Source organism: Drosophila elegans, unplaced genomic scaffold (genome assembly GCF_018152505.1).
Source record: "Drosophila elegans isolate 14027-0461.03 unplaced genomic scaffold, ASM1815250v1 contig_368, whole genome shotgun sequence".
Taxonomy (NCBI): domain Eukaryota; kingdom Metazoa; phylum Arthropoda; class Insecta; order Diptera; family Drosophilidae; genus Drosophila; species Drosophila elegans.
The window spans coordinates 224,506-296,594 of NW_024545750.1; the positions used below are offsets into that span (position 1 = coordinate 224,506).

A 72,089-nucleotide genomic window follows, 5' to 3' on the forward strand; every position below is an offset into this window, starting at 1 on the left:
TGGCGTAGAAAAAAGGCAGGAATCTGAAGCAAGTTCCTATTCCTATTCCTATTCCTATTCCTATTCCTATTCCTATTCCTATCAATTCCAAAATTTTATGGAAATTAATTACAATGGCAACAATTTCATGATTTATTTAAGAAGATGATTCATGAATCTTCATTTCCCACTTTACAAAAAATGTGGTATTTGAAAACAAACCTTACGGGAGAGGCCGAACGCATAATTCGACACTTGTCTCTAACAGAAAAAAATTATGTGACAGCATGGAATATGTTACAAGAGCGTTTTAGTAATAAAAGAGTGTTATGTAACACGTTACTACAAAAATTGCTAGATCAAGCACCTATATCTAGCGATGGCAAAGGCATAATAACATTGCATGATAATGCCAAGGAAACATTATCTGCATTAAATAATATAAATATAACAATGGACATCTGGGATCCGATCTTACTTCATATATTGACAAAGAAGTTGGATCGGCAAACTCATTTGAATACAAGAGAATTGCAATCCGTGAAAGAATTACTGGAATTCTTGGATCAGCGTTTCCTCGCACTAGAGGCCATTTCTTCTGAGAAACCCAAAAAACCGATTACATGTGCAGCAGGGGCAGAGACGCAATTCTGTAAGAAACCAAATTCTGTAAGAAACCAAATCATAGCATTTTTAAATGTAATGATTTCTTAAAGAAAACTCCAGCTGAACGCCTTAACTGGACTCAAACAAATAAGTTATGCGTAAAATGTCTAAGTCCAAATCACGCATCAAAAGTTTGCACAAAAAGAAATTGTTTTAAGTGTAATAAAAAATACAACACACTCCTGCACTTAGAAAAAATGTCGGATACTTTGGATTCCATTACTGCGGCATCGGTAAGTGGAAGGAAAACCGGCTATATACTCTTAGCCACTGCACGTATAATAGCCCAAGGAAATAATGGACAAATGGCGGAATTCAGAGCTCGTCTTGACTCTGTATCACAGATTAATGCTATCTCTGAAAGAGCGATTCAGCAATTATCATTATCAAGGCTAAAAATAAATGGAATAGGTGGAAAGGCTAACACATCAAATTCTAGAGTTAATGTTGAAATAATGTCTAAAAAGACAAGACTAGATGCGATGGTAATGCCGCACATAGTCAGCGATCAGCCAACATTTTCAATATCAACGGAAAATTGGAAAATTCCAAATAGTATAACGTTGGCTGATCCTCAATTTGAAAAACCAGGAAAAATTGATATTCTTCTTGGCGCTGAGCATTATTTTAATACAATGCAGTCGGAACCTTTATGTCTCAAAAAGGACTGCCGAGACTACACAATACAATACTTGGTTGGATTATAGCTGGAAGGATTTCGGATCAACGATCAACATTGCCACGCGACGGTACTTATCCCTAGAGAAACGGTTGCAGAAAGATCAAGCAATCAAGCAAGGATACATAGAGTTCATGAAGGAATACGAACTGCTTGGACATATGAAAGAAGTTCCTTTGGTGAATCTGCCAAAACCACACTATTTTATTCCACACCATTGTGTCTTAAAGCCAAATAGTCAGACAACTAAGTTACGGGTTGTATTTGACGCATCAGCAGTATTATCTTCTGGCAAGTCATTGAATGATTTATAGCACAAAGGCCCAACAGTGCAAAATACATTGATGTCTATTTTGTTACGGTTTAAATTACACAAATATGTGTTTACCGCTGACATTGAGAAAATGTATTGGCAGATTTGGATAAACCCAAATGACCAGCAATATCAGATGATCGTATGGAGAAACGACCCTACAGGGAAATTGAGATTTTATCGACTGAAGGCGGTCACGTATGGCACTAAGTCAGCACCTTATTTAGCCACGAGATGTTTAGAATACTTGGCAACAAAGCAGTTGAAGCAGTATCCCCTGGGATCGTCTGCTCTTAAAAATGATTTTATGTGGATGACTGCATTACTGGAGCAGATACAATCCAGGAAGCTTCACTCATCCGAACTGAGCTTGACAAAATATTAGTGAGTTCAGGATTTAAATTGAGAAAATGGTGCGCAAACAGCAACCAACTTCTACAGGGGATAAATAAAGATGACATAATCCCTAATGTCCAATTGGAAGATACCACATATGAAGATTGCAGCATCAAAACTCTTGGAATCCTCTGAATCCCAAGATAGACAAACTTTGTGGCAAAACACAAATTGCTACAACAACCAAAATAACAAGAAGAGACGTTGTCTCAGAAATATTCAAAATATTTGATCATCTTGGATTATTCTCTCCAGTCGTCGTTAAAGCAAAGATATTCATGCAGAGTCTTACAAAGGAGAAATTTGATTACAACGAGGAATTGCCTGATCATCTACAAAGGCAATGGATCCAATTCCGCGACAGTTTAGAGGCGTTAAATGACATTAAAATTTCACGTCATGTCTTTGAAGGAAAAACCCCGATTTCAAAGGAGATCCACACCTTTGTTGATGCTTCACAAAATGCATATGCAGCAGCCGTTTATATTCGAGCAGTTCACAAAGACAAAGGGTAACTGTACAATTGCAATTACAATTACAATTACGCTTCCCCGACTGGAACTGAAAGCAGCAGTGCTAGGTGCCCAGCTAATACACAATGTAAAGGAACAGTTATCAATGCAAGCAATTCCTACATACTACTGGGCAGATTCGGAAATAGTGCTATCATGGATAAATAGCCGCTCTACAATAAAGGATAAATTTATGGCTACAAGGATTACAACAATTAAAGAAACGTCTCTGCAAAGGAATGGCGCCATATTCCATCAGAACAGAATGCCGCGGATGTAGCTTCAAGAGGAATATGTGGTTCCAAATTTGCCAGTCACAACCTTTGGTTTTATGGCCCACTATTTTTATATTTTTATACAATTCATTGCTGCAAAATCAAAATAATAGTAACAGTGAAAGATGATGTGTTATTTTATCGCATAAACCATACGAAATCCATTTCTAAACTGCTTAGGATAGTGGCATATGTTATGCGTGGGAAAGAAAGGCCACGAGTAAAAGGTGCAACAATCCAGTTAGAAGAGATGGAACGAGCCAGAAAAGAAATACTACGCATTATCCAGGAAAGGCATTTCGGTACGGAATATAGGAGCTTGAAGAACTGTCGTGAAGTCGAAAAAGGTAGCAGTTTGAGCAGGCTCAGGCCATTTTTAGACCAAGATAATCTCATCAGAGTTGGAGGTAGATTGGAAGCAGCTGAATTGTCATTTGATGTCAAGCACCCAATATTACTTCCATAAGGCGACCAAATCGTAAAATTAATTTTGAAAAAAATGCATAAGGACAATATGCATTGTGGTGTCCAGGCTCTGGTGGCTTTTTCCCGCCAGAGATATTGGGCTATAAGAGTAAAAACAATCCCCCGAAGTGTTGTTCTCAACTGCGTAAAGTGTACGAGAGCCAAGCCAAAATTATTGGAGCAAATAATGGGAAATTTACCTACCATTAAGAGTAACGCAAGCACGACCATTTTTAAACTCTGGTGTTCATTATTGTGTGGACCATTTAAGATTCATTATAAAATTCGTGGTCAGAAACCACACACTGCATATATTGCAATATTTTGCTGCCTTGCGACTAAAGCAGTTCATCTGGAAATAGTAAGGGATCTTACTAAAGAGGCATTTTGGCAGGCGCTTCTACAAGGAAAATGTCAAACTTTGCATTGCGACAATGCGACTAATTTTGTTGGAGCAAAAAATAGCTTCTGCAGCTGAAAGATGCAACATTTTCCCGAAAAAGGCGAAACAATGCATTGTTGGAAGCTGTATTGATAAAAGGAGCCAATTTTAGGTTATTTCAACAAAGCACCGCATTGTGGAGGATTGTAGGGAGCTGCTGTAAATCAGCTAAGCATTTGCTGCTAAAAAATGTCATCACAGCTAATTTAACTTAGTCTTAACTTAGAAACTGTTATAGTCGAGATTGAAGCAATTTTAAACTCTCGACCTTTGGCCCCCGTGTCAACTAATCCAAATGATTTGACAGCAATAACTCCAGGTCATTTTCTTATTGGAGAACAACTTACCGCCCAGGCTGACAGCGAACCTTCTCAGCAACCACAGACATTGGGACAACAATGGCAAGCTGTATCAAAACTTAAGCACGCCTTTTGGAAGCAATGGTCAACTAATTATCTACAACAACTGCAGCAAGAGCAAAAGTGGAGACGATCATCAGCAAACATTAAGGAAGGAGAGCTGGTGTTAATAAAAGAAGATAACACACCAGTACTGCAATGGCCAATGGGAAGAATTGTCAAGGTATTCCACGGAAAAAACAATTTCGTCAGAGTAGTGGAAGTCAAAACAGCAAAGAATTCTTCAAGAGGGACATTCAGCACATAGCTCCATTATTCTCAGAGGAAGAACCGGTATGTAAGCATCCACTATTAGAGAACCCTGAGGACAGAATTGTTGAAGAAAACACACCAAAAAGGAAAAAATCTTCAGGGACTGTCGTCAATGGCAATAACATTGATAGTAATGCTTCTTTTTTGTTACCAATAACTATTGCACAATCAATCAATGTGACAAAATTTGTTTCAAAGCCAGGAATCTTCTTTGAAAAGGTTGGAAATGGGTCAATTTGCCACAACGGATTGGTCTATAATTGTTTATTACAATTTAAGGCCGTTTTAGAATGATATGAACACATTATCAATGGGAGTTAGAAAAATTGGTCATTTATGTACACAATTTCCACAACAAGAAGCATGCACAAGTCTGTATCATCATTTCAAACATTTGAGGAAGATCTGCAGGCTGAAAATATCCTACTAGCAAAATCGCGTAGACAGAAGAGCACCACTCGATATCGTTAGAAATATAGTAAGCAAACAGACTACAGGGCGTTTTAGACTCAACATAGTGCTAACGAAACGGCCAAGACCAACAAAGGTTAAAGGCAACGAAAAGACCTATTGAATTTATTAAAAAATCAGAAATCATTGATTGATTCAACAATTAATGTCATAAAAAAGTGATGAGATTTCCAACTGAAAACGATTAAAATTGATTGAAAACTATATCTCCGACACAAAAAAGTACCAAGAGTTTCCATTTCTGGGTAAAGATGAAATTCATTCGATTGAAATAAAATCACAATTTCTTGCAATCAACAGTCATAGTGATGAATTTATTGAACTGTCTGGAAGCAGACTTAACGTTATGTCAAGAAAGAGCTAAAAGGGATTTTATTTGTTTCAACACGCAAACAATGTTTTCATCAGAAATTAGTTGTGAGATGAAATTATTTCATAACAAAACGGATTCAACCTGTAAAATAGTAAGTACAAGAAAATCATTTCTTTGGTCTGGAATGTATGCCAAGAATCAATGGATTTTGCAACAAACGAATCTTTAAAGCTTTCTGCTGATTGCTTAGATGGGACATCTAACATAGAACTAGCAAGGCTCCGACTATTTGACTGCAAGTCTTGAGTGCACGATTCGAAATACATTGATGACGATAACGACTCAAGATTCAACAGAAACTACACTACAGGCATCATATGCTCGATTCGGAGATGGCGATTTAACTGAAAGTTTGTCCGTCAAATTCAAATATGACGGTTGTAATTGACACTCAGAAACTACATTTCAATGAGCTTCTTCAAAGAAAAGTGGAACTGTTTCCACAAAATAGCTTTAAGCTACCACACTATTTATCTAATATTGAGCATCATCCAAATCGCCATTTATATTGGATTAATGTTTTTTATTATCATCACCATTATTCATCTGGTCAAAAGATGGGTTAAATCTACGTCTCCTCTACAACTTCAACAAGGACCTAGTATACCTACGAGTGCGGCCACATCTACAACTCAGCCGTTTACCATCAACATTAATGACTATTGAACAATTCGTTCAACGGCCGGGAGAATGTACGATTTTCGCCAAGAAGAATATTGTTCGCAGCTGGATTAATATTTATGGGTTAAATAATCAAGGGTCATTAGTGATATCGGCCTACCTAAATCAACACAGGACCACGTATGCCTGTATCCACATGTGTGTCAATTCTGACCCATCATAAAAGAAAACCCATGATCCACCATGAACCCACCACCTGCATGCAGAATATTTGAGACTATTTTACCTACGATATTGTTATCTAAATTGTATTGTTTTATTAGGATAAACCATGTAACTGATAATTGTAATCTAGAATAGACCTATGTAAACACCCTTTTTGACCCAAGAACATGTATTTAAACATCAAGTTGTGCTCAATAAATCAGTACGAAAAGATCTCTTGACGTATTCACTTCACCGGAGCCTCCAATTGGTATTGTACTTGCAAAAAATATATTTCAGCATTCTGAATTCGTAAAGTTGGTTCAAATGGCTCTCTCGACAATTAGATTGGGTTTGCCATTCTTGGTTTTGTTGAAGTTTCGATATTTCAATTTTTAAATTATTTATTTAAGCGATATTGACCGAATTGGATTTTTATAAGTTTTTATGAGGTTTTCAATATTTCAATTTTAAATTTTCACTGGTTTACGCGACGATTTGCAGGTGGAGTCTTTTCGGATCTCACTTTGTTTTAAACGATTACTGATTTTTTTCGTTATTTTCAGGATATACTAGTTGTGTAGTATAATCCCTAAGACTAGTTTAAACCGACGTTTCACTTTTCACTTAAAACCCTACCGACTGCGCCAACTAAATATTCGTACTATAAGTTTTACATAAAAAAAAACTTTATTTAATTTTATTTATCAACTAGTGCTATTGTTATTTGGAAGAACACGTCCTAATTGTTTTAGGTCTCAAACTGAACTCAAGCTCCTTAACTTAAACTTCCTTGCCGATCAGGTCCTTCGGCTTTTGAGTTTTAGAGCTTCTTATGAGTGGAGTTGGCGCGATTGAGTGAGTTTTCTAATTGCCCTTGGATTGTTGATTGATAATGTACGAGCCACTCAATCCGATTATTTAGTCCAGAAAACCATGGGGTTTTTTGCTCGCATGGTGACTTTCCATTGGGATCCGAAAGTGTGGAACGAACTGATAACGTAACTTGATTCGTTCTGGATGCTTGTCTAAGGCTTGGGTACATTTGCAATTAGATATCGGCTGATCTGTTCTGGATGTTTAGTCTAAGAAGGTTTGGGTACATTTGCAATTAGATATTGGCTGATTGGGGGACTAAGGGGTGTATGTGTGTGTGGGCGTGTGGACATATGCATAAGAGTTATATGATTATGGATATGTCACTATATATATGTGGGATAGGATACTTTAGTGGATTTAGTTGCCCTCACTCGTGAAGTTGATATGGGGACACACTGTTTGTAAATTTCACAATAAATGCAATTGATGTCATCAGGCAGATTCGTAAGCAGCATTCCATCCCTTTTTATCAGGGTTGATCTATCGCCATCACTCTCTTCACTGAAACCCCATACCAAGAAATTGCGCCATAAATCAGTCGATTGCGAGAATTTGTCGAAGGAAGGTCATGGTCTCCATAGAGTGCGAAAGTCGTGAAATTAATTTGTTCTGTTTTAATTAAATTTGTAATACCCTACAAATTATTGGAGCTCGTCCGGGATATAAAACTCAAGAACAATTAAAACTAATGTGCGTTAACACATAAAGATCAAGACACGGCAGAGTGATATGAAAGTAAATTAAAAAAGCGAAAATCCGAAGGAAATCTATGTTGTTGCAGAAATTTTGGCGATATAAGGTGGCAAGGTGGCAAATTCATTTCATAAAACGCAATTAATAGTTTGAGGTAAAGCGAACAGTGTGAATACACGGATTCACGGAGTGCAAAAGAGACGAGGAATGTAACGAAAACTTGAATGTATGCTGTAACGGGTAGCTACACCGCAAATAATTCCAGGCCAGATGTTGAAGGTGAAACACAAGCGCACGAGGAATTGTTGTCCGGCTGGCGGCTCATCGGCTAAGGCTGTGGTGGTCTAGCTTGTGTACACGTTGCCTATCAATAATGTTACTCTAATAATCGCGTGCAACGACAATGAACCGAAAAAGATAGAGACACACATATAACTATTGCTGCTAAAAGAGAGAAAATACACTAATGCTGCTGAATTCCCTTCGCCCCCTTAGATGTCGTGGAGGTCCAGTCGAGCACACCCTTCCTTTCCTCCATCCACCTGCTCAATAGCCAGAGCGACCCCTTTTCTTAAGCGCTACCCTACATCTGCATGTCGCTAGCTGCGGCCAATTTCATATTTTCTTAAAACATTATAAAAGTTTATTAACAGCTCAAAACAATGTTAACACTAGACATAATAATAGATTTTCTTATTGATATGTATTAATACGACATATAACTTAGTATTATATAATGAAGTATTCGTACCACAAGTTTTACATAAAATAAAAACTTTATTTAATTTTATTTATCAACTAGTACAATTGTTATTTGGAAGAACACGTCCTAATTGTTTTAGGTCTCAAACTGAACTCGCTTCTTAATTTAAAATTCTTTGACGATCATACCTCGCTTTTGAGCTTTAGAGCTATCTGTGAGTGGAGTTGGCGTTAATTGAGTGAGTTTTCTAATTGCCCTTTGGATTGTTGATTGATAATGCACCAGCCACTCAATCCGATTGTTTAGTCTAGAATCTTGGGGTTTTGCTCGCATGGTAATTTTTCATTGGGATCCGAAAGTGTGGGAACGAACTGATAACGTAATTTGATTCGTTCTGGATGTTTATTCTAAGGCTTGGGTACATTTGCAATTAGATATTGGCTGATTGGGCGACTAAGGGTGTATGTGTGTGTGGTGTGGACATATGCATGAGAGTTATTTGGGATTATGGATATGTCACTCCCCCATTCTTTGAATTTGGCCTATCCTCGAGTGGAAAGGTTTGGATATAACATTATATTTTCTTCTATCTTAACTGAGTTTTGTAGATCGTTTACAATTTCTGTACTTTTTGGTGTTTCTTCCTTTGGTTTTACATATTTTACAATTAATTTTATTAGTATGTTCTTAAACTTAAAGAATAGATACAATAATATGCTTATGATTGTAATTACAAAAGTAGTTGCTGTTATTATTTGAAATACATTTTATATTTTTTGGGTTTTAATTTTTTTGGTTTTTGTTTTTTTTTGTTTTTTATTTTTTTATTAATTATTAAGTAATTAAAAGAAAAAATAAAAAAAAAAAAAAAAAAAAAACACCCCCCCCCCCCTTGGTTACTTTTGGAAACCCCTCGAAGGGGCGAAAAAAAACCCCCCCTCCGCCGCCTGAAAAAACCCACCCCCCTTTTTCTCCCCCCTCCTTTTATTTTTTTTTTTTTTGTTTTTTTTTTCTTTTTAAAGTAATGTTATTGAAAAACCAAACTTATTTTAATAAAAAAAAAAAAAAAAAAAAAAAAAAAAAAAAAAAAAAAAAAAAAAGGAAAGAACAAAAAAAAAAAAAAAAAAAAAAAAAGGGGGGTTAAAAAAAAAAAAAAAAAAAAAAAACCAACTTTGTAAACTCGTTAAAGTTTAAAACACCACACAACACTTAGTTTGTAATTAAATCAAATATATAATAATAAATAAAGCATTAAAATAATAAAACTACGTCGTCCTGGAAGTAATTCGCACTAACGGAACTCCCGGGGCCACAAATTTGGGGGCTCAGCCGGAATATTTGGAACTATTACAAACCTAAGTCACTAAACTTAGTTGAGTGTTAAAAACCTAAGTCTCTAAACTTAGTCGTGTGGTAAAAAAGTGGAAAAACTCTGTGAATTGTCGTTGCAGACAGTTATAAACTAAAGCAAGTGTGCTGCGCAAAAAAGAAAGACAACAAATTTGCAAAGCAGGGCAGCGTGAGTGAAAACGCGACGGCGGGTTTGCGCATCATTCGAGCAGTTGTGAAATTCGTTTTTGGCGCAACGAATGAAAGAGGCAAGAAACTGACAAAGAAGGCGATTGAACAGCGAGTGCCATTCTGGAGGCAGCGTAAAGACTTTGTGGTGAACGTCAACAAGCAAGAGGCAGGATCGTTGGCGGTGGTCATCTGGACAGGGTGGAGGGCGTGGAGCGGAAACAGTGGCAAGCGGATCGCAGAAGTTGTGCGTCAGGAGAGGGCGAGGACACGGGCGTCAGGAGGCTGGTCAAAGCGAAAGAAGGAAGACATATCTGGTGAGGCAGCGAGAAGAATCCAAAGCTGTATTGGTGACACGGAGAGAAGACATTTCTGGTGAGGCAACTGTACAAATCCAAAGCTGTATTGCTGGGCTGGTGAAAGAAAACGGTTGAAGAAATTTGGTGAGTGACAGAGATAACATCGAGAGGCGAGACAAGTTTTTTGCAACTTGGCTGGCAGAAGGCGCTGTGCCAGAAGAGAGAAGTGGAGAGCAGCACTGACCAATTTTGTTTTAAAGACCTCTTGTTGGTCTAATTGGAGAGTAGGAAATAATTTGAAATTTAACAGATTGCGTGCCTGCAGTCGGACTGTTGTGTCAACAGCTTAAGTTAACATAGTGTTAAGTTTGACATTCATTTCACATTAACTTAGAGTAAAGTAAAGTACAGTTTACAGTTTGAAAGTCCAGTATATATATAAAAACTTAACTTTGCCGTGCAGGCGGATTTGATAAACATTTTTGTATTTTATAAGCACTATATTTCATATCCTTATATTCTATAATTATATTTAAGTAAAAATGAACAAGCAAGAGATTTTGGCACTGCTTGTGGCAGAGTTGCGCGCTAAGTTGTCAGAGCTAGGTCTTAGTACAACCGGAAGAAAAGGCGAATTGCAAAACAAACTACTTGCTCACTATGGTTTGCAAACTGATGAAAACGATGAAGTTGCGATTGAAGTGGATGATGATGAGGATGGATCTTTTACATCAGTGAATTCAGACAATTACCAGGCAGGTGCAGGTGCAGGAAATGGTGCGCACAGGGAAAATCGAATTGTAAGCGAACAGAACAGTCGAATTGGAAATGCGAACACAGGTAGATCGTGGTTTACATTAAAGGATGTAGAGGGGAGTGTGTCACAGTTTTCGGGAACTGGTTCACCTGACATTAATCAGTGGATCGAGGAACTTGAAGAGTGTGCACTTACGGTTGAATGGAGTCAGTCGCAGGTGTTTATATATGCAAAACAATTACTCAGCGGAGCGGCTAAGCTTTACGTTCGTAGTCAGCGTAAAATTGGCAATTGGGGCTCACTGAAAGCTGCATTGCTAGAAGAATTTGGGGTTAAAGTTACATCGGCAGAGGTTCATCGTAGACTTGGCAAGCGACAACAAAAGAAAACCGAAACGTTACAAGAGTACCTGTACGCGTTAATGGAATTGGCGAAGCCAATTGATTTAGACGATGAAAGCTTGATCGAATACTTTGTCGACGGTATTCCAGACTCGAAAGGAAACAAGGCTTTACTTTATCAAGCCAAGAAGCTAAAGGAGCTGAAAGTTCAAATCGAGGCATATCAGAAAATGCGAGGATCGGTGAAGCACGTCAAGTATGACTCTCACTTTTATAAAGGTGAAAAGGAGACAGTGAAAGCAGTTGAGAAGGTTAGGAAATGTTTTAACTGTGGTGATGAGTCTCACATCAAGAAGGATTGTCCAAAGAGAGACAACAAGTGCTTTAGGTGCAACCAGCCAGGACATAGAGCAGCCCAGTGCAAGGTCGAGATAGAAACTAAACAGGAAAAGGCAACTAATCTAGTGCAGATGGAAGGCAGAGTGAAGCCAACAAGCACGTTCACGTCTTCGGGATTGGAGTTGAAGCATGTTTCGTTTGGGAAAGTAACCTTCAAAGGATTAGTAGATACAGGAGCAGACTTGTGTTTATTGCGACGCAACGTTTTTATAAGGCTCGGAGTAGAAAACCTAACAGGTGGTGAAAAATGTTTGACAGGAATTGGGGAAAGCCAAATTGTGACTTTTGGAAGCCTGACAATACCAGTGCAGATTGATGGCATCAATCTCAACGTTGAGTTCCACATTATATCGGACGAAGACATGGCATTTGATGCAATTTTAGGTAGAACACTTCTAGATAGTGTCGATATGAAAGTGACAAAGGACGGAACCGAGTTGGTTCGAAGATCAGACAGTCGGGTCGGTAAAGGACAAAAGTTTGAAGTTCGTGAGAAAGAGAAAAACGGAAGTTCATGCTCAGAGCTGCTGAATGAATTTCAGAGTTTGTGTATGATGACCATGGAGCAGGCAGAAAGCAAGCTAGAGGTAGACATTTTACATTTGCCGCACTCGCAGAGAGGTGTTGTGAAACGCATGATAGACGAATACAAACCAATTAGGAATGTTCATTGTCCAGTCGAGATGAAGATTTTATTAAGCGATGATTTGCCAGTTTTTCAGCATCCTCGACGTATCGCTTTTAGTGAACAAAAGGTAGTTGACGAGCAGGTTCAGAAGTGGCTTGAACAAAGGATAATCAAGCCCAGTACTTCAGAGTACGCTTCTCCGATCGTACTCGTGGCAAAAAAGAATGGCCAGAAGCGATTGTGTTGTGACTATCGCAAATTGAATGAGAAAATAGTGAGGGACAATTTTCCTATGATACAGATGGACAACGTGATTGAGAAGTTACAGGGAGCGACAATTTTTACGACACTGGATTTGACCAACGGTTATTTTCATGTTCCGGTAGAAGTAGGCTCCCAAAAGTATACCTCATTTGTTACACAGAACGGACAGTACGAGTTCTTGTATGTGCCGTTTGGCATTTCAAACTCGCCGGCAGTTTTTACGCGTTTTATAATGGCAGTTCTCAGGGAGCTCATCAAAAACGGTGACGCAGTGGTTTACATGGATGGCATTATAATCCCAAGCAGTGATGTCGTAGAGGGAATATAAAAGCTGCAAAGAGTTCTTGAGGTTGCAAAACAGAACGGGCTGAAAATCAATTGGACCAAGTGTTAAATTTTGCAGAGCAGGGTAGATTTTCTAGGATATATCATCGAAAATGGTTCGATCACACCCAGCTATGAAAAAACACAGGCCGTAGCAAACTTTCCAGTGCCGTCTAATCAAAAAGCCATACAACGATTTCTTGGTTTGACATCATATTTTAGGAAGTTTGTGGATGGATACGCAGTAATAGCTAAGCCATTGTCAGATTTGCTGAGAAAGGATGTAAAGTTTGAGTTCAAGGAGTTACAGCAGGTAGCATTCGAGCAATTAAAGACAGCGTTGACTAACAAACCAGTTTTAAAACTGTACAATCCTAGATTGGCTACAGAAATACACACGGATGCGTCGAAGTTTGGTTTTGGGGCAGGTCTTCTACAAAAGGATCCAGAGGAAGGACATTTACACCCTGTCATGTACATGAGTAGAAAAACTAAGCCTTGTGAAGTAAAATATCACTCATACGAGTTGGAGGTCCTAGCAGTCATAGGAGCGTTGACAAAATGGCGAATTTATGTTTTGGGAACGAAGTTCAAAATCATCACGGATTGTAACGCGTTCGCCATGACGATGAAAAAGAAAGAAGTTCCGTTGCGAGTGGCTAGGTGGGCAATGTATCTGCAAGACTACGATTACGAGATAGAACATCGATCAGGTACAAAGATGAGGCATGTAGACGCACTGAGTCGAGTAGCTTGTTTTGTGTTGACTGACAGTGTAATGCACAAGTTGAAGGAAGCTCAGGTGGCAGACGAGTGGACAAAGGTAATCAGGAATCTAGTTGAAACAAAGGGGCATGAGGATTATTACATCGTCAATCAAATATTGTTTAAAAACCCAGACAGAGAGTTGATTGTAATTCCATCTCAAATGGAGACTGAGATTATACAGATTGCTCATAAGCAAGGTCATTTTTCGGCAAAGAAAACACAGGAGCTGGTGGAGAAATCCTATTTCATTCTAAAGTTGAGGGATAAAGTAGCTAAAGTTGTAGGCAGCTGTGTGGAGTGCATTTTGTTTAACGCAAAATCCGGAAAACAGGAAGGATATCTAAATCCTATCGATAAGGGGGACAAACCTTTAGTCACTTATCACATAGATCACGTAGGGCCGATGGAGATCACCAAGAAAAGATATAATCATATCTTAGTAGTTGTCGATGCATTTTCGAAATACGTTTGGTTGTATCCGACGCGTAGTACTGGAGTTGAGGAGGTGCTAAACTGTTTAGATAGGCAGGCCATAATATTTGGAAATCCCTTCAGGATCGTGTCAGATCGTGGTGCAGCTTTCACATCGCACTTATTCAAGGAATACTGCGAGAAAGAGAAGATCCAGCATTTATTGATCGCTACAGGTGTACCTCGAGGTAACGGGCAGGTTGAGAGAATGCATAAGATCGTGGTGCCAATGTTGTCAAAGATGAGCCTAGAAAATCCAGGAAATTGGTACAAACATGTGGGTAGAGTACAGCAGCTAATAAACAATATCGAGCCTAGGAGCACAAAGGTAACCCCGTTCAAGTTGCTAACAGGTGTGGACATGCGTGTAGTTGACATTGCAGAACTCAAAGAACAGGTGCAGCAGTCTTTGATAGAAGAGTTGGACGAAGAGCGTGAACAGATACGCAAACAAGCCAGGGAAAACATTCAAGCTTTACAGGAGGAGAACAGCAGAGCTTTTGATTCAAAAAGGAAAGAGGAAAAGCAATACAAAGTCAATGACTTAGTTGCGATTAAACGTACTCAGTATGGGGTGGGTTTAAAGTTGAAAGGAAAGTATCTTGGTCCCTATAAGGTCGTCAAAGTTCACAAGCATGGCAGGTATGATGTGGAGAAAGTGGGAAGGACCGAAGGACCTTTGAAAACTTCCACAGTATCTGAGTTTATGAAGGAGTTCGGGACGAACACCACGTCAGGAGGGCCGAATGTAGGAATCAGGAATAAACCAGAAGAGCAAGAACAGAGAAACACACGGAGTGGACGTCAGTTCTGACAACACAGAGAGAGATCGCTAATGTATGCGTGCGTTTAACAGATCAGAGAGAAAAACTCTAATAAAGTCAGTTGATGCCGAAATCTCACGCTAAGCAGTCCACAGAGACACACTCCACTTTGTAAACTCGTTAAAGTTTAAAACACCACACAACACTTAGTTTGTAATTAAATCAAATATATAATAATAAATAAAGCATTAAAATAATAAAACTACGTCGTCCTGGAAGTAATTCGCACTAACGGAACTCCCGGGGCCACATAAATGCTTTGTGTATTTATACAGTCATCGAATACCACTTTTCCTGTTTCTTTATTAAATACTTTTTCTTCATGAAGGTAATACTTATCAAATATATTTTCTGTTAGAATGGTATTATTATCATCTGGATACGAAATTATTTCAAAAATTGGTGCTTTTACTATTTCTGTGGGAATGTGGGAAATTATCAAAATTTTATTTGTGTCTGTTTTTAGCCAAGTGGAAGTTTTAATTTTCAACAATTTCTCAGAACTTATTCTTGTTAAATCATCATGTTTTAATAATTTTGGATTAAATATACCAAGACTCAACTGCATTCCCAACTCAATATCCTCTATGTATTCCGTAAAATGTTGTAAGTTAAATATTAAAACGCTAGCTTGTTGTTCCCTTTCATTATCTTAATCTTTTAATCTTTTAACTTATTAATAACTTCAATGCCATTATTTATTTCATTAATAATCATATTTAAATCTGTGTTTTGTATGCTATTTTCTGCTAGGTTACTTATTTTCTGCTCTAACTCCTCCTTATCATCTTGATCTAATGTTCCGAATAAATATTTGTAAGTTGTGCCAATAATATTAAATAAACCTCGTTTGTTACGTTTGGCTAGTTTAATTCCATTTATTTCTCTTTTGAGTTGTGCTGCTAAATAACGAATTTGTAAAATTTCATTGAATTCATTTGCTTTTTTTAAAAGATTTTGAAATATTTGTCCAGTTTTGGTTATGTTAATGCTTAAATAATGATATTCAAAATTGATTGGAATATCTTTTGACCCGGTTTTGAATACAAGGTATCCATTTTGGGCTTTAATCGGATTTATCTCAATGTTTTGTCCCATTGCCATTTTAGTTATAGTTAATAAAATTATCGACAGAGTGATAATCTTAAACAGATTGTTGTGCTCTTTGGTTTCCTTCTGCTTCGCTGGAATTATCGTATTTACTTTTATTAATTTTCTTTTTCTTTTTAAACTTTGATTTATAATGAGTTATCTTTCTACCTCTATTAGTTTCTTCAAAATGTTTATCGTCTATTTTCCTAAAATTTCCTGTTTTTAGGGTTTGTAGTTTTCGATTTTACTAATGGTGATTGTCTAATTCTTGTGTCTATTTCAAAATCATGTCGTTTCTCATTCAGCCTGTCAATCTTTTTCGTTTTTCTTTCTTGTGTATTATATTCGGGACTTCCTGAATACATGAATATGTCAGCTGGTATTCTATTCATCGCGTTATGTTTAGTTTTGTGGTTGTAAATGTAAAGAATTAATTCGAACTTAGTATACCTGTTTTCTATGCCTGTTTCGTTTCCTATTATTCTAAATTTTTCGTTTACTGTTTTATGGAAACTTTCTATATCAGATATACCATTTTTGCTCGTAATTACTCGAATTTGTACTCCTTCTGAATTTAACCAATTGTGTAAGGCTACACACATAAATGCTGAATCTTTATCTGCCTTAATTTCTTGTGGTTTTCCCATTTCATTAAATACCCTTATTATAGCTCTTTTAGCTTCTAACCAATCCTTACTTGTGACTTCTATGAGAGTGGCGAACTTGGAGTAAATATCGATACAGGACAAGAATTGTTGGTTTCCTACTATATAGAAATCTATGACAATTTTTTTTCTTATATTTTGTATTTCTGGTGTGATAAATTCGTGTTCCTATGTTCTGTTTTTGCGATGTAACAGATTTCACACTCGTTAATTATGTTTTGTATTAATTTTTGATAGTCAGAGAAATAATATTCGTCTCTAAACCAATTAGCTGTTTTCTCAATTCCCGGATATAATAAGTCTTTATGTCTATTTAATATTTTTTCTTTAAATTCTGCAAAAGTGAGGATATCTTCTAACTTTTTGGTGCATCTTACTACTTTTGTTAAATAATTTGGATTGATTATTTCTAGATATGCTTGTTTGAATATGAGAAAATCTGAATCATAATGAAAGTATAATGCACTCTTTTTTGTGCACAAATTTTCCTTGATGATATCTTTTGCGAAGGTGTTTGACATGTTTATGTAAGTTATTTTGATTTTTAGTTTATGAAAATAATGTTGTACATCTCTAATTTCTTCATTTCCCTTAATAAATTCGATCTATCGAGAATAATAGTTGATTGGTTTTTCTGTGATTGCAATGTAATTCTGATTATCTTCATTTGCGCTTTGCACCGTTGCATCTATGCTATTTGCAGCTTCTCCTAATAAATTTTCTTCGGGGATGTCTTCGAACATATTTTCTTCTATTTTAATCCTTGATAGTGCGTCGGCAACATAATTTTCTTTTCCTGGTAAATATTTTATCTGATAATCGAATTCATTTAATTTAATCTTCCATCTTTGTAATTTCATATTTGGTTCCTTGATATTGTTTAACCAAACTAAAGGTTTATGATCACTTAAGATCTCAAAAGTTCTGACGTAAAGATATGATCTGAAATATTTCGTGGCCCATACAAATGCTAAAAGTTCCTTTTCTATTGTTGAATAATTAATTTCATGTTCATTTAATGTTCGGCTAGCATAACATATTGGTTTATGGTTTTGTGATAGAACTGCTCCTATAGCTATGTTGCTAGCATCTGTAGTTAAGGAAAATGTTTTATCAAAGTTGGGATAAATTAATATGGGGTCAGAGGTGATTAAAACTTTCATTTTTTCAAATGCATCAATGTATGATTTTTCTTTAATGTTTATTGTGGCACCTTTTTTCAATTTCATGGTCATGGGTTTAACTTCGTTTGCATCGTTTGGTATAAATTTCCTATAGAATCCACATAGTCCTAAAAACGATTTTATTTCTTTTGGCGTTTTTGGCATAGGAAAATTTATAATTGCACTAATCTTTTTGGGATTTGGTTTTATGCCTGTTGTGGTGACTACATGACCTAGAAATTCTGTTTCTTTTCTCAAAAATTCGCATTTATCTAGTTGTAATTTTAAATTTGCATCTTGAAGTCTTCCAAATACTTTTCTCAATGATAAAATATGTTCTTCCAATGAAGTGGAAAAAATTATTATATCATCTAAGTAAACTAAACAATCTCTATAAATTAAGTCTTCTAGTAAATTGTTCATACATCTTTGGAAGGTGGCGGGCGCGTTTTTTAAGTCCGAATGGCATACGTGTATATTCGTAATGACCATTCTTTGTGGAGAATGCTGTTTTGAATTTGATGGAATCCTTTAGCTAAATCAATTGTAGTGAAATATTGACATCTTCCCAATTTATTTAATATTTCATCCATTCTGGGTATTGGGAATTTGTCATTAATTGTTATTTCATTTAAACTTCTGTAGTCTATTACTACTCTGAACTTTGGTTTCCCTGAAGCGTCAGCTTTCTTAGGAACCATCCAGATGGGTGAACAGTAAGGAGATTTCGACTTACGAATTATTCCCTGTTCTATCATTTCGTTTATTTGTTTATTGACTTCATCATCGAATGATTGAGGGTACTTTATGAGGTTTCTTATAAATAGGGTCCTCATGTTTGGTTTGGATAGAATGTTTGATCGTACTTGTGAAAGTCAGATTTTCTCCTTCTTTGTACTGAATGTCATTATATTCAAATAAGACTTTTTTCAAACATTATTATTCTTTTTCGTTTAAATGCTCTAATTTAAATTCATTGCATTCCCGAAGTTCGTTTTCAATGGCGAAAGTAAAAGATTGATCCTCAAATGAGGGTGGATTGAGGCATTTTACTGCGGTCTCATCCTTTTCAATCTTTTCCTTCTTTGGTGATTTGAGATTAAGTCGTTTTACGGTCTTATCTTTTTCGCCTTTCTTTTCTGATGGTATAGGATTAAGGCATTTTATTGCTGTCTTATCCTTTTTTAGCTTTCTTTTCTGATGATATAGGATTAAGGCATTTTATTGCGGTCTTATCCTTTCTATCATCGTCACCATACATGACTGTTAATTTATCTTCACCTAAAGTTACTGTTTCATCTTCGAAATTAATCTTAGCTTTACAACCTTTAAGATAATCCCTTCCCATTAGAACATCATAATTGTCTGAAAATTTATGCAAATAAAATTTCTGTTCTACGTTTCTACTTAATTCCATCGATCCGTTTATAGTATAAACTTTTAAATTTTCATCGTTGACTTCGAGATTCCCAAAATTTTCCCTCATTATATTAATGAATAAACCCGTTTCAACCATGGCTTTAAGAATTTTACCCTTTATGATTTCTAACATAAGGGTAGTATTTTCTGGCTCCGAGGCTGTTTGCTGAAAATGTACATCCATTCTATTCTGTGTACTCTCACTTTCTCTTTGTCTTTTTATCGGAGCATTTGGAGAATGGTTTGATGTTGAGGCTTGGTAGTTTAATGAATTTTGGGCTCTACCTTGGGCTAAAGAATTTCTAAATTCTTGTTGAATGCAATTTTGGTTTGACGAAGACTGAGCACTTGTTGAATTTGAATTTGAATTTGTATTTGAATTTGAATTGAAATGATTATAATTGTTACTGTGTCTTGGGTAGAAATTGGAGTTGTGTTTTTGATAGTAGTAATTTTGATGAGAACTTCCGGAATTCCTACGATTATCATAACGCACAGGTCTATAGCTTTCAAAAGGATCCGCATCCCAATGTCCAAACACTTTTGCTGTTTCTTTCAAATTATTAATGGTGGAAATATCCCTTTTTGATAAAGCATTATATAATATGTCGGGAAGTTTTCTTTCTATGCAATTTCTAATAGTTTTATTCAAAGCTGCAGTGTAAATTGTTTTGTCTGTGGGGTCTGTTTCTAATTCTAACTTATTAATTGTATTTGCAGATTTTTTCTTTAGTTCGTCTACGAACTTACTGATGCTTCCTTTGTAGGTCGTCTGATGGATGATAGCTACGAGGTCTTCATAAGGTCTGTGATCTTTGGGACAACCAATTCACAGTTTTTTCTTCGGAAATAACGGCTTTGGCGGGCATTCTGAGTTGGATATAGCTGTAATAGGTATTCGACACGCCCAATGTAGCCATCTAGGTCGGCGGGATTGCCATCAAAGTAGGACAACTCTTTAATTTGATCATTTAGTTGTGTACGATTTTCGCCAAGAAGAAAATTGTTCGCAGCTGGATTAATATTTATGGGTTAAATATTCAAGAGTCATTAGTGACATCGGCCTACCTAAATCAACACAGGACCACGTATGCCTGTATCCACATGTGTGTCAGTTCTGACCCATCATAAAAGAAAACCCATGATCCACCATGAACCCACCACCTGCATGCAGAATACTTGAGACTATTTTACCTACGATATTGTTATCTAAATTGTATTGTTTTATTAGGATAAACCATGTAACTGATAATTGTAATCTAGAATAGACCTATGTAAACACCCTTTTTGACCCAAGAATATGTAAATAAACCCCAAGTTATGCTCAATAAAATCAGTACGAAAAGATCTCTTGACGTATTCACTTCTCCGCAGCCCAATTGGTATTGTACTTATTGCGGCGACTATTGCCACTGGTATTGTACTTGCGGCACGCAAAAAAATATATTTCAGCATTCTGAATTCATTAGAATGCCTCATATTTGGTGACCCCCGACTTTTGAACAGAAAAAAAAAACATGTTTGCTTAAATTGATACGTCAATTTTAAACACGCATTCCCGATCATTGTTTGATCACAGCATCAACAGCAACAATCACGGTAGTGATTATCTGGTCTACTAGGCGACCGACCATAAAATCGCGAACGTTGTTTTACTGCTATCAACTTGGCGATAGACAGTTTATAAGCAGATTTTCAAGGTCAACAAGGCGACCAAGTAATTTCTGCGATTTGTGTACGACTAACTTGGCAATCAAAACACACAGCCAAGGACAAGTTTTGGTCAACCAGTCAAACAGAAAGCGCTGGACGAGCACATCCAAAGCATAATTATAAATTTTAAAAAAGATTCTGAGAGCAGGAGGTCTATGCCTGCCTATTACACAGAAAGATTGGCAAATCTGGAAGGCCTCTGGATTAATTTCGCTTCCAGAGATGAAAAAATCAAAAATACCCTCAAAGGAGAAAATATTGATCACGGATATTTTAATAATAATTATTTCATTGAAATAAAAAATCTTGTGAGTGAATATCAAAATATATTCTCCACAAACGTATCCGCATTGCAAATGGAAACTGAATCCATTACATCTACGGAGGAAGATTTAGAAATTGAATCCATGTTCCGTGAACAAAGAGTACTCATTGATAGTTTGGAGCGCATCATGAGTAAGATAACTGTCGAAACACGCCAAAATTTTCAAACAATCATTTCACAAAACTGGAATGAAATTAAAAGGATTCATGTCCAAATCCATAAAAAATTCAAAAACCCTAAAGGAATTAGGATATGATGATTCGCGATATTTGATGGCTGAAAATGCCATCATATCATTTCAAATGTCACTTGGCGTAGAAAAAGGCAGGAATCTGAAGCAAGTTCCTATTCCTATTCCTATTCCTATTCCTTTCCTATTCCTATTCCTATCAATTCCAAAATTTTATGGAAATTAATTACAATGGCAACAATTTCATGATTTATTTAAGAAGATGATTCATGAATCTTCATTTCCCACTTTACAAAAAATGTGGTATTTGAAAACAAACCTTACGGGAGAGGCCGAACGCATAATTCGACACTTGTCTCTAACAGAAAAAAATTATGTGACAGCATGGAATATGTTACAAGAGCGTTTTAGTAATAAAAGAGTGTTATGTAACACGTTACTACAAAAATTGCTAGATCAAGCACCTATATCTAGCGATGGCAAAGGCATAATAACATTGCATGATAATGCCAAGGAAACATTATCTGCATTAAATAATATAAATATAACAATGGACATCTGGGATCCGATCTTACTTCATATATTGACAAAGAAGTTGGATCGGCAAACTCATTTGAATACAAGAGAATTGCAATCCGTGAAAGAATTACTGGAATTCTTGGATCAGCGTTTCCTCGCACTAGAGGCCATTTCTTCTGAGAAACCCAAAAACCGATTACATGTGCAGCAGGGGCAGAGACGCAATTCTGTAAGAAACCAAATTCTGTAAGAAACCAAATCATAGCATTTTTAAATGTAATGATTTCTTAAAGAAAACTCCAGCTGAACGCCTTAACTGGACTCAAACAAATAAGTTATGCGTAAAATGTCTAAGTCCAAATCACGCATCAAAAGTTTGCACAAAAAGAAATTGTTTTAAGTGTAATAAAAAATACAACACACTCCTGCACTTAGAAAAAATGTCGGATACTTTGGATTCCATTACTGCGGCATCGGTAAGTGGAAGGAAAACCGGCTATATACTCTTAGCCACTGCACGTATAATAGCCCAAGGAAATAATGGACAAATGGCGGAATTCAGAGCTCGTCTTGACTCTGTATCACAGATTAATGCTATCTCTGAAAGAGCGATTCAGCAATTATCATTATCAAGGCTAAAAATAAATGGAATAGGTGGAAAGGCTAACACATCAAATTCTAGAGTTAATGTTGAAATAATGTCTAAAAAAGACAAGACTAGATGCGATGGTAATGCCGCACATAGTCAGCGATCAGCCAACATTTTCAATATCAACGGAAAATTGGAAAATTCCAAATAGTATAACGTTGGCTGATCCTCAATTTGAAAAACCAGGAAAAATTGATATTCTTCTTGGCGCTGAGCATTATTTTAATACAATGCAGTCGGAACCTTTATGTCTCAAAAAAGGACTGCCGAGACTACACAATACAATACTTGGTTGGATTATAGCTGGAAGGATTTCGGATCAACGATCAACATTGCCACGCGACGGTACTTATCCCTAGAGAAACGGTTGCAGAAAGATCAAGCAATCAAGCAAGGATACATAGAGTTCATGAAGGAATACGAACTGCTTGGACATATGAAAGAAGTTCCTTTGGTGAATCTGCCAAAACCACACTATTTTATTCCACACCATTGTGTCTTAAAGCCAAATAGTCAGACAACTAAGTTACGGGTTGTATTTGACGCATCAGCAGTATTATCTTCTGGCAAGTCATTGAATGATTTATAGCACAAAGGCCCAACAGTGCAAAATACATTGATGTCTATTTTGTTACGGTTTAAATTACACAAATATGTGTTTACCGCTGACATTGAGAAAATGTATTGGCAGATTTGGATAAACCCAAATGACCAGCAATATCAGATGATCGTATGGAGAAACGACCCTACAGGGAAATTGAGATTTTATCGACTGAAGGCGGTCACGTATGGCACTAAGTCAGCACCTTATTTAGCCACGAGATGTTTAGAATACTTGGCAACAAAGCAGTTGAAGCAGTATCCCCTGGGATCGTCTGCTCTTAAAAATGATTTTATGTGGATGACTGCATTACTGGAGCAGATACAATCCAGGAAGCTTCACTCATCCGAACTGAGCTTGACAAAATATTAGTGAGTTCAGGATTTAAATTGAGAAAATGGTGCGCAAACAGCAACCAACTTCTACAGGGGATAAATAAAGATGACATAATCCCTAATGTCCAATTGGAAGATACCACATATGAAGATTGCAGCATCAAAACTCTTGGAATCCTCTGGAATCCCAAGATAGACAAACTTTGTGGCAAAACACAAATTGCTACAACAACCAAAATAACAAGAAGAGACGTTGTCTCAGAAATATTCAAAATATTTGATCATCTTGGATTATTCTCTCCAGTCGTCGTTAAAGCAAAGATATTCATGCAGAGTCTTACAAAGGAGAAATTTGATTACAACGAGGAATTGCCTGATCATCTACAAAGGCAATGGATCCAATTCCGCGACAGTTTAGAGGCGTTAAATGACATTAAAATTTCACGTCATGTCTTTGAAGGAAAAACCCCGATTTCAAAGGAGATCCACACCTTTGTTGATGCTTCACAAAATGCATATGCAGCAGCCGTTTATATTCGAGCAGTTCACAAAGACAAAAGGGTAACTGTACAATTGCAATTACAATTACAATTACGCTTCCCCGACTGGAACTGAAAGCAGCAGTGCTAGGTGCACAGCTAACACACAATGTAAAGGAACAGTTATCAATGCAAGCAATTCCTACATACTACTGGGCAGATTCGGAAATAGTGCTATCATGGATAAATAGCCGCTCTACAATAAAGGATAAATTTATGGCTTCTAGGATTACAACAATTAAAGAAACGTCTCTGCAAAAGGAATGGCGCCATATTCCATCAGAACAGAATGCCGCGGATGTAGCTTCAAGAGGAATATGTGGTTCCAAATTTGCCAGTCACAACCTTTGGTTTTATGGCCCACTATTTTTATATTTTTATACAATTCATTGCTGCAAAATCAAAATAATAGTAACAGTGAAAGATGATGTGTTATTTTATCGCATAAACCATATGAAATCCATTTCTAAACTGCTTAGGATAGTGGCATATGTTATGCGTGGGAAAGAAAGGCCACGAGTAAAAGGTGCAACAATCCAGTTAGAAGAGATGGAACGAGCCAGAAAAGAAATACTACGCATTATCCAGGAAAGGCATTTCGGTACGGAATATAGGAGCTTGAAGAACTGTCGTGAAGTCGAAAAAGGTAGCAGTTTAAGCAGGCTCAGGCCATTTTTAGACCAAGATAATCTCATCAGAGTTGGAGGTAGATTGGAAGCAGCTGAATTGTCATTTGATGTCAAGCACCCAATATTACTTCCATAAGGCGACCAAATCGTAAAATTAATTTTTGAAAAAATGCATAAGGACAATATGCATTGTGGTGTCCAGGCTCTGGTGGCTTTTTCCCGCCAGAGATATTGGGCTATAAGAGTAAAAACAATCGCCCGAAGTGTTGTTCTCAACTGCGTAAAGTGTACGAGAGCCAAGCCAAAATTATTGGAGCAAATAATGGGAAATTTACCACCATTAAGAGTAACGCAAGCACGACCATTTTTAAACTCTGGTGTTCATTATTGTGGACCATTTAAGATTCATTATAAAATTCGTGGTCAGAAACCACACACTGCATATATTGCAATATTTTGCTGCCTTGCGACTAAAGCAGTTCATCTGGAAATAGTAAGGGATCTTACTAAAGAGGCATTTTTGGCAGCGCTTCTACAAGGAAAATGTCAAACTTTGCATTGCGACAATGCGACTAATTTTGTTGGAGCAAAAAATAAGCTTCTGCAGCTGAAAGATGCAACATTTTCCGAAAAGGCAAAACAATGCATTGTTGGAAGCTGTATTGATAAAGGAGTCAATTTTAGGTTATTTCAACAAAAGCACCGCATTGTGGAGGATTGTAGGAAGCTGCTGTAAAATCAGCTAAGCATTTGCTGCTAAAAAATGTCATCACAGCTAATTTAACTTAGTCTTAACTTAGAAACTGTTATAGTCGAGATTGAAGCAATTTTAAACTCTCGACCTTTGGTTCCCGTGTCAACTAATCCAAATGATTTGACAGCAATAACTCCAGGTCATTTTCTTATTGGAGAACAACTTACCGCCCAGGCTGACAGCGAACCTTCTCAGCAACCACAGACATTGGGACAACAATGGCAAGCTGTATCAAAACTTAAGCACGCCTTTTGGAAGCAATGGTCAACTAATTATCTACAACAACTGCAGCAAGAGCAAAAAGTGGAGACGATCATCAGCAAACATTAAGGAAGGAGAGCTGGTGTTAATAAAAGAAGATAACACACCAGTACTGCAATGGCCAATGGGAAGAATTGTCAAGGTATTCCACGGAAAAAACAATTTCGTCAGAGTAGTGGAAGTCAAAACAGCAAAAGAATTCTTCAAGAGGGACATTCAGCACATAGCTCCATTATTCTCAGAGGAAGAACCGGTATGTAAGCATCCACTATTAGAGAACCCTGAGGACAGAATTGTTGAAGAAAACACACCAAAAAGGAAAAAATCTTCAGGACTGTCGTCAATGGCAATAACATTGATAGTAATGCTTCTTTTGTTACCAATAACTATTGCACAATCAATCAATGTGACAAAATTTGTTTCAAGGCCAGGAATCTTCTTTGAAAAGGTTGGAAATGGTCAATTTGCCACAACGGATTGGTCTATAATTGTTTATTACAATTTAAGGCCGTATTAGAATGATATGAACACATTATCAATGGGAGTTAGAAAAATTGGTCATTTATGTACACAATTTCCACAACAAGAAGCATGCACAAGTCTGTATCATCATTTCAAACATTTAGAGGAAGATCTGCAGGCTGAAAATATCCTACTAGCAAAATCGCGTAGACAAAGAGCACCACTGGATATCGTTAGAAATATAGCAAGTAAACAGACTACAGGCGTTTTAGACTCAACATATGCTAACGAAACGGCCAAGACAATAACAAAGGTTAAAGGCAACGAAAAAGACCTATTGAATTTATTAAAAAATCAGAAATCATTGATTGATTCAACAATTAATGTCATAAAAAGTGATGAGATTTCCAACTGAAAACGATTAAAATTGATTGAAAACTATATCTCCGACACAAAAAGTACCAAGAGTTTCCATTTCTGGGTAAAGATGAAATTCATTCGATTGAAATAAAATCACAATTTCTTGCAATCAACAGTCATAGTGATGAATTTATTGAACTGTCTGAAGCAGACTTAACGTTATGTCAAGAAAGAGCTAAAAGGGATTTTATTTGTTTCAACACGCAAACAATGTTTTCATCAGAAATTAGTTGTGAGATGAAATTATTTCATAACAAAACGGATTCAACCTGTAAAATAGTAAGTACAAGAAAATCATTTCTTTGGTCTGGAATGTATGCCAAGAATCAATGGATTTTGCAACAAACGAATCTTTAAAGCTTTCTGCTGATTGCTTAGATGGGACATCTAACATAGAACTACAAGGCTCCGACTATTTGACTGCAAGTCTTGAGTGCACGATTCGAAATACATTGATGACGATAACGACTCAAGATTCAACAGAAACTACACTACAGGCATCATATGCTCGATTCGGAGATGGCGATTTAACTGAAAGTTTGCCGTCAAATTCAAATATGACGGTTGTAATTGACACTCAGAAACTACATTTCAATGAGCTTCTTCAAAGAAAAGTGGAACTGTTTCCACAAAATAGCTTTAAGCTACCACACTATTTATCTAATATTGAGCATCATCAAATCGCCATTTATATTGGATTAATGTTTTTTAATTATCATCACCATTATTCATCTGGTCAAAAGATGGGGTAAATCTACGTCTCCTCTACAACTTCAACAAGGACCTAGTATACCTACGAGTGCGGCCACATCTACAACTCAGCCGTTTACCATCAACATTAATGACTATTGAACAATTCGTTCAACGGCCGGGAGAATGTACGATTTTCGCCAAGAAGAATATTGTTCGCAGCTGGATTAATATTTATGGGTTAAATAATCAAGGGTCATTAGTGATATCGGCCTACCTAAATCAACACAGGACCACGTATGCCTGTATCCACATGTGTGTCAATTCTGACCCATCATAAAAGAAAACCCATGATCCACCATGAACCCACCACCTGCATGCAGAATATTTGAGACTATTTTACCTACGATATTGTTATCTAAATTGTATTGTTTTATTAGGATAAACCATGTAACTGATAATTGTAATCTAGAATAGACCTATGTAAACACCCTTTTTGACCCAAGAACATGTATTTAAACATCAAGTTGTGCTCAATAAATCAGTACGAAAAGATCTCTTGACGTATTCACTTCACCGGAGCCCAATTGGTATTGTACTTGCAAAAAAATATATTTCAGCATTCTGAATTCGTAAAAGTTGGTTCAAATGGCTCTCCGACAATTAGATTGGGTTTGCCATTCTGGTTTTGTTGAAGTTTCAATATTTCACTTTAAATTATTTATTTAAGCGATATTGACCGAATTGGATTTTTATGTTTTTATGAGGTTTTCAATATTTCACTTTAAATTTTCACTGGTTTACGCGACGATTTGCAGGTGGAGTCTTTTTCGGATCTCACTTTTGTTTTAAACGATTACTGATTTTTTCGTTATTTTCAGGATATACTAGTTGTGTAGTATAATCCCTAAGACTAGTTTAAACCGACGTTTAACTTTTCACTTAAAACCCTACCGACTGCGCCAATTAAATATTCGTACTATAAGTTTTACATAAAAAAAAACTTTATTTAATTTTATTTATCAACTAGTGCTATTGTTATTTGGAAGAACACGTCCTAATTGTTTTAGGTCTCAAACTGAACTCGCTTCTTAACTTAAACTTCTTTGCCGATCATACCTCGCTTTTGAGCTTTAGAGCTTTCTATGAGTGGAGTTGGCGTTGATTGAGTGAGTTTTCTAATTGCCCTTTGGATTGTTGATTGATAATGTACGAGCCACTCAATCCGATTATTTAGTCCAGAAAACCATGGGGTTTTGCTCGCATGGTAATTTTCCATTGGGATCCGAAAGTGTGGAACGAACTGATAACGTAACTTGATTCGTTCTGGATGTTTTGTCTAAGGCTTGGGTACATTTGCAATTAGATATCGGCTGATTCGTTCTGGATGTTTAGTCTAAGGCTTGGGTACATTTGCAATTAGATATTGGCTGATTGGGGGACTAAGGGTGTATGTGTGTGTGGGCGTGTGGACATATGCATAAGAGTTATATGGGATTATGGATATGTCACTATATATATGTGGGATAGGGATACTTTAGTGGATTTAGTTGCCCTCTACTCGTAGTTGATATGGGGACACACTGTTTTAAATTTCACAATAAATGCAATTGATGTCATCAGGCAGATTCGTAAGCAGCATTCCATCCCTTTTTATCAGGTTGATCTATCGCCATCACTCTCTTCACTGAAACCCCATACCAAGAAATTGCGCCATAAATCAGTCGATTGCGAGAATTTGTCGAAGGAAGGTCATGGTCTCCATAGAGTGCGAAAGTCGTGAAAATTAATTTGTTCTGCTTTAATTAAATTTGTAATACCCTACAAATTATTGGGGGCTCGTCCGGGATATAAAACTCAAGAACAATTAAAACTAATGTGCGTTAACACATAAAGATCAAGACACGGCAGAGTGATATGAAAGTAAATTAAAAAAAGCGAAAATCCGAAGGAAATCTATGTTGTTGCAGAAATTTTGGCGATATAAGGTGGCAAGGTGGCAAATTCATTTCATAAAACGCAATTAATAGTTTGAGTGTGTGCGAACAGTGTGAATACACGGATTCACGGAGTGCAAAAGAGACGAGGAATGTAACGAAAACTTGAATGTATGCTGTAACGGGTAGCTACACTGCAAATAATTCCAGGCCAGATGTTGAAGGTGAAACACAAGCGCACGAGGAATTGTTGTCCGGCTGGCGGCTCATCGGCTAAGGCTGTGGTGGTCTAGCTTGTGTACACGTTGCCTATCAATAATGTTACTCTAATAATCGCGTGCAACGACAATGAACCGAAAAAGATAGAGACACACATATAACTATTGCTGCTAAAAGAGAGAAAATACACTAATGCTGCTGAATTCCCCTTTTCGCCCCCTTAGATGTCGTGGAGGTCCAGTCGAGCACACCCTTCCTTTCCTCCATCCACCTGCTCAATAGCCAGAGCGACCCCTTTTCTTAAGCGCTACCCTACATCTGCATGTCGCTAGCTGCGGCCAATTTCATATTTTCTTAAAACATTATAAAAGTTTATTAACAGCTCAAAACAATGTTAACACTAGACATAATAATAGATTTTCTTATTGATATGTATTAATACGACATATAACTTAGTATTATATAATTAAATATTCGTACTATAAGTTTTACATAAAATAAAAACTTTATTTAATTTTATTTATCAACTAGTACAATTGTTATTTGGAAGAACACGTCCTAATTGTTTTAGGTCTCAAACTGAACTCGCTTCTTAATTTAAACTTCTTTGACGATCATACCTCGCTTTTGAGCTTTAGAGCTTTCTGTGAGTGGAGTTGGCGTTAATTGAGTGAGTTTTCTAATTGCCCTTTGGATTGTTGATTGATAATGCACCAGCCACTCAATCCGATTGTTTAGTCTAGAATCTTGGGGTTTTGCTCGCATGGTAATTTTTCATTGGGATCCGAAAGTGTGGGAACGAACTGATAACGTAATTTGATTCGTTGTGGATGTTTATTCTAAGGCTTGGGTACATTTGCAATTAGATATTGGCTGATTGGGGGACTAAGGGTGTATGTGTGTGTGGACATATGCATGAGAGTTATTTGGGATTATGGATATGTCACTCCCCCATTCTTTGAATTTGACCTATCCTCGGGTGGAAAGGTTTGGATATAACATTATATTTTCTTCTATCTGAACTGAGTTTTGTAGATCGTTTACAATTTCTGTACTTTTTGGTGTTTCTTCCTTTGGTTTTACATATTTTACAATTAATTTTATTAGTATGTTCTTAAACTTAAAGAATAGATACAATAATATGCTTATGATTGTAATTACAAAAGTAGTTGCTGTTATTATTTGAAATACACTCCACTTTGTAAACTCGTTAAAGTTTAAAACACCACACAACACTTAGTTTGTAATTAAATCAAATATATAATAATAAATAAAGCATTAAAATAATAAAACTACGTCGTCCTGGAAGTAATTCGCACTAACGGAACTCCCGGGGCCACAAATTTGGGCGCTCAGCCGGAATATTTGGAACTATTACAAACCTAAGTCACTAAACTTAGTTGAGTGTTAAAAACCTAAGTCTCTAAACTTAGTCGTGTGGTAAAAAAGTGGAAAAAACTCTGTGAATTGTCGTTGCAGACAGTTATAAACTAAAGCAAGTGTGCTGCGCAAAAAGAAAGACAACAAATTTGCAAAGCAGGGCAGCGTGAGTGAAAACGCGACGGCGGGTTTGCGCATCATTCGAGCAGTTGTGAAATTCGTTTTTGGCGCAACGAATGAAAGAGGCAAGAAACTGACAAAGAAGGCGATTGAACAGCGAGTGCCATTCTGGAGGCAGCGTAAAGACTTTGTGGTGAACGTCAACAAGCGAGAGGCAGGATCGTTGGCGGTGGTCATCTGGACAGGGTGGAGGGCGTGGAGCGGAAACAGTGGCAAGCGGATCGCAGAAGTTGTGCGTCAGGAGAGGGCGAGGACACGGGCGTCAGGAGGCTGGTCAAAGCGAAAGAAGGAAGACATATCTGGTGAGGCAGCGAGAAGAATCCAAAGCTGTATTGGTGACACGGAGAGAAGACATTTCTGGTGAGGCAACTGTACAAATCCAAAGCTGTTGCTGGGCTGGTGAAAGAAAACGGTTGAAGAAATTTGGTGAGTGACAGAGATAACATCGAGAGGCGAGACAAGTTTTTTTGCAACTTGGCTGGCAGAAGGCGCTGTGCCAGAAGAGAGAAGTGGAGAGCAGCACTGACCAATTTTGTTTTAAAGACCTCTTGTTGGTCTAATTGGAGAGTAGGAAATAATTTGAAATTTAACAGATTGCGTGCCTGCAGTCGGACTGTTGTGTCAACAGCTTAAGTTAACATAGTGTTAAGTTTGACATTCATTTCACATTAACTTAGAGTAAAGTAAAGTACAGTTTACAGTTTGAAAGTCCAGTATATATATAAAAAACTTAACTTTGCCGTGCAGGCGGATTTGATAAACATTTTTGTATTTTATAAGCACTATATTTCATATCCTTATATTCTATAATTATATTTAAGTAAAAATGAACAAGCAAGAGATTTTGGCACTGCTTGTGGCAGAGTTGCGCGCTAAGTTGTCAGAGCTAGGTCTTAGTACAACCGGAAGAAAAGGCGAATTGCAAAACAAACTACTTGCTCACTATGGTTTGCAAACTGATGAAAACGATGAAGTTGCGATTGAAGTGGATGATGATGAGGATGGATCTTTTACATCAGTGAATTCAGACAATTACCAGGCAGGTGCAGGTGCAGGAAATGGTGCGCACAGGGAAAATCGAATTGTAAGCGAACAGAACAGTCGAATTGGAAATGCGAACACAGGTAGATCGTGGTTTACATTAAAGGATGTAGAGGGGAGTGTGTCACAGTTTTCGGGAACTGGTTCACCTGACATTAATCAGTGGATCGAGGAACTTGAAGAGTGTGCACTTACGGTTGAATGGAGTCAGTCGCAGGTGTTTATATATGCAAAACAATTACTCAGCGGAGCGGCTAAGCTTTACGTTCGTAGTCAGCGTAAAATTGGCGATTGGGGCTCACTGAAAGCTGCATTGCTAGAAGAATTTGGGGTAAAAGTTACATCGGCAGAGGTTCATCGTAGACTTGGCAAGCGACAACAAAAGAAAACCGAAACGTTACAAGAGTACCTGTACGCGTTAATGGAATTGGCGAAGCCAATTGATTTAGACGATGAAAGCTTGATCGAATACTTTGTCGACGGTATTCCAGACTCGAAAGGAAACAAGGCTTTACTTTATCAAGCCAAGAAGCTAAAGGAGCTGAAAGTTCAAATCGAGGCATATCAGAAAATGCGAGGATCGGTGAAGCACGTCAAGTATGACTCTCACTTTTATAAAGGTGAAAAGGAGACAGTGAAAGCAGTTGAGAAGGTTAGGAAATGTTTTAACTGTGGTGATGAGTCTCACATCAAGAAGGATTGTCCAAAGAGAGACAACAAGTGCTTCAGGTGCAACCAGCCAGGACATAGAGCAGCCCAGTGCAAGGTCGAGATAGAAACTAAACAGGAAAAGGCAACTAATCTAGTGCAGATGGAAGGCAGAGTGAAGCCAACAAGCACGTTCACGTCTTCGGGATTGGAGTTGAAGCATGTTTCGTTTGGGAAAGTAACCTTCAAAGGATTAGTAGATACAGGAGCAGACTTGTGTTTATTGCGACGCAACGTTTTTATAAGGCTCGGAGTAGAAAACCTAACAGGAGGTGAAAAATGTTTGACAGGAATTGGGGAAAGCCAAATTGTGACTTTTGGAAGCCTGACAATACCAGTGCAGATTGATGGCATCAATCTCAACGTTGAGTTCCACATTATATCGGACGAAGACATGGCATTTGATGCAATTTTAGGTAGAACTCTTCTAGATAGTGTCGATATGAAAGTGACAAAGGACGGAACCGAGTTGGTTCGAAGATCAGACAGTCGGGTCGGTAAAGGACAAAAGTTTGAAGTTCGTGAGAAAGAGAAAAACGGAAGTTCATGCTCAGAGCTGCTGAATGAATTTCAGAGTTTGTGTATGATGACCATGGAGCAGGCAGAAAGCAAGCTAGAGGTAGACATTTTACATTTGCCGCACTCGCAGAGAGGTGTTGTGAAACGCATGATAGACGAATACAAACCAATTAGGAATGTTCATTGTCCAGTCGAGATGAAGATTTTATTAAGCGATGATTTGCCAGTTTTTCAGCATCCTCGACGTATCGCTTTTAGTGAACAAAAGGTAGTTGACGAGCAGGTTCAGAAGTGGCTTGAACAAAGGATAATCAAGCCCAGTACTTCAGAGTACGCTTCTCCGATCGTACTCGTGGCAAAAAAGAATGGCCAGAAGCGATTGTGTTGTGACTATCGCAAATTGAATGAGAAAATAGTGAGGGACAATTTTCCTATGATACAGATGGACAACGTGATTGAGAAGTTACAGGGAGCGACAATTTTTACGACACTGGATTTGACCAACGGTTATTTTCATGTTCCGGTAGAAGTAGGCTCCCAAAAGTATACCTCATTTGTTACACAGAACGGACAGTACGAGTTCTTGTATGTGCCGTTTGGCATTTCAAACTCGCCGGCAGTTTTTACGCGTTTTATAATGGCAGTTCTCAGGGAGCTCATCAAAAACGGTGACGCAGTGGTTTACATGGATGACATTATAATCCCAAGCAGTGATGTCGTAGTGGGAATATAAAAGCTGCAAAGAGTTCTTGAGGTCGCAAAACAGAACGGGCTGAAAATCAATTGGACCAAGTGTTAAATTTTGCAGAGCAGGGTAGATTTTCTAGGATATATCATCGAAAATGGTTCGATCACACCCAGCTATGAAAAAACACAGGCCGTAGCAAACTTTCCAGTGCCGTCTAATCAAAAAGCCATACAACGATTTCTTGGTTTGACATCATATTTTAGGAAGTTTGTGGATGGATACGCAGTAATAGCTAAGCCATTGTCAGATTTGCTGAGAAAGGATGTAAAGTTTGAGTTCAAGGAGTTACAGCAGGTAGCATTCGAGCAATTAAAGACAGCGTTGACTAACAAACCAGTTTTAAAACTGTACAATCCTAGATTGGCTACAGAAATACACACGGATGCGTCGAAGTTTGGTTTTGGGGCAGTTCTTCTACAAAAGGATCCAGAGGAAAGACATTTACACCCTGTCATGTACATGAGTAGAAAAACTAAGCCTTGTGAAGAAAAATATCACTCATACGAGTTGGAGGTCCTAGCAGTCATAGGAGCGTTGACAAAATGGCGAATTTATGTTTTGGGAACAAAGTTCAAAATCATCACGGATTGTAACGCGTTCGCCATGACGATGAAAAAGAAAGAAGTTCCGTTGCGAGTGGCTAGGTGGGCAATGTATCTGCAAGACTACGATTACGAGATAGAACATCGATCAGGTACAAAGATGAGGCATGTAGACGCACTGAGTCGAGTAGCTTGTTTTGTGTTGACTGACAGTGTAATGCACAAGTTGAAGGAAGCTCAGGTGGCAGACGAGTGGACAAAGGTAATCAGGAATCTAGTTGAAACAAAGGGGCATGAGGATTATTACATCGTCAATCAAATATTGTTTAAAAACCCAGACAGAGAGTTGATTGTAATTCCATCTCAAATGGAGACTGAGATTATACAGATTGCTCATAAGCAAGGTCATTTTTCGGCAAAGAAAACACAGGAGCTGGTGGAGAAATCCTATTTCATTCTAAAGTTGAGGGATAAAGTAGCTAAAGTTGTAGGCAGCTGTGTGGAGTGCATCTTGGTTAACGCAAAATCCGGAAAACAGGAAGGATATCTAAATCCTATCGATAAGGGGGACAAACCTTTAGTCACTTATCACATAGATCACGTAGGGCCGATGGAGATCACCAAGAAAAGATATAATCATATCTTAGTAGTTGTCGATGCATTTTCGAAATACGTTTGGTTGTATCCGACGCGTAGTACTGGAGTTGAGGAGGTGCTAAACTGTTTAGATAGGCAGGCCATAATATTTGGAAATCCCTTCAGGATCGTGTCAGATCGTGGTGCAGCTTTCACATCGCACTTATTCAAGGAATACTGCGAGAAAGAGAAGATCCAGCATTTATTGATCGCTACAGGTGTACCTCGAGGTAACGGGCAGGTTGAGAGAATGCATAAGATCGTGGTGCCAATGTTGTCAAAGATGAGCCTAGAAAATCCAGGAAATTGGTACAAACATGTGGGTAGAGTACAGCAGCTAATAAACAATATCGAGCCTAGGAGCACAAAGGTAACCCCGTTCAAGTTGCTAACAGGTGTGGACATGCGTGTAGTTGACATTGCAGAACTCAAAGAACAGGTGCAGCAGTCTTTGATAGAAGAGTTGGACGAAGAGCGTGAACAGATACGCAAACAAGCCAGGGAAAACATTCAAGCTTTACAGGAGGAGAACAGAAGAGCTTTTGATTCAAAAAGGAAAGAGGAAAAGCAATACAAAGTCAATGACTTAGTTGCGATTAAACGTACTCAGTATGGGGTGGGTTTAAAGTTGAAAGGAAAGTATCTTGGTCCCTATAAGGTCGTCAAAGTTCACAAGCATGGCAGGTATGATGTGGAGAAAGTGGGAAGGACCGAAGGACCTTTGAAAACTTCCACAGTATCTGAGTTTATGAAGGAATTCGGGACGAACACCACGTCAGGAGGGCCGAATGTAGGAATCAGGAATAAACCAGAAGAGCAAGAACAGAGAAACACACGGAGTGGACGTCAGTTCTGACAACACAGAGAGAGATCGCTAATGTATGCGTGCGTTTAACAGATCAAGAGAGAAAAACTCTAATAAAGTCAGTTGATGCCGAAATCTCACGCTAAGCAGTCCACAGAGACACACTCCACTTTGTAAACTCGTTAAAGTTTAAAACACCACACAACACTTAGTTTGTAATTAAATCAAATATATAATAATAAATAAAGCATTAAAATAATAAAACTACGTCGTCCTGGAAGTAATTCGCACTAACGGAACTCCCGGGGCCACATAAATGCTTTGTGTATTTATACAGTCATCGAATACCACTTTTCCTGTTTCTTTATTAAATACTTTTTCTTCATGAAGGTAATACTTATCAAATATATTTTCTGTTAGAATGGTATTATTATCATCTGGATACGAAATTATTTCAAAAATTGGTGCTTTTACTATTTCTGTGGGAATGTGGGAAATTATCAAAATTTTATTTGTGTCTGTTTTTAGCCAAGTGGAAGTTTTAATTTTCAACAATTTCTCAGAACTTATTCTTGTTAAATCATCATGTTTTAATAATTTTGGATTAAATATACCAAGACTCAACTGCATTCCCAACTCAATATCCTCTATGTATTCCGTAAAATGTTGTAAGTTAAATATTAAAACGCTAGCTTGTTGTTCCCTTTCATTATCTTAATCTTTTAATCTTTTAACTTATTAATAACTTCAATGCCATTATTTATTTCATTAATAATCATATTTAAATCTGTGTTTTGTATGCTATTTTCTGCTAGGTTACTTATTTTCTGCTCTAACTCCTCCTTATCATCTTGATCTAATGTTCCGAATAAATATTTGTAAGTTGTGCCAATAATATTAAATAAACCTCGTTTGTTACGTTTGGCTAGTTTAATTCCATTTATTTCTCTTTTGAGTTGTGCTGCTAAATAACGAATTTGTAAAATTTCATTGAATTCATTTGCTTTTTTTAAAAGATTTTGAAATATTTGTCCAGTTTTGGTTATGTTAATGCTTAAATAATGATATTCAAAATTGGTTGGAATATCTTTTGACCCGGTTTTGAATACAAGGTATCCATTTTGGGCTTTAATCGGATTTATCTCAATGTTTTGTCCCATTGCCATTTTAGTTATAGTTAATAAAATTATCGACAGAGTGATAATCTTAAACAGATTGTTGTGCTCTTTGGTTTCCTTCTGCTTCGCTGGAATTATCGTATTTACTTTTATTAATTTTCTTTTTCTTTTTAAACTTTGATTTATAATGAGTTATCTTTCTACCTCTATTAGTTTCTTCAAAATGTTTATCGTCTATTTTCCTAAAATTTCCTGTTTTTAGGGTTTGTAGTTTTCGATTTTACTAATGGTGATTGTCTAAATCTTGTGTCTATTTCAAAATCATGTCGTTTCTCATTCAGCCTGTCAATCTTTTTCGTTTTTCTTTCTTGTGTATTATATTCGGGACTTCCTGAATACATGAATATGTCAGCTGGTATTCTATTCATCACATTATGTTTAGTTTTGTGGTTGTAAATGTAAAGAATTAATTCGAACTTAGTATACCTGTTTTCTATGCCTGTTTCGTTTCCTATTATTCTAAATTTTTCGTTTACTGTTTTATGGAAACTTTCTATATCAGATATACCATTTTTGCTCGTAATTACTCGAATTTGTACTCCTTCTGAATTTAACCAATTGTGTAAGGCTACACACATAAATGCTGAATCTTTATCTGCCTTAATTTCTTGTGGTTTTCCCATTTCATTAAATACCCTTATTATAGCTCTTTTAGCTTCTAACCAATCCTTACTTGTGACTTCTATGAGAGTGGCGAACTTGGAGTAAATATCGATACAGGACAAGAATTGTTGGTTTCCTACTATATAGAAATCTATGACAATTTTTTTCTTATATTTTGTATTTCTGGTGTGATAAATTCGTGTTCCTATGTTCTGTTTTTGCGATGTAACAGATTTCACACTCGTTAATTATGTTTTGTATTAATTTTTGATAGTCAGAGAAATAATATTCGTCTCTAAACTAATTAGCTGTTTTCTCAATTCCCGGATATAATAAGTCTTTATGTCTATTTAATATTTTTTCTTTAAATTCTGCAAAAGTGAGGATATCTTCTAACTTTTTGGTGCATCTTACTACTTTTGTTAAATAATTTGGATTGATTATTTCTAGATATGCTTGTTTGAATATGAGAAAATCTGAATCATAATGAAAGTATAATGCACTCTTTTTTGTGCACAAATTTTCCTTGATGATATCTTTTGCGAAGGTGTTTGACATGTTTATGTAAGTTATTTTGATTTTTAGTTTATGAAAATAATGTTGTACATCTCTAATTTCTTCATTTCCCTTAATAAATTCGATCTATCGAGAATAATAGTTGATTGGTTTTTCTGTGATTGCAATGTAATTCTGATTATCTTCATTTGCGCTTTGCACCGTTGCATCTATGCTATTTGCAGCTTCTCCTAATAAATTTTCTTCGGGGATGTTTTCGAACATATTTTCTTCTATTTTAATCCTTGATAGTGCGTCGGCAACATAATTTTCTTTTCCTGGTAAATATTTTATCTGATAATCGAATTCATTTAATTTAATCTTCCATCTTTGTAATTTCATATTTGGTTCCTTGATATTGTTTAACCAAACTAAAGGTTTATGATCACTTAAGATCTCAAAAGTTCTGACGTAAAGATATGATCTGAAATATTTCGTGGCCCATACAATTGCTAAAAGTTCCTTTTCTATTGTTGAATAATTAATTTCATGTTCATTTAATGTTCGGCTAGCATAACATATTGGTTTATGGTTTTGTGATAGAACTGCTCCTATAGCTATGTTGCTAGCATCTGTAGTTAAGGAAAATGTTTTATCAAAGTTGGGATAAATTAATATGGGGTCAGAGGTGATTAAAACTTTCATTTTTTCAAATGCATCAATGTATGATTTTTCTTTAATGTTTATTGTGGCACCTTTTTTCAATTTCATGGTCATGGGTTTAACTTCGTTTGCATCGTTTGGTATAAATTTCCTATAGAATCCACATAGTCCTAAAAACGATTTTATTTCTTTTGGCGTTTTTGGCATAGGAAAATTTATAATTGCACTAATCTTTTTGGGATTTGGTTTTATGCCTGTTGTGGTGACTACATGACCTAGAAATTCTGTTTCTTTTCTCAAAAATTCGCATTTATCTAGTTGTAATTTTAAATTTGCATCTTGAAGTCTTCCAAATACTTTTCTCAATGATAAAATATGTTCTTCCAATGAAGTGGAAAAAATTATTATATCATCTAAGTAAACTAAACAATCTCTATAAATTAAGTCTTCTAGTAAATTGTTCATACATCTTTGGAAGGTGGCGGGCGCGTTTTTAAGTCCGAATGGCATACGTGTATATTCGTAATGACCATTCTTTGTGGAGAATGCTGTTTTGAATTTGATGGAATCCTTTAGCTAAATCAATTGTAGTGAAATATTGACATCTTCCCAATTTATTTAATATTTCATCCATTCTGGGTATTGGGAATTTGTCATTAATTGTTATTTCATTTAAACTTCTGTAGTCTATTACTACTCTGAACTTTGGTTTCCCTGAAGCGTCAGCTTTCTTAGGAACCATCCAGATGGGTGAACAGTAAGGAGATTTCGACTTACGAATTATTCCCTGTTCTATCATTTCGTTTATTTGTTTATTGACTTCATCATCGAATGATTGAGGGTACTTTATGAGGTTTCTTATAAATAGGGTCCTCATGTTTGGTTTGGATAGAATGTTTGATCGTACTTGTGAAAGTCAGATTTTCTCCTTCTTTGTACTGAATGTCATTATATTCAAATAAGACTTTTTTCAAACATTATTATTCTTTTTCGTTTAAATGCTCTAATTTAAATTCATTGCATTCCCGAAGTTCGTTTTCAATGGCGAAAGTAAAAGATTGATCCTCAAATGAGGGTGGATTGAGGCATTTTACTGCGGTCTCATCCTTTTCAATCTTTTCCTTCTTTGGTGATTTGAGATTAAGTCGTTTTACGGTCTTATCTTTTTCGCCTTTCTTTTCTGATGGTATAGGATTAAGGCATTTTATTGCTGTCTTATCCTTTTTTAGCTTTCTTTTCTGATGATATAGGATTAAGGCATTTTATTGCGGTCTTATCCTTTCTATCATCGTCACCATACATGACTGTTAATTTATCTTCACCTAAAGTTACTGTTCCATCTTCGAAATTAATCTTAGCTTTACAACCTTTAAGATAATCCCTTCCCATTAGAACATCATAATTGTCTGAAAATTTATGCACATAAAAGTTCTGTTCTACGTTTCTACTTAATTCCATCGATCCGTTTATAGTATAAACTTTTAAATTTTCATCGTTGACTTCGAGATTCCCAAAATTTTCCCTCATTATATTAATGGATAAACCCGTTTCAACCATGGCTTTAAGAATTTTACCCTTTATGATTTCTAACATAAGGGTAGTATTTTCTGGCTCCGAGGCTGTTTGCTGAAAATGTACATCCATTCTATTCTGTGTACTCTCACTTTCTCTTTGTCTTTTTATCGGAGCATTTGGAGAATGGTTTGATGTTGAGGCTTGGTAGTTTAATGAATTTTGGGCTCTACCTTGGGCTAAAGAATTTCTAAATTCTTGTTGAATGCAATTTTGGTTTGACGAAGACTGAGCACTTGTTGAATTTGAATTTGAATTTGTATTTGAATTTGAATTGAAATGATTATAATTGTTACTGTGTCTTGGGTAGAAATTGGAGTTGTGTTTTTGATAGTAGTAATTTTGATGAGAACTTCCGGAATTCCTACGATTATCATAACGCACAGGTCTATAGCTTTCAAAAGGATCCGCATCCCAATGTCCAAACACTTTTGCTGTTTCTTTCAAATTATTAATGGTGGAAATATCCCTTTTTGATAAAGCATTATATAATATGTCGGGAAGTTTTCTTTCTATGCAATTTCTAATAGTTTTATTCAAAGCTGCAGTGTAAATTGTTTTGTCTGTGGGATCTGTTTCTAATTCTAACTTATTAATTGTATTTGCAGATTTTTTCTTTAGTTCGTCTACGAACTTACTGATGCTTCCTTTGTAGGTCGTCTGATGGATGATAGCTACGAGGTCTTCATAAGGTCTGTGATCTTTGGGACAACCAATTCACAGTTTTTTCTTCGGAAATAACGGCTTTGGCGGGCATTCTGAGTTGGATATAGCTGTAATAGGTATTCGACACGCCCAATGTAGCCATCTAGGTCGGCGGGATTGCCATCAAAGTAGGACAACTCTTTAATTTGATCATTTAGTTGTGTACGATTTTCGCCAAGAAGAAAATTGTTCGCAGCTGGATTAATATTTATGGGTTAAATATTCAAGAGTCATTAGTGACATCGGCCTACCTAAATCAACACAGGACCACGTATGCCTGTATCCACATGTGTGTCAGTTCTGACCCATCATAAAAGAAAACCCATGATCCACCATGAACCCACCACCTGCATGCAGAATACTTGAGACTATTTTACCTACGATATTGTTATCTAAATTGTATTGTTTTATTAGGATAAACCATGTAACTGATAATTGTAATCTAGAATAGACCTATGTAAACACCCTTTTTGACCCAAGAATATGTAAATAAACCCCAAGTTAGGCTCAATAAAATCAGTACGAAAAGATCTCTTGACGTATTCACTTCTCCGCAGCCCAATTGGTATTGTACTTATTGCGGCGACTATTGCCACTGGTATTGTACTTGCGGCACGCAAAAAAATATATTTCAGCATTCTGAATTCATTAGAATGCCTCATATTTGGTGACCCCCGACTTTTGAACAGAAAAAAAAAACATGTTTGCTTAAATTGATACGTCAATTTTAAACACGCATTCCCGATCATTGTTTGATCACAGCATCAACAGCAACAATCACGGTAGTGATTATCTGGTCTACTAGGCGACCGACCATAAAATCGCGAACGTTGTTTTACTGCTATCAACCTGGCGATAGACAGTTTATAAGCAGATTTTCAAGGTCAACAAGGCGACCAAGTAATTTCTGCGATTTGTGTACGACTTGGCAATCAAAACACACAGCCAAGGACAAGTTTTGGTCAACCAGTCAAACAGAAAGCGCTGGACGAGCACATCCAAAGCATAATTATAAATTTTAAAAAAGATTCTGAGAGCAGGAGGTCTATGCCTGCCTATTACACAGAAAGATTGGCAAATCTGGAAGGCCTCTGGATTAATTTCGCTTCCAGAGATGAAAAAATCAAAAATACCCTCAAAGGAGAAAATATTGATCACGGATATTTTAATAATAATTATTTCATTGAAATAAAAAATCTTGTGAGTGAATATCAAAATATATTCTCCACAAACGTATCCGCATTGCAAATGGAAACTGAATCCATTACATCTACGGAGGAAGATTTAGAAATTGAATCCATGTTCCGTGAACAAAGAGTACTCATTGATAGTTTGGAGCGCATCATGAGTAAGATAACTGTCGAAACACGCCAAAATTTTCAAACAATCATTTCACAAAACTGGAATGAAATTAAAAGGATTCATGTCCAAATCCATAAAAAATTCAAAAACCCTAAGGAATTAGGATATGATGATTCGCGATATTTGATGGCTGAAAATGCCATCATATCATTTCAAATGTCACTTGGCGTAGAAAAAGGCAGGAATCTGAAGCAAGTTCCTATACGACCGCAGGATTACCTCTGCAAAAGGTATCAATTCCAAAATTTTATGGAAATTAATTACAATGGCAACAATTTCATGATTTATTTAAGAAGATGATTCATGAATCTTCATTACCCACTTTACAAAAAATGTGGTATTTGAAAACAAACCTTACGGGAGAGGCCGAACGCATAATTCGGCACTTGTCTCTAACAGAAAAAAATTATGTGACAGCATGGAATATGTTACAAGAGCGTTTTAGTAATAAAAGAGTGTTATGTAACACGTTACTACAAAAATTGCTAGGTCAAGCACCTATATCTAGCGATGGCAAAGGCATAATAACATTGCATGATAATGCCAAGGAAACATTATCTGCATTAAATAATATAAATATAACAATGGACATCTGGGATCCGATCTTACTTCATATATTGACAAAGAAGTTGGATCGGCAAACTCATTTGAATACAAGAGAATTGCAATCCGTGAAAGAATTACTGGAATTCTTGGATCAGCGTTTCCTCGCACTAGAGGCCATTTCTTCTGAGAAACCCAAAAAACCGATTACATGTGCAACAGGGGCAGAGACGCAATTCTGTAAGAAACCAAATTCTGTAAGAAACCAAATCATAGCATTTTTAAATGTAATGATTTCTTAAAGAAAACTCCAGCTGAACGCCTTAACTGGACTCAAAAAAATAAGTTATGCGTAAAATGTCTAAGTCCAAATCACGCATCAAAAGTTTGCACAAAAAGAAATTGTTTTAAGTGTAATAAAAAATACAACACACTCCTGCACTTAGAAAAAATGTCGGATACTTTGGATTCCATTACTGCGGCATCGGTAAGTGGAAGGAAAACCGGCTATATACTCTTAGCCACTGCACGTATAATAGTCCAAGGAAATAATGGACAAATGGCGGAATTCAGAGCTCGTCTTGACTCTGTATCACAGATTAATGCTATCTCTGAAAGAGCGATTCAGCAATTATCATTATCAAGGCTAAAAATAAATGGAATAGGTGGAAAGACTAACACATCAAATTCTAGAGTTAATGTTGAAATAATGTCTAAAAAGACAAGACTAGATGCGATGGTAATGCCGCACATAGTCAGCGATCAGCCAACATTTTCAATATCAACGGAAAATTGGAAAATTCCAAATAGTATAACGTTGGCTGATCCTCAATTTGAAAAACCAGGAAAAATTGATATTCTTCTTGGCGCTGAGCATTATTTTAATACAATGCAGTCGGAACCTTTATGTCTCAAAAAAGGACTGCCGAGACTACACAATACAATACTTGGTTGGATTATAGCTGGAAGGATTTCGGATCAACGATCAACATTGCCACGCGACGGTACTTATCCCTAGAGAAACGGTTGCAGAAAGATCAAGCAATCAAGCAAGGATACATAGAGTTCATGAATGAATACGAACTGCTTGGACATATGAAAGAAGTTCCTTTGGTGAATCTGCCAAAATCACACTATTTTATTCCACACCATTGTGTCTTAAAGCCAAATAGTCAGACAACTAAGTTACGGGTTGTATTTGACGCATCAGCAGCATTATCTTCTGGCAAGTCATTGAATGATTTATAGCACAAAGGCCCAACAGTGCAAAATACATTGATGTCTATTTTGTTACGGTTTAAATTACACAAATATGTGTTTACCGCTGACATTGAGAAAATGTATTGGCAGATTTGGATAAACCCAAATGACCAGCAATATCAGATGATCGTATGGAGAAACGACCCTACAGGGAAATTGAGATTTTATCGACTGAAGACGGTCACGTATGGCACTAAGTCAGCACCTTATTTAGCCACGAGATGTTTAGAATACTTGGCAACAAAGCAGTTGAAGCAGTATCCCCTGGGATCGTCTGCTCTTAAAAATGATTTTATGTGGATGACTGCATTACTGGAGCAGATACAATCCAGGAAGCTTCACTCATCCGAACTGAGCTTGACAAAATATTAGTGAGTTCAGGATTTAAATTGAGAAAATGGTGCGCAAACAGCAACCAACTTCTACAGGGGATAAATAAAGATGACATAATCCCTAATGTCCAATTGGAAGATACCACATATGAAGATTGCAGCATCAAAACTCTTGGAATCCTCTGGAATCCCAAGATAGACAAACTTTGTGGCAAAACACAAATTGCTACAACAACCAAAATAACAAGAAGAGACGTTGTCTCAGAAATATTCAAAATATTTGATCATCTTGGATTATTCTCTCCAGTCGTCGTTAAAGCAAAGATATTCATGCAGAGTCTTACAAAGGAGAAATTTGATTACAACGAGGAATTGCCTGATCATCTACAAAGGCAATGGATCCAATTCCGCGACAGTTTAGAGGCGTTAAATGACATTAACATTTCACGTCATGTCTTTGAAGGAAACACCCCGATTTCAAAGGAGATCCACACCTTTGTTGATGCTTCACAAAATGCATATGCAGCAGCCGTTTATATTCGAGCAGTTCACAAAGACAAAAGGGTAACTGTACAATTGCAATTACAATTACAATTACGCTTCCCCGACTGGAACTGAAAGCAGCAGTGCCAGGTGCACAGCTAACACACAATGTAAAGGAACAGTTATCAATGCAAGCAATTCCTACATACTACTGGGCAGATTCGGAAATAGTGCTATCATGGATAAATAGCCGCTCTACAATAAAGGATAAATTTATGGCTTCTAGGATTACAACAATTAAAGAAACGTCTCTGCAAAAGGAATGGCGCCATATTCCATCAGAACAGAATGCCGCGGATGTAGCTTCAAGAGGAATATGTGGTTCCAAATTTGCCAGTCACAACCTTTGGTTTTATGGCCCACTATTTTTTTATTTTTATACAATTCATTGCTGCAAAATCAAAATAATAGTAACAGTGAAAGATGATGTGTTATTTTATCGCATAAACCATATGAAATCCATTTCTAAACTGCTTAGGATAGTGGCATATGTTATGCGTGGGAAAGAAAGGCCACGAGTAAAAGGTGCAACAATCCAGTTAGAAGAGATGGAACGAGCCAGAAAAGAAATACTACGCATTATCCAGGAAAGGCATTTCGGTACGGAATATAGGAGCTTGAAGAACTGTCGTGAAGTCGAAAAAGGTAGCAGTTTAAGCAGGCTCAGGCCATTTTTAGACCAAGATAATCTCATCAGAGTTGGAGGTAGATTGGAAGCAGCTGAATTGTCATTTGATGTCAAGCACCCAATATTACTTCCATAAGGCGACCAAATCGTAAAATTAATTTTTGAAAAAATGCATAAGGACAATATGCATTGTGGTGTCCAGGCTCTGGTGGCTTTTTCCCGCCAGAGATATTGGGCTATAAGAGTAAAAACAATCGCCCGAAGTGTTGTTCTCAACTGCGTAAAGTGTACGAGAGCCAAGCCAAAATTATTGGAGCAAATAATGGGAAATTTACCACCATTAAGAGTAACGCAAGCACGACCATTTTTAAACTCTGGTGTTCATTATTGTGGACCATTTAAGATTCATTATAAAATTCGTGGTCAGAAACCACACACTGCATATATTGCAATATTTTGCTGCCTTGCGACTAAAGCAGTTCATCTGGAAATAGTAAGGGATCTTACTAAAGAGGCATTTTTGGCAGCGCTTCGTCGTTTTATAAGTCTACAAGGAAAATGTCAAACTTTGCATTGCGACAATGCGACTAATTTTGTTGGAGCAAAAAATAAGCTTCTGCAGCTGAAAGATGCAACATTTTCCGAAAAGGCAAAACAATGCATTGTTGGAAGCTGTATTGATAAAGGAGTCAATTTTAGGTTATTTCAACAAAAGCACCGCATTGTGGAGGATTGTAGGAAGCTGCTGTAAAATCAGCTAAGCATTTGCTGCTAAAAAATGTCATCACAGCTAATTTAACTTAGTCTTAACTTAGAAACTGTTATAGTCGAGATTGAAGCAATTTTAAACTCTCGACCTTTGGTTCCCGTGTCAACTAATCCAAATGATTTGACAGCAATAACTCCAGGTCATTTTCTTATTGGAGAACAACTTACCGCCCAGGCTGACAGCGAACCTTCTCAGCAACCACAGACATTGGGACAACAATGGCAAGCTGTATCAAAACTTAAGCACGCCTTTTGGAAGCAATGGTCAACTAATTATCTACAACAACTGCAGCAAGAGCAAAAGTGGAGACGATCATCAGCAAACATTAAGGAAGGAGAGCTGGTGTTAATAAAAGAAGATAACACACCAGTACTGCAATGGCCAATGGGAAGAATTGTCAAGGTATTCCACGGAAAAAACAATTTCGTCAGAGTAGTGGAAGTCAAAACAGCAAAAGGATTCTTCAAGAGGGACATTCAGCACATAGCTCCATTATTCTCAGAGGAAGAACCGGTATGTAAGCATCCACTATTAGAGAACCCTGAGGACAGAATTGTTGAAGAAAACACACCAAAAAGGAAAAAATCTTCAGGACTGTCGTCAATGGCAATGACATTGATAGTAATGCTTCTTTTGTTACCAATAACTATTGCACAATCAATCAATGTGACAAAATTTGTTTCAAGGCCAGGAATCTTCTTTGAAAAGGTTGGAAATGGTCAATTTGCCACAACGGATTGGTCTATAATTGTTTATTACAATTTAAGGCCGTATTAGAATGATATGAACACATTATCAATGGGAGTTAGAAAAATTGGTCATTTATGTACACAATTTCCACAACAAGAAGCATGCACAAGTCTGTATCATCATTTCAAACATTTAGAGGAAGATCTGCAGGCTGAAAATATCCTACTAGCAAAATCGCGTAGACAAAGAGCACCACTGGATATCGTTAGAAATATAGCAAGTAAACAGACTACAGGCGTTTTAGACTCAACATATGCTAACGAAATGGCCAAGACAATAACAAAGGTTAAAGGCAACGAAAAAGACCTATTGAATTTATTACAAAATCAGAAATCATTGATTGATTCAACAATTAATGTCATAAAAAGTGATGAGATTTCCAACTGAAAACGATTAAAATTGATTGAAAACTATATCTCCGACACAAAAAGTACCAAGAGTTACCATTTCTGGGTAAAGATGAAATTCATTCGATTGAAATAAAATCACAATTTCTTGCAATCAACAGTCATAGTGATGAATTTATTGAACTGTCTGAAGCAGACTTAACGTTATGTCAAGAAAGAGCTAAAAGGGATTTTATTTGTTTCAACACGCAAACAATGTTTTCATCAGAAATTAGTTGTGAGATGAAATTATTTCATAACAAAACGGATTCAACCTGTAAAATAGTAAGTACAAGAAAATCATTTCTTTGGTCTGGAATGTATGCCAAGAATCAATGGATTTTGCAACAAACGAATCTTTAAAGCTTTCTGCTGATTGCTTAGATGGGACATCTAACATAGAACTACAAGGCTCCGACTATTTGACTGCAAGTCTTGAGTGCACGATTCGAAATACATTGATGACGATAACGACTCAAGATTCAACAGAAACTACACTACAGGCATCATATGCTCGATTCGGAGATGGCGATTTAACTGAAAGTTTGCCGTCAAATTCAAATATGACGGTTGTAATTGACACTCAGAAACTACATTTCAATGAGCTTCTTCAAAGAAAAGTGGAACTGTTTCCACAAAATAGCTTTAAGCTACCACACTATTTATCTAATATTGAGCATCATCAAATCGCCATTTATATTGGATTAATGTTTTTAATGATCATCACCATTATTCATCTGGTCAAAAGATGGGGTAAATCTACGTCTCCTCTACAACTTCAACAAGGACCTAGTATACCTACGAGTGCGGCCACATCTACAACTCAGCCGTTTACCATCAACATTAATGACTATTGAACAATTCGTTCAACGGCCGGGAGAATGTACGATTTTCGCCAAGAAGAATATTGTTCGCAGCTGGATTAATATTTATGGGTTAAATAATCAAGGGTCATTAGTGATATCGGCCTACCTAAATCAACACAGGACAACGTATGCCTGTATCCACATGTGTGTCAATTCTGACCCATCATAAAAGAAAACCCATGATCCACCGTGAACCCACCACCTGCATGCAGAATATTTGAGACTATTTTACCTACGATATTGTTATCTAAATTGTATTGTTTTAATAGGATAAACCATGTAACTGATAATTGTAATCTAGAATAGACCTATGTAAACACCCTTTTTGACCCAAGAACATGTATTTAAACATCAAGTTGTGCTCATTAAATCAGTACGAAAAGATCTCTTGACGTATTCACTTCACCGCAGCCCAATTGGTATTGTACTTGCAAAAAAATATATTTCAGCATTCTGAATTCGTAAAAGTTGGTTCAAATGGATCTCCGACAATTAGATTGGGTTTGCCATTCTGGTTTTGTTGAAGTTTCAATATTTCACTTTAAATTATTTATTTAAGCGATATTGACCGAATTGGATTTTTATGTTTTTATGAGGTTTTCAATATTTCACTTTAAATTTTCACTGGTTTACGCGACGATTTGCAGGTGGAGTCTTTTTCGGATCTCACTTTTGTTTTAAACGATTACTGATTTTTTCGTTATTTTCAGGATATACTAGTTGTGTAGTATAATCCCTAAGACTAGTTTAAACCGACGTTTAACTTTTCACTTAAAACCCTACCGACTGCGCCAATTAAATATTCGTACTATAAGTTTTACATAAAAAAAAACTTTATTTAATTTTATTTATCAACTAGTGCTATTGTTATTTGGAAGAACACGTCATAATTGTTTTAGGTCTCAAACTGAACTCGCTTCTTAACTTAATCTTCTTTGCCGATCATACCTCGCTTTTGAGCTTTAGAGCTTTCTATGAGTGGAGTTGGCGTTGATTGAGTGAGTTTTCTAATTGCCCTTTGGATTGTTGATTGATAATGTACGAGCCACTCAATTGTTGATATGGGGACACACTGTTTTAAATTTCACAATAAATGCAATTGATGTCATCAGGCAGATTCGCAAGCAGCATTCCATCCCTTTTTATCAGGTTGATCTATCGCCATCACTCTCTTCACTGAAACCCCATACCAAGAAATTGCGCCATAAATCAGTCGATTGCGAGAATTTGTCGAAGGAAGGTCATGGTCTCCATAGAGTGCGAAAGTCGTGAAAATTAATTTGTTCTGCTTTAATTAAATTTGTAATACCCTACAAATTATTGGGGGCTCGTCCGGGATATAAAACTCAAGAACAATTAAAACTAATGTGCGTTAACACATAAAGATCAAGACACGGCAGAGTGATATGAAAGTAAATTAAAAAAAGCGAAAATCCGAAGGAAATCTATGTTGTTGCAGAAATTTTGGCGATATAAGGTGGCAAGGTGGCAAATTCATTTCATAAAACGCAATTAATAGTTTGAGTGTGTGCGAACAGTGTGAATACACGGATTCACGGAGTGCAAAAGAGACGAGGAATGTAACGAAAACTTGAATGTATGCTGTAACGGGTAGCTACACTGCAAATAATTCCAGGCCAGATGTTGAAGGTGAAACACAAGCGCACGAGGAATTGTTGTCCGGCTGGCGGCTCATCGGCTAAGGCTGTGGTGGTCTAGCTTGTGTACACGTTGCCTATCAATAATGTTACTCTAATAATCGCGTGCAACGACAATGAACCGGAAAAGATAGAGACACACATATAACTATTTCTGCTAAAAGAGAGAAAATACACTAATGCTGCTGAATTCCCCTTTTCGCCCCCTTAGATGTCGTGGAGGTCCAGTCGAGCACACCCTTCCTTTCCTCCATCCACCTGCTCAATAGCCAGAGCGACCCCTTTTCTTAAGCGCTACCCTACATCTGCATGTCGCTAGCTGCGGCCAATTTCATATTTTCTTAAAACATTATAAAAGTTTATTAACAGCTAAAAACAATGTTAACACTAGACATAATAATAGATTTTCTTATTGATATGTATTAATACGACATATAACTTAGTATTATATAATTAAATATTCGTACTATAAGTTTTACATAAAATAAAAACTTTATTTAATTTTATTTATCAACTAGTACAATTGTTATTTGGAAGAACACGTCCTAATTGTTTTAGGTCTCAAACTGAACTCGCTTCTTAATTTAAACTTCTTTGACGATCATACCTCGCTTTTGAGCTTTAGAGCTTTCTGTGAGTGGAGTTGGCGTTAATTGAGTGAGTTTTCTAATTGCCCTTTGGATTGTTGATTGATAATGCACCAGCCACTCAATCCGATTGTTTAGTCTAGAATCTTGGGGTTTTGCTCGCATGGTAATTTTTCATTGGGATCCGAAAGTGTGGGAACGAACTGATAACGTAATTTGATTCGTTCTGGATGTTTAGTCTAAGGCCTGGGTACATTTGCAATTAGATATTGGCTGATTGGGGGACTAAGGGCGTATGTGTGTGTGGGCGTGTGGACATATGCATGAGAGTTATTTGGGATTATGGATATGTCACTCCCCCATTCTTTGAATTTGGCCTATCCTCGGGTGGAAAGGTTTGGATATAACATTATATTTTCTTCTATCTGAACTGAGTTTTGTAGATCGTTTACAATTTCTGTACTTTTTGGTGTTTCTTCCTTTGGTTTTACATATTTTACAATTAATTTTATTAGTATGTTCTTAAACTTAAAGAATAGATACAATAATATGCTTATGATTGTAATTACAAAAGTAGTTGCTGTTATTATTTGAAATACATTATTATATTTTGTATGTGCTTTTATAATTTCTTTTGTTTGGATATATGACAGCGGTTCTAATTTTGTTACATTATTGTGGTATTTTAGTTTATTATTGTTTATTGATTAATTATTAAGTATTAGAAATAGAAATACACTTTAGCAAAATTTAAATTGAACAAGATCTCTCGTCTTCACGTCCTTGGTTATCATCATGGAACCACTCTCGTCAAAGGCTCGAACTCAACTCTCCGTCTTCTCGTCGTCTGCATAAAGCCAACTCTCGCTTTTTGCTCATCCTCGTCGTTCGTCTTTAATTTCAGTTTTTAGTCTTCTCGTCTTTCGTCTTTACTTTTGTATCGCACATCTTTCGGTGTTCTCGTTCAGCTTAAAGGTTGTTGTCTGGGGTAAACGTATGGCATGCTTGCTCCTTAAAGCAGACACACCCCACTTTCGGCCATCCTGATATGCATTCGACTCGAATACATCGGCGTCTTCATCAGGTGTTGACCAACGCTTCAAATACTCAGCACAATTCGAAGAATTAATTGGACCATCAAAATTGCCGATCTTCTGTCTTTTGATTTGACAGTTTTATACGGGTCCAAAATTCTGGTTTCCGCTTTGGGCCGCTGCCAAATTAAGTCCTTTTAATAGCGGCAATGTCACCAACATCGTACTTATTAGCTTGCTTGCGACGCAAGTTACAGGATTTTCTGTTTTCATCTTGTACTTTCGAGATTTGAGTTTTAGCTTTAATTCTTGAATCACTTCGCCCGTCGTTAAACGCTGAAATCGCCTCCTTGGAGCTTGATTTCTTCCTTTGTACGCATTTTGGTACCTACTAGAAGCTCGAACGGCGTTGTGGCGATGGATCTAGAAAATGTAGAGTTTATCGCCTGCTGTACTTTGTTGACGTGCTTGTACTACTTTGTTGGGTCGTCGATGCTTAATTTTTAATTGTGAGAGGACTGAAATTATAGTGGCGTTCAATCTCTCGACTTGCCCATTCACGCGTGGAAAAAATCAGAAATCATTGATTGATTCAACAATTAATGTCATAAAAAGTGATGAGATTTCCAACTGAAAACGATTAAAATTGATTGAAAACTATATCTCCGACACAAAAAGTACCAAGAGTTACCATTTCTGGGTAAAGATGAAATTCATTCGATTGAAATAAAATCACCATTTCTTGCAATCAACAGTCATAGTGATGAATTTATTGAACTGTCTGAAGCAGACTTAACGTTATGTCAAGAAAGAGCTAAAAGGGATTTTATTTGTTTCAACACGCAAACAATGTTTTCATCAGAAATTAGTTGTGAGATGAAATTATTTCATAACAAAACGGATTCAACCTGTAAAATAGTAAGTAGAAGAAAATCATTTCTTTGGTCTGGAATGTATGCCAAGAATCAATGGATTTTGCAACAAACGAATCTTTAAAGCTTTCTGCTGATTGCTTAGATGGGACATCTAACATAGAACTACAAGGCTCCGACTATTTGACTGCAAGTCTTGAGTGCACGATTCGAAATACATTGATGACGATAACGACTCAAGATTCAACAGAAACTACACTACAGGCATCATATGCTCGATTCGGAGATGGCGATTTAACTGAAAGTTTGCCGTCAAATTCAAATATGACGGTTGTAATTGACACTCAGAAACTACATTTCAATGAGCTTCTTCAAAGAAAAGTGGAACTGTTTCCACAAAATAGCTTTAAGCTACCACACTATTTATCTAATATTGAACATCATCAAATCGCCATTATATCCAATCCAATTTATATTGGATTAATGTTTTTAATGATCATCACCATTATTCATCTGGTCAAAAGATGGGGTAAATCTACGTCTCCTCTACAACTTCAACAAGGACCTAGTATACCTACGAGTGCGGCCACATCTACAACTCAGCCGTTTACCATCAACATTAATGACTATTGAACAATTCGTTCAACGGCCGGGAGAATGTACGATTTTCGCCAAGAAGAATATTGTTCGCAGCTGGATTAATATTTATGGGTTAAATAATCAAGGGTCATTAGTGATATCGGCCTACCTAATTCAACACAGGACCACGTATGCCTGTATCCACATGTGTGTCAATTCTGACCCATCATAAAAGAAAACCCATGATCCACCATGAACCCAGCACCTGCATGCAGAATATTTGAGACTATTTTACCTACGATATTGTTATCTAAATTGTATTGTTTTATTAGGATAAACCATGTAACTGATAATTGTAATCTAGAATAGACCTATGTAAACACCCTTTTTGACCCAAGAACATGTATTTAAACATCAAGTTGTGCTCAATAAATCAGTACGAAAAGATCTCTTGACGTATTCACTTCACCGCAGCCGATATTGGTATTGTACTTGCAAAAAAATATATTTCAGCATTCTGAATTCGTAAAAGTTGGTTCAAATGGATCTCCGACAATTAGATTGGGTTTGCCATTCTGGTTTTGTTGAAGTTTCAATATTTCACTTTAAATTATTTATTTAAGCGATATTGACCGAATTGGATTTTTATGTTTTTATGAGGTTTTCAATATTTCACTTTAAATTTTCACTGGTTTATGCGACGATTTGCAGGTAGAGTCTTTTCGGATCTCACTTTTGTTTTAAACGATTACTGATTTTTTCGTTATTTTCAGGATATACTAGTTGTGTAGTATAATCCCTAAGACTAGTTTAAACCGACGTTTAACTTTTCACTTAAAACCCTACCGACTGCGCCAATTAAATATTCGTACTATAAGTTTTACATAAAAAAAAACTTTATTTAATTTTATTTATCAACTAGTGCAATTGTTATTTGGAAGAACACGTCATAATTGTTTTAGGTCTCAAACTGAACTCGCTTCTTAACTTAAACTTCTTTGCCGATCATACCTCGCTTTTGAGCTTTAGAGCTTTCTATGAGTGGAGTTGGCGTTGATTGAGTGAGTTTTCTAATTGCCCTTTGGATTGTTGATTGATAATGTACGAGCCACTCAATTGTTGATATGGGGACACACTGTTTTAAATTTCACAATAAATGCAATTGATGTCATCAGGCAGATTCGCAAGCAGCATTCCATCCCTTTTTATCAGGTTGATCTATCGCCATCACTCTCTTCACTGAAACCCCATACCAAGAAATTGCGCCATAAATCAGTCGATTGCGAGAATTTGTCGAAGGAAGGTCATGGTCTCCATAGAGTGCGAAAGTCGTGAAAATTAATTTGTTCTGCTTTAATTAAATTTGTAATACCCTACAAATTATTGGGGGCTCGTCCGGGATATAAAACTCAAGAACAATTAAAACTAATGTGCGTTAACACATAAAGATCAAGACACGGCAGAGTGATATGAAAGTAAATTAAAAAAAGCGAAAATCCGAAGGAAATCTATGTTGTTGCAGAAATTTTGGCGATATAAGGTGGCAAGGTGGCAAATTCATTTCATAAAACGCAATTAATAGTTTGAGTGTGTGCGAACAGTGTGAATACACGGATTCACGGAGTGCAAAAGAGACGAGGAATGTAACGAAAACTTGAATGTATGCTGTAACGGGTAGCTACACTGCAAATAATTCCAGGCCAGATGTTGAAGGTGAAACACAAGCGCACGAGGAATTGTTGTCCGGCTGGCGGCTCATCGGCTAAGGCTGTGGTGGTCTAGCTTGTGTACACGTTGCCTATCAATAATGTTACTCTAATAATCGCGTGCAACGACAATGAACCGGAAAAGATAGAGACACACATATAACTATTGCTGCTAAAAGAGAGAAAATACACTAATGCTGCTGAATTCCCCTTTTCGCCCCCTTAGATGTCGTGGAGGTCCAGTCGAGCACACCCTTCCTTTCCTCCATCCACCTGCTCAATAGCCAGAGCGACCCCTTTTCTTAAGCGCTACCCTACATCTGCATGTCGCTAGCTGCGGCCAATTTCATATTTTCTTAAAACATTATAAAAGTTTATTAACAGCTAAAAACAATGTTAACACTAGACATAATAATAGATTTTCTTATTGATATGTATTAATACGACATATAACTTAGTATTATATAATTAAATATTCGTACTATAAGTTTTACATAAAATAAAAACTTTATTTAATTTTATTTATCAACTAGTACAATTGTTATTTGGAAGAACACGTCCTAATTGTTTTAGGTCTCAAACTGAACTCGCTTCTTAATTTAAACTTCTTTGACGATCATACCTCGCTTTTGAGCTTTAGAGCTTTCTGTGAGTGGAGTTGGCGTTAATTGAGTGAGTTTTCTAATTGCCCTTTGGATTGTTGATTGATAATGCACCAGCCACTCAATCCGATTGTTTAGTCTAGAATCTTGGGGTTTTGCTCGCATGGTAATTTTTCATTGGGATCCGAAAGTGTGGGAACGAACTGATAACGTAATTTGATTCGTTCTGGATGTTTAGTCTAAGGCTTGGGTACACTTGCAATTAGATATCGGCTGATTCGTTCTGGGTGTTTAGTCTAAGGCTTGGGTACATTTGCAATTAGATATTGGCTGATTGGGGGACTAAGGGCGTATGTGTGTGTGGGCGTGTGGACATATGCATGAGAGTTATTTGGGATTATGGATATGTCACTCCCCCATTCTTTGAATTTGGCCTATCCTCGGGTGGAAAGGTTTGGATATAACATTATATTTTCTTCTATCTGAACTGAGTTTTGTAGATCGTTTACAATTTCTGTACTTTTTGGTGTTTCTTCCTTTGGTTTTACATATTTTACAATTAATTTTATTAGTATGTTCTTAAACTTAAAGAATAGATACAATAATATGCTTATGATTGTAATTACAAAAGTAGTTGCTGTTATTATTTGAAATACATTATTATATTTTGTATGTGCTTTTATAATTTCTTTTGTTTGGATATATGACAGCGGTTCTAATTTTGTTACATTATTGTGGTATTTTAGTTTATTATTGTTTATTGATTAATTATTAAGTATTAGAAATAGAAATACACTTTAGCAAAATTTAAATTGAACAAGATCTCTCGTCTTCACGTCCTTGGTTATCATCATGGAACCACTCTCGTCAAAGGCTCGAACTCAACTCTCCGTCTTCTCGTCGTCTGCATAAAGCCAACTCTCGCTTTTTGCTCATCCTCGTCGTTCGTCTTTAATTTCAGTTTTTAGTCTTCTCGTCTTTCGTCTTTACTTTTGTATCGCACATCTTTCGGTGTTCTCGTTCAGCTTAAAGGTTGTTGTCTGGGGTAAACGTATGGCATGCTTGCTCCTTAAAGCAGACACACCCCACTTTCGGCCATCCTGATATGCATTCGACTCGAATACATCGGCGTCTTCATCAGGTGTTGACCAACGCTTCAAATACTCAGCACAATTCGAAGAATTAATTGGACCATCAAAATTGCCGATCTTCTGTCTTTTGATTTGACAGTTTTATACGGGTCCAAAATTCTGGTTTCCGCTTTGGGCCGCTGCCAAATTAAGTCCTTTTAATAGCGGCAATGTCACCAACATCGTACTTATTAGCTTGCTTGCGACGCAAGTTACAGGATTTTCTGTTTTCATCTTGTACTTTCGAGATTTGAGTTTTAGCTTTAATTCTTGAATCACTTCGCCCGTCGTTAAACGCTGAAATCGCCTCCTTGGAGCTTGATTTCTTCCTTTGTACGCATTTTGGTACCTACTAGAAGCTCGAACGGCGTTGTGGCGATGGATCTAGAAAATGTAGAGTTTATCGCCTGCTGTACTTTGTTGACGTGCTTGTACTACTTTGTTGGGTCGTCGATGCTTAATTTTTAATTGTGAGAGGACTGAAATTATAGTGGCGTTCAATCTCTCGACTTGCCCATTCACGCGTGGAAAAAATCAGAAATCATTGATTGATTCAACAATTAATGTCATAAAAAGTGATGAGATTTCCAACTGAAAACGATTAAAATTGATTGAAAACTATATCTCCGACACAAAAAGTACCAAGAGTTACCATTTCTGGGTAAAGATGAAATTCATTCGATTGAAATAAAATCACCATTTCTTGCAATCAACAGTCATAGTGATGAATTTATTGAACTGTCTGAAGCAGACTTAACGTTATGTCAAGAAAGAGCTAAAAGGGATTTTATTTGTTTCAACACGCAAACAATGTTTTCATCAGAAATTAGTTGTGAGATGAAATTATTTCATAACAAAACGGATTCAACCTGTAAAATAGTAAGTAGAAGAAAATCATTTCTTTGGTCTGGAATGTATGCCAAGAATCAATGGATTTTGCAACAAACGAATCTTTAAAGCTTTCTGCTGATTGCTTAGATGGGACATCTAACATAGAACTACAAGGCTCCGACTATTTGACTGCAAGTCTTGAGTGCACGATTCGAAATACATTGATGACGATAACGACTCAAGATTCAACAGAAACTACACTACAGGCATCATATGCTCGATTCGGAGATGGCGATTTAACTGAAAGTTTGCCGTCAAATTCAAATATGACGGTTGTAATTGACACTCAGAAACTACATTTCAATGAGCTTCTTCAAAGAAAAGTGGAACTGTTTCCACAAAATAGCTTTAAGCTACCACACTATTTATCTAATATTGAACATCATCAAATCGCCATTATATCCAATCCAATTTATATTGGATTAATGTTTTTAATGATCATCACCATTATTCATCTGGTCAAAAGATGGGGTAAATCTACGTCTCCTCTACAACTTCAACAAGGACCTAGTATACCTACGAGTGCGGCCACATCTACAACTCAGCCGTTTACCATCAACATTAATGACTATTGAACAATTCGTTCAACGGCCGGGAGAATGTACGATTTTCGCCAAGAAGAATATTGTTCGCAGCTGGATTAATATTTATGGGTTAAATAATCAAGGGTCATTAGTGATATCGGCCTACCTAATTAAACACAGGACCACGTATGCCTGTATCCACATGTGTGTCAATTCTGACCCATCATAAAAGAAAACCCATGATCCACCATGAACCCACCACCTGCATGCAGAATATTTGAGACTATTTTACCTACGATATTGTTATCTAAATTGTATTGTTTTATTAGGATAAACCATGTAACTGATAATTGTAATCTAGAATAGACCTATGTAAACACCCTTTTTGACCCAAGAACATGTATTTAAACATCAAGTTGTGCTCAATAAATCAGTACGAAAAGATCTCTTGACGTATTCACTTCACCGCAGCCGATATTGGTATTGTACTTGCAAAAAATATATTTCAGCATTCTGAATTCGTAAAAGTTGGTTCAAATGGATCTCCGACAATTAGATTGGGTTTGCCATTCTGGTTTTGTTGAAGTTTCAATATTTCACTTTAAATTATTTATTTAAGCGATATTGACCGAATTGGATTTTTATGTTTTTATGAGGTTTTCAATATTTCACTTTAAATTTTCACTGGTTTACGCGACGATTTGCAGGTAGAGTCTTTTTCGGATCTCACTTTTGTTTTAAACGATTACTGATTTTTTCGTTATTTTCAGGATATACTAGTTGTGTAGTATAATCCCTAAGACTAGTTTAAACCGACGTTTAACTTTTCACTTAAAACCCTACCGACTGCGCCAATTAAATATTCGTACTATAAGTTTTACATAAAAAAAAACTTTTTTTAATTTTATTTATCAACTAGTGCAATTGTTATTTGGAAGAACACGTCATAATTGTTTTAGGTCTCAAACTGAACTCGCTTCTTAACTTAAACTTCTTTGCCGATCATACCTCGCTTTTGAGCTTTAGAGCTTTCTATGAGTGGAGTTGGCGTTGATTGAGTGAGTTTTCTAATTGCCCTTTGGATTGTTGATTGATAATGTACGAGCCACTCAATCCGATTATTTAGTCCAGAAAACCATGGGGTTTTGCTCGCATGGTAATTTTCCATTGGGATCCGAAAGTGTGGAAAGTGTGGGATAACGTAATTTGATTCGTTCTGGATGTTTAGTCTAAGGCTTGGGTACACTTGCAATTAGATATCGGCTGATTCGTTCTGGGTGTTTAGTCTAAGGCTTGGGTACATTTGCAATTAGATATTGGCTGATTGGGGGACTAAGGGTGTATGTGTGTGTGGGCGTGTGGACATATGCATGAGAGTTATTTGGGATTATGGATATGTCACTCCCCCATTCTTTGAATTTGGCCTATCCTCGGGTGGAAAGGTTTGGATATAACATTATATTTTCTTCTATCTGAACTGAGTTTTGTAGATCGTTTACAATTTCTGTACTTTTTGGTGTTTCTTCCTTTGGTTTTACATATTTTACAATTAATTTTATTAGTATGTTCTTAAACTTAAAGAATAGATACAATAATATGCTTATGATTGTAATTACAAAAGTAGTTGCTGTTATTATTTGAAATACATTATTATATTTTGTATGTGCTTTTATAATTTCTTTTGTTTGGATATATGACAGCGGTTCTAATTTTGTTACATTATTGTGGTATTTTAGTTTATTATTGTTTATTGATTAATTATTAAGTATTAGAAATAGAAATACACTTTAGCAAAATTTAAATTGAACAAGATCTCTCGTCTTCACGTCCTTGGTTATCATCATGGAACCACTCTCGTCAAAGGCTCGAACTCAACTCTCCGTCTTCTCGTCGTCTGCATAAAGCCAACTCTCGCTTTTTGCTCATCCTCGTCGTTCGTCTTTAATTTCAGTTTGTAGTCTTCTCGTCTTTCGTCTTTACTTTTGTATCGCACATCTTTCGGTGTTCTCGTTCAGCTTAAAGGTTGTTGTCTGGGGTAAACGTATGGCATGCTTGCTCCTTAAAGCAGACACACCCCACTTTCGGCCATCCTGATATGCATTCGACTCGAATACATCGTCGTCTTCATCAGGTGTTGACCAACGCTTCAAATACTCAGCACAATTCGAAGAATTAATTGGACCATCAAAATTGCCGATCTTCTGTCTTTTGATTTGACAGTTTTATACGGGTCCAAAATTCTGGTTTCCGCTTTGGGCCGCTGCCAAATTGAGTCCTTTTAATAGCGGCAATGTCACCAACATCGTACTTATTAGCTTGCTTGCGACGCAAGTTATAGGATTTTCTGTTTTCATCTTGTACTTTCGAGATTTGAGTTTTAGCTTTAACTCTTGAATCACTTCGCCCGTCGTTAAACACTGAAATCGCCTCCTTGGAGCTTGATTTCTTCCTTTGTACGCATTTTGGTACCTACTAGAAGCTCGAACGGCGTTGTGGCGATGGATCTAGAAAATGTAGAGTTTATCGCCTGCTGTACTTTGTTGACGTGCTTGTACTACTTTGTTGGGTCGTCGATGCTTAATTTTTAATTGTGAGAGGACTGAAATTATAGTGGCGTTCAATCTCTCGACTTGCCCATTCACGCGTGGAAAAAATCAGTAATCATTGATTGATTCAACAATTAATGTCATAAAAAGTGATGAGATTTCCAACTGAAAACGATTAAAATTGATTGAAAACTATATCTCCGACACAAAAAGTACCAAGAGTTATCATTTCTGGGTAAAGATGAAATTCATTCGATTGAAATAAAATCACCATTTCTTGCAATCAACAGTCATAGTGATGAATTTATTGAACTGTCTGAAGCAGACTTAACGTTATGTCAAGAAAGAGCTAAAAGGGATTTTATTTGTTTCAATACGCAAACAATGTTTTCATCAGAAATTAGTTGTGAGATGAAATTATTTCATAACAAAACGGATTCAACCTGTAAAATAGTAAGTACAAGAAAATCATTTCTTTGGTCTGGAATGTATGCCAAGAATCAATGGATTTTGCAACAAACGAATCTTTAAAGCTTTCTGCTGATTGCTTAGATGGGACATCTAACATAGAACTACAAGGCTCCGACTATTTGACTGCAAGTCTTGAGTGCACGATTCGAAATACATTGATGACGATAACGACTCAAGATTCAACAGAAACTACACTACAGGCATCATATGCTCGATTCGGAGATGGCGATTTAACTGAAAGTTTGCCGTCAAATTCAAATATGACGGTTGTAATTGACACTCAGAAACTACATTTCAATGAGCTTCTTCAAAGATAAGTGGAACTGTTTCCACAAAATAGCTTTAAGCTACCACACTATTTATCTAATATTGAGCATCATCAAATCGCCATTTATATTGGATTAATGTTTTTAATGATCATCACCATTATTCATCTGGTCAAAAGATGGGGTAAATCTACGTCTCCTCTACAACTTCAACAAGGACCTAGTATACCTACGAGTGCGGCCACATCTACAACTCAGCCGTTTACCATCAACATTAATGACTATTGAACAATTCGTTCAACGGCCGGGACAATGTACGATTTTCGCCAAGAAGAATATTGTTCGCAGCTGGATTAATATTTATGGGTTAAATAATCAAGGGTCATTAGTGATATCGGCCTACCTAAATCAACACAGGACCACGTATGCCTGTATGCACATGTGTGTCAATTCTGACCCATCATAAAAGAAAACCCATGATCCACCATGAACCCACCACCTGCATGCAGAATATTTGAGGCTATTTTACCTACGATATTGTTATCTAAATTGTATTGTTTTATTAGGATAAACCATGTAACTGATAATTGTAATCTAGAATAGACCTATGTAAACACCCTTTGTGACCCAAGAACATGTATTTAAACATCAAGTTGTGCTCAATAAATCAGTACGAAAAGATCTCTTGACGTATTCACTTCACCGCAGCCCAATTGGTATTGTACTTGCAAAAAAATATATTTCAGCATTCTGAATTCGTAAAAGTTGGTTCAAATGGATCTCCGACAATTATATTGGGTTTGCCATTCTGGTTTTGTTGAAGTTTCAATATTTCACTTTAAATTATTTATTTAAGCAATATATTGACCGAATTGGATTTTTATGTTTTTATGAGGTTTTCAATATTTCACTTTAAATTTTCACTGGTTTACGCGACGATTTGCAGGTAGAGTCTTTTTCGGATCTCACTTTTGTTTTAAACGATTACTGATTTTTTCGTTATTTTCAGGATATACTAGTTGTGTAGTATAATCCCTAAGACTAGTTTAAACCGACGTTTAACTTTTCACTTAAAACCCTACCGACTGCGCCAATTAAATATTCGTACTATAAGTTTTACATAAAAAAAACTTTATTTAATTTTATTTATCAACTAGTGCAATTGTTATTTGGAAGAACACGTCCTAATTGTTTTAGGTCTCAAACTGAACTCGCTTCTTAACTTAAACTTCTTTGCCGATCATACCTCGCTTTTGAGCTTTAGAGCTTTCTATGAGTGGAGTTGGCGTTGATTGAGTGAGTTTTCTAATTGCCCTTTGGATTGTTGATTGATAATGTACGAGCCACTCAATCCGATTATTTAGTCCAGAAAACCATGGGGTTTTGCTCGCATGGTAATTTTCCATTGGGATCCGAAAGTGTGGAAAGTGTGGGAACGAACTGATAACGTAATTTGATTCGTTCTGGATGTTTTGTCTAAGGCTTGGGTACATTTGCAATTAGATATCGGCTGATTCGTTCTGGATGTTTAGTCTAAGGCTTGGGTACATTTGCAATTAGATATTGGCTGATTGGGGGACTAAGGGTGTATGTGTGTGTGGGCGTGTGGACATATGCATAAGAGTTATATGGGATTATGGATATGTCACTTATATATGTGGGATAGGGATACTTTAGTGGATTTAGTTGCCCTCTACTCGTAGTTGATATGGGGACACACTGTTTTAAATTTCACAATAAATGCAATTGATGTCATCAGGCAGATTCGCAAGCAGCATTCCATCCCTTTTTATCAGGTTGATCTATCGCCATCACTCTCTTCACTGAAACCCCATACCAAGAAATTGCGCCATAAATCAGTCGATTGCGAGAATTTGTCGAAGGAAGGTCAAGGTCTCCATAGAGTGCGAAAGTCGTGAAAATTAATTTGTTCTGCTTTAATTAAATAAACTCTTGTAAAGTTTACCCGAAATAAATAACTAATTTGTAATACCCTACAAATTACTGGGGGCTCGTCCGGGATATAAAACTCAAGAACAATTAAAACTAATGTGCGTTAACACATAAAGATCAAGACACGGCAGAGTGATATGAAAGTAAATTAAAAAAAGCGAAAATCCGAATGAAATCTATGTTGTTGCAGAAATTTTGGCGATATAAATTTCAAGGTGGCAAATTCATTTCATAAAACGCAATTAATAGTTAGAGAGTGTGTGCGAACAGTGTGAATACACGGATTCACGGAGTGCAAAAGAGACGAGGAATGTAACGAAAACTTGAATGTATGCTGTAACGGGTAGCTACACTGCAAATAATTCCAGGCGAGATGTTGAAGGTGAAACACAAGCGCACGAGGAATTGTTGTCCGGCTGGCGGCTCATCGGCTAAGGCTGTGGTGGTCTAGCTTGTGTACACGTTGCCTATCAATAATGTTACTCTAATAATCGCGTGCAACGACAATGAACCGGAAAAGATAGAGACACACATATAACTATTGCTGCTAAAAGAGAGAAAATACACTAATGCTGCTGAATTCCCCTTTTCGCCCCCTTAGATGTCGTGGAGGTCCAGTCGAGCACACCCTTCCTTAAGTCGCTCCATCCACCTGCTCAATAGCCAGAGCGACCCCTTTTCTTAAGCGCTACCCTACATCTGCATGTCGCTAGCTGCGGCCAATTTTATATTTTCTTAAAACATTATAAAAGTTTATTAACAGCTAAAAACAATCTTAACACTAGACATAATAATAGATTTTCTTATTGATATGTATTAATACGACATATAACTTAGTATTATATAATTAAATATTCGTACTATAAGTTTTACATAAAATAAAAACTTTATTTAATTTTATTTATCAACTAGTACAATTGTTATTTGGAAGAACACGTCCTAATTGTTTTAGGTCTCAAACTGAACTCGCTTCTTAATTTAAACTTCTTTGACGATCATAGCTCGCTTTTGAGCTTTAGAGCTTTCTATGAGTGGAGTTGGCGTTAATTGAGTGAGTTTTCTAATTGCCCTTTGGATTGTTGATTGATAATGCACCAGCCACTCAATCCGATTGTTTAGTCTAGAATCTTGGGGTTTTGCTCGCATGGTAATTTTTCATTGGGATCCGAAAGTGTGGGAACGAACTGATAACGTAATTTGATTCGTTCTGGATGTTTAGTCTAAGGCTTGGGTACATTTGCAATTAGATATTGGCTGATTGGGGGACTAAGGGTGTATGTGTGTGTGGGCGTGTGGACATATGCATGAGAGTTATTTGGGATTATGGATATGTCACTCCCCCATTCTTTGAATTTGGCCTATCCTCGGGTGGAAAGGTTTGGATATAACATTATATTTTCTTCTATCTGAACTGAGTTTTGTAGATCGTTTACAATTTCTGTACTTTTTGGTGTTTCTTCCTTTGGTTTTACATATTTTACAATTAATTTTATTAGTATGTTCTTAAACTTAAAGAATAGATACAATAATATGCTTATGATTGTAATTACAAAAGTAGTTGCTGTTATTATTTGAAATACATTATTATATTTTGTATGTGCTTATATAATTTCTTTTAGTTTATTATTGTTTATTGATTAATTATTAAGTATTAGAAATAGAAATACACTTTAGCAAAATTTAAATTGAACAAGATCTCTCGTCTTCACGTCCTTGGTTATCATCATGGAACCACTCTCGTCAAAGGCTCGAACTCAACTCTCCGTCTTCTCGTCGTCTGCATAAAGCCAACTCTCGCTTTTTGCTCATCCTCGTCGTTCGTCTTTAATTTCAGTTTGTAGTCTTCTCGTCTTTCGTCTTTACTTTTGTATCGCACATCTTTCGGTGTTCTCGTTCAGCTTAAAGGTTGTTGTCTGGGGTAAACGTATGGCATGCTTGCTCCTTAAAGCAGACACACCCCACTTTCGGCCATCCTGATATGCATTCGACTCGAATACATCGTCGTCTTCATCAGGTGTTGACCAACGCTTCAAATACTCAGCACAATTCGAAGAATTAATTGGACCATCAAAATTGCCGATCTTCTGTCTTTTGATTTGACAGTTTTATACGGGTCCAAAATTCTGGTTTCCGCTTTGGGCCGCTGCCAAATTGAGTCCTTTTAATAGCGGCAATGTCACCAACATCGTACTTATTAGTTTGCTTGCGACGCAAGTTACAGGATTTTCTGTTTTCATCTTGTACTTTCGAGATTTGAGTTTTAGCTTTAACTCTTGAATCACTTCGCCCGTCGTTAAACGCTGAAATCGCCTCCTTGGAGCTTGATTTCTTCCTTTGTACGCATTTTGGTACCTACTAGAAGCTCGAACGGCGTTGTGGCGATGGATCTAGAAAATGTAGAGTTTATCGCCTGCTGTACTTTGTTGACGTGCTTGTACTACTTTGTTGGGTCGTCGATGCTTAATTTTTAATTGTGAGAGGACTGAAATTATAGTGGCGTTCAATCTCTCGACTTGCCCATTCACGCGTGGAAAAAATCAGAAATCATTGTTTTGTCTGTGGGGTCTGTTTCTAATTCTAACTTATTAATTGTATTTGCAGATTTTTTCTTTAGTTCGTCTACGAACTTACTGATGCTTCCTTTGTAGGTCGTCTGATGGATGATAGCTACGAGGTCTTCATAAGGTCTGTGATCTTTGGGACAACCAATTCACAGTTTTTTCTTCGGAAATAACGGCTTTGGCGGGCATTCTGAGTTGGATATAGCTGTAATAGGTATTCGACACGCCCAATGTAGCCATCTAGGTCGGCGGGATTGCCATCAAAGTAGGACAACTCTTTAATTTGATCATTTAGTTGTGTACGATTTTCGCCAAGAAGAAAATTGCTCGCAGCTGGATTAATATTTATGGGTTAAATATTCAAGAGTCATTAGTGACATCGGCCTACCTAAATCAACACAGGACCACGTATGCCTGTATCCACATGTGTGTCAGTTCTGACCCATCATAAAAGAAAACCCATGATCCACCATGAACCCACCACCTGCCTGCAGAATATTTGAGACTATTTTACCTACGATATTGTTATCTAAATTGTATTGTTTTATTAGGATAAACCATGTAACTGATAATTGTAATCTAGAATAGACCTATGTTAACACCCTTTTTGACCCAAGAATATGTAAATAAACCCCAAGTTATGCTCAATAAAATCAGTACGAAAAGATCTTTTGACGTATTCACTTCTCCGCAGCCCAATTGGTATTGTACTTATTGCGGCGAATATTGCCACTGGTATTGTACTTGCGGCACGCAAAAAATATATTTCAGCATTCTGAATTCATTAGAATGCCTCATATTTGGTGACCCCCGACTTTTGAACAGAAAAAAAAAACATGTTTGCTTAAATTGATACGTCAATTTTAAACACGCATTCCCGATCATTGTTTGATCACAGCATCAACAGCAACAATCACGGTAGTGATTATCTGGTCTACTAGGCGACCGACCATAAAATCGCGAACGTTGTTTTACTGCTATCAACTTGGCGATAGACAGTTTATAAGCAGATTTTCAAGGTCAACAAGGCGACCAAGTAATTTCTGCGATTTGTGTACGACTAACCTGGCAATCAAAACACACAGCCAAGGACAAGTTTTGGTCAACCAAATTTTAAAAAAGATTCTGAGAGCAGGAGGTCTATGCCTGCCTATTACACAGAAAGATTGGCAAATCTGGAAGGCCTCTGGATTAATTTCGCTTCCAGAGATGAAAAAATCAAAAATACCCTCAAAGGAGAAAATATTGATCACGGATATTTTAATAATAATTATTTCATTGAAATAAAAAATCTTGTGAGTGAATATCAAAATATATTCTCCACAAACGTATCCGCATTGCAAATGGAAACTGAATCCATTACATCTACGGAGGAAGATTTAGAAATTGAATCCATGTTCCGTGAACAAAGAGTACTCATTGATAGTTTGGAGCGCATCATGAGTAAGATAACTGTCGAAACACGCCAAAATTTTCAAACAATCATTTCACAAAACTGGAATGAAATTAAAAGGATTCATGTCCAAATCCATAAAAAATTCAAAAACCCTAAGGAATTAGGATATGATGATTCGCGATATTTGATGGCTGAAAATGCCATCATATCATTTCAAATGTCACTTGGCGTAGAAAAAAGGCAGGAATCTGAAGCAAGTTCCTATACGACCGCAGGATTACCTCTGCAAAAGGTATCAATTCCAAAATTTTATGGAAATTAATTACAATGGCAACAATTTCATGATTTATTTAAGAAGATGATTCATGAATCTTCATTACCCACTTTACAAAAAATGTGGTATTTGAAAACAAACCTTACGGGAGAGGCCGAACGCATAATTCGGCACTTGTCTCTAACAGAAAATATTATGTGACAGCATGGAATATGTTACAAGAGCGTTTTAGTAATAAAAGAGTGTTATGTAACACGTTACTACAAAAATTGCTAGATCAAGCACCTATATCTAGCGATGGCAAAGGCATAATAACATTGCATGATAATGCCAAGGAAACATTATCTGCATTAAATAATATAAATATAACAATGGACATCTGGGATCCGATCTTACTTCATATATTGACAAAGAAGTTGGATCGGCAAACTCATTTGAATACAAGAGAATTGCAATCCGTGAAAGAATTACTGGAATTCTTGGATCAGCGTTTCCTCGCACTAGAGGCCATTTCTTCTGAGAAACCCAAAAAACCGATTACATGTGCAGCAGGGGCAGAGACGCAATTCTGTAAGAAACCAAATTCTGTAAGAAACCAAATCATAGCATTTTTAAATGTAATGATTTCTTAAAGAAAACTCCAGCTGAACGCCTTAACTGGACTCAAAAAATAAGTTATGCGTAAAATGTCTAAGTCCAAATCACGCATCAAAAGTTTGCACAAAAAGAAATTGTTTTAAGTGTAATAAAAAATACAACACACTCCTGCACTTAGAAAAAATGTCGGATACTTTGGATTCCATTACTGCGGCATCGGTAAGTGGAAGGAAAACCGGCTATATACTCTTAGCCACTGCACGTATAATAGTCCAAGGAAATAATGGACAAATGGCGGAATTCAGAGCTCGTCTTGACTCTGTATCACAGATTAATGCTATCTCTGAAAGAGCGATTCAGCAATTATCATTATCAAGGCTAAAAATAAATGGAATAGGTGGAAAGACTAACACATCAAATTCTAGAGTTAATGTTGAAATAATGTCTAAAAAGACAAGACTAGATGCGATGGTAATGCCGCACATAGTCAGCGATCAGCCAACATTTTCAATATCAACGGAAAATTGGAAAATTCCAAATAGTATAACGTTGGCTGATCCTCAATTTGAAAAACCAGGAAAAATTGATATTCTTCTTGGCGCTGAGCATTATTTTAATACAATGCAGTCGGAACCTTTATGTCTCAAAAAAGGACTGCCGAGACTACACAATACAATACTTGGTTGGATTATAGCTGGAAGGATTTCGGATCAACGATCAACATTGCCACGCGACGGTACTTATCCCTAGAGAAACGGTTGCAGAAAGATCAAGCAATCAAGCAAGGATACATAGAGTTCATGAATGAATACGAACTGCTTGGACATATGAAAGAAGTTCCTTTGGTGAATCTGCCAAAATCACACTATTTTATTCCACACCATTGTGTCTTAAAGCCAAATAGTCAGACAACTAAGTTACGGGTTGTATTTGACGCATCAGCAGTATTATCTTCTGGCAAGTCATTGAATGATTTATAGCACAAAGGCCCAACAGTGCAAAATACATTGATGTCTATTTTGTTACGGTTTAAATTACACAAATATGTGTTTACCGCTGACATTGAGAAAATGTATTGGCAGATTTGGATAAACCCAAATGACCAGCAATATCAGATGATCGTATGGAGAAACGACCCTACAGGGAAATTGAGATTTTATCGACTGAAGACGGTCACGTATGGCACTAAGTCAGCACCTTATTTAGCCACGAGATGTTTAGAATACTTGGCAACAAAGCAGTTGAAGCAGTATCCCCTGGGATCGTCTGCTCTTAACAATGATTTTATGTGGATGACTGCATTACTGGAGCAGATACAATCCAGGAAGCTTCACTCATCCGAACTGAGCTTGACAAAATATTAGTGAGTTCAGGATTTAAATTGAGAAAATGGTGCGCAAACAGCAACCAACTTCTAGAGGGGATAAATAAAGATGACATAATCCCTAATGTCCAATTGGAAGATACCACATATGAAGATTGCAGCATCAAAACTCTTGGAATCCTCTGGAATCCCAAGATAGACAAACTTTGTGGCAAAACACAAATTGCTACAACAACCAAAATAACAAGAAGAGACGTTGTCTCAGAAATATTCAAAATATTTGATCATCTTGGATTATTCTCTCCAGTCGTCGTTAAAGCAAAGATATTCATGCAGAGTCTTACAAAGGAGAAATTTAATTACAACGAGGAATTGCCTGATCATCTACAAAGGCAATGGATCCAATTCCGCGACAATTTAGAGGCGTTAAATGACATTAAAATTTCACGTCATGTCTTTGAAGGAAAAACCCCGATTTCAAAGGAGATCCACACCTTTGTTGATGCTTCACAAAATGCATATGCAGCAGCCGTTTATATTCGAGCAGTTCACAAAGACAAAAGGGTAACTGTACAATTGCAATTACAATTACAATTACGCTTCCCCGACTGGAACTGAAAGCAGCAGTGCTAGGTGCACAGCTAACACACAATGTAAAGGAACAGTTATCAATGCAAGCAATTCCTACATACTACTGGGCAGATTCGGAAATAGTGCTATCATGGATAAATAGCCGCTCTACAATAAAGGATAAGTTTATGGCTTCTAGGATTACAACAATTAAAGAAACGTCTCTGCAAAAGGAATGGCGCCATATTCCATCAGAACAGAATGCCGCGGAAGTAGCTTCAAGAGGAATATGTGGTTCCAAATTTGCCAGTCACAACCTTTGGTTTTATGGCCCACTATTTTTATATTTTTATACAATTCATTGCTGCAAAATCAAAATAATAGTAACAGTGAAAGATGATGTGTTATTTTATCGCATAAACCATATGAAATCCATTTCTAAACTGCTTAGGATAGTGGCATATGTTATGCGTGGGAAAGAAAGGCCACGAGTAAAAGGTGCAACAATCCAGTTAGAAGAGATGGAACGAGCCAGAAAAGAAATACTACGCATTATCCAGGAAAGGCATTTCGGTACGGAATATAGGAGCTTGAAGAACTGTCGTGAAGTCGACAAAGGTAGCAGTTTAAGCAGGCTCAGGCCATTTTTAGACCAAGATAATCTCATCAGAGTTGGAGGTAGATTGGAAGCAGCTGAATTGTCATTTGATGTCAAGCACCCAATATTACTTCCATAAGGCGACCAAATCGTAAAATTAATTTTTGAAAAAATGCATAAGGACAATATGCATTGTGGTGTCCAGGCTCTGGTGGCTTTTTCCCGCCAGAGATATTGGGCTATAAGAGTAAAAACAATCGCTCGAAGTGTTGTTCTCAACTGCGTAAAGTGTACGAGAGCCAAGCCAAAATTATTGGAGCAAATAATGGGAAATTTACCACCATTAAGAGTAACGCAAGCACGACCATTTTTAAACTCTGGTGTTCATTATTGTGGACCATTTAAGATTCATTATAAAATTCGTGGTCAGAAACCACACACTGCATATATTGCAATATTTTGCTGCCTTGCGACTAAAGCAGTTCATCTGGAAATAGTAAGGGATCTTACTAAAGAGGCATTTTTGGCAGCGCTTCGTCGTTTTATAAGTCTACAAGGAAAATGTCAAACTTTGCATTGCGACAATGCGACTAATTTTGTTGGAGCAAAAAATAAGCTTCTGCAGCTGAAAGATGCAACATTTTCCGAAAAGGCAAAACAATGCATTGTTGGAAGCTGTATTGATAAAGGAGTCAATTTTAGGTTATTTCAACAAAAGCACCGCATTGTGGAGGATTGTAGGAAGCTGCTGTAAAATCAGCTAAGCATTTGCTGCTAAAAAATGTCATCACAGCTAATTTAACTAAGTCTTAACTTAGAAACTGTTATAGTCGAGATTGAAGCAATTTTAAACTCTCGACCTTTGGTTCCCATGTCAACTAATCCAAATGATTTGACAGCAATAACTCCAGGTCATTTTCTTATTGGAGAACAACTTACCGCCCCGGCTGACAGCGAACCTTCTCAGCAACCACAGACATTGGGACAACAATGGCAAGCTGTATCAAAACTTAAGCACGCCTTTTGGAAGCAATGGTCAACTAATTATCTACAACAACTGCAGCAAGAGCAAAAGTGGAGACGATCATCAGCAAACATTAAGGAAGGAGAGCTGGTGTTAATAAAAGAAGATAACACACCAGTACTGCAATGGCCAATGGGAAGAATTGTCAAGGTATTCCACGGAAAAAACAATTTCGTCAGAGTAGTGGAAGTCAAA

General features: G+C 36.8%; 2 protein-coding genes across 2 annotated transcripts; both read left to right on the forward strand.

Annotated features, from left to right (window-relative positions):
• Window positions 1-10,701: 10,701 nt before the first annotated feature.
• On the forward strand, window positions 10,702-12,876 carry LOC121467300. The gene has a single exon (XM_041708683.1). It carries the CDS (start codon window positions 10,702-10,704, stop codon window positions 12,874-12,876), a length of 2,175 nt encoding a protein of 724 aa, XP_041564617.1.
• A 19,027-nt stretch (window positions 12,877-31,903) lies between these two features.
• Window positions 31,904-34,078, forward strand: LOC121467301. Its single transcript, XM_041708684.1, has one exon. The coding sequence runs from the start codon at window positions 31,904-31,906 to the stop codon at window positions 34,076-34,078; it is 2,175 nt and encodes a 724-aa protein (XP_041564618.1).
• Window positions 34,079-72,089: the final 38,011 nt, after the last annotated feature.

Excerpts from the sequence above, each read along its gene's own strand:
- LOC121467301 (XM_041708684.1), top strand. The coding sequence starts at position 31,904 with ATGAACAAGCAAGAGATTTTGGCACTGCTTGTGGCAGAGTTGCGCGCT.
- LOC121467300 (XM_041708683.1), top strand. The coding sequence starts at position 10,702 with ATGAACAAGCAAGAGATTTTGGCACTGCTTGTGGCAGAGTTGCGCGCT.